The 72,089-nt window shown below is 41.5% G+C and overlaps 1 long non-coding RNA gene across 1 annotated transcript; it reads left to right on the forward strand.

Moving 5' to 3' along the window:
* The first annotated feature begins 17,833 nt into the window (after positions 1 to 17,833).
* LOC124094845 (uncharacterized) lies at positions 17,834 to 20,737 on the forward strand. Its single transcript, XR_006852348.2, has 2 exons — positions 17,834 to 18,035; positions 19,149 to 20,737. It is a non-coding gene; the product is annotated as an uncharacterized LOC124094845 (long non-coding RNA).
* Positions 20,738 to 72,089: the final 51,352 nt, after the last annotated feature.

A 72,089-nucleotide genomic window follows, 5' to 3' on the forward strand; every position in this document is an offset into this window, starting at 1 on the left:
TCTGTAATATGCCTTCTTCCCTTTAAATACATGTCTTGTAAAACTTTTCTTTAAGTAAACATGGATACACCTTATTTTTAACTTTTTTTAAAAATAGAATTAATAACAAGGATGGTGGAATGTGATGGACATCATTATACAAAGTACATGTATGAAGACACGAATTGGGTGTCAACATACTTTATATACAGAGATAAGAAAAATTGTGGAATATATGTGTAATAAGAAGTGTAATGCAAAAAAACCCAAGTACATGTATAAAAACATGAATAGGTGTGAACATACTTTATACAAAGATATGGAAAATTGTGCTCTATATGTCTAATAAGAATTGTGATACATTCCTCTGTCATGTATTTAAAAAATAAAATCAATAAAAAAAGAAAAATAATAATTAATGTGTTAAATATACAACCAACCTCTAAGTGTAGGATATGTAGTATGTTCCAGGATTTCAATAGTACGAAGTGCATCATTGGAAGTGTCTTGGGTGCATGCCAATATGTACAATAGTGAAATAACTGGGTCAAAGGGCATGTAAACTTCTATATATGCCGAAGAAGTACCCTCCTTAAAGCCACTTTGCATAGTTGAAGAGAATGAGCATTTCATCCATACACTCACTCTTAAGGTTTGGGTATAAAGTGTCCCCCAAAAGCTCATGTGTGACATAATGCAAGTGAGTTTAGAGGTGAATTGAAAGAGTTATGATAACCTTAACCTAATCAGTGCATTAATTCACTAGTATGGGTTAACTGGGTGACTGTGGGCAGGTAGGGTGTGGCTGGAAGAAGTGGGTCACTGGGGACATGCCTTTGGGGTTAATATTTTGTTCCTGGTGAGAACTCTCTCTGCTTTCTGTTGCCAAGACTTGAGCTGCTTTCCTCTTCCATGCCCTTCTGCCTCGATATTCTGCCTTACCTGGGCCCAGAACTATGGAGTCGGCTGTTTGTGGACTGAGAACTCTGAGTCCGTGAGCCAAAGTAAACTTCTCCTCCTCTATGTTGTTCTTGTCAAGTCTTTTGGTCACAGTGACAGAAAAACTGACTAAATCGCTTGTCAATGTTGTATACCAGCAATTAAAAAAATGATTTTTGAAATCAAATCAATGTTTTATTTTCTTAAACTAATTTGTCTTTCAAAGTGAATTCTTTCTTTTATTTATAGTTTGTTTTCATTTTTTATTTCTTTGAACTTTCACCCTTTTTTGGTGAAAAAAAAATTTCACCATATTAATATAAATTGTCAGTGGCATTCCTTTGTAACATTTTATTGGTAGCCGTCATTAAGTCTATTTGTGACTTTTAATATTACTTATATATAATCTCTCTCTAATTTTTTAAAAATCAGACTAAATACTCTTATAAATTTTAATATTACTTATGTATAATCTCTCTCTAATTTTTAAAAAATCAGACTAAATACTCTTATAAAAATAAATACTTATTTTTATTCAGTATTTTCAAGGCATCATTTTTAAAAAGGCTTTTATTTAAAGAAATTTTGATATGATATGTCAAGACCTTTGTAATGTTTTGAACAACTAATAATAAAAAAGAAAAAGATATTACAAAAAATAAAAATAAAAAAATAAAGTGCAAAAAAAAAAATTTGTTCTTGGATTATTAATTTTTCTTGCTATCTTATTAATTTACTTTTTTGACTTTAAGCATGCTCCTTTGACGTTAGTTTTATAGTCTTTGGAAAATATGTAAACTTTTTTTTTTTCAATATCATTCAATGTTTTTATTTGTTCTGATTGGTTATACATGACAGTAGAATGCATTTTGATACAACATACATAAATGGAGTATAACGTCTCATTCTTCTGGTAGGTAACCATTTTTGACATGATTAATATGCTACATTCTTTTTTTTCCCAATATTTATTTTTTAGTTTCAGGTGGGCACAATATTTTTATTTTTTTATTTTATCTGAGAATCGAACCCAGTGCCTCACGCATGCTAGGTGAGCACGATACCACTTGAGCCACATCCCCAGCCCTATGCTACGTTCCTTTGTGCAACTTTTTAAATGTGTAATTTATATAAAATGCAATTATTTTCATTTACTCACCATTATTCTTTCTGTTATCTTTTTCTCATCTTTTACTTCCATATGTTATAAATCCCATCTTCTGTGTGTATTTTTGCTTTCAACAACTAGTTTGTCCTTTAAATAAATCAGAGAAGAAGAACATATATTTAGTCACTTATTTGCCATTTCTGGCTTTCTCCATGTCCTCAAAGACCCCAATTTCCATCTGCTTTCACTTTCCTTCAGACTGAAGGCTCTTCCTTAGCACTACTAGTAAAGATCCGTTGGCAACAAATCATCGTGGTTTTTGATTTTCTAAAGTATCCTTGTTTCACCCCCATGTTTGAAGGTGAAATATTTCCTGGAAATAAAAGTCTTTCTGCACTCCAATGATGCCCCACTCCATTAAATTGTGGGCTCTGTTGTTTCTGATGAGAAGTTGGCAGCCATTCTTATCTGTGTTCCTTGTATAGAATTAGTTTTTGTCCCCCACCTCCACCGCCTTCCATCCCCAGCTGATTTTAAGACTTCTTTAGTGCAATATTATAATGATCATCCCCCCAAATAGTTCTCTTCCTATTTGTCCTGCTTAGAGCTTATTGAACTTTTTGGATTTGTAAATCAGAGTCTTGCTTTTTTAAATCAAACCAGGAAAACCTTTAGCCATTATTTATTCACATATTTTTTTCTTCCCCAGTCTTACTTTATTCTCCTGAAATTCCTATTATACATGTTAGGCCATTTTATATTTTCCCACCAGTCCCTGGGGATGTATTCACTTTTCTTCAATCTTTTCCCCCTTCTGTCCCATGGATTGAATAATTTTTACTATTTTGTCTTTGGATAGACTGGCATAGACATCTAAGAGGACCCATTCACATGAGTAGCAGTGATACTGGTTGTTAAGTGGAGGTGACTCAGATGGGTTGTCAGTTTGGCTGGGATTGTCAAACAGAGCATCTACATGTGGCTCCTGCATGGAGCTTGAACTCTCATGCCATGGCAGCAGAGTGAGTGTTCCGAGAGACACATGAACTACAGGATTTCTTATGGCTTGCCTAAGATGCCCCATAGTGTCATTTCCACTGCACTCTCTTCAAAAAAATTTATATGAGACTATAGGAGGTTGACACAGTCACTTTGAAAAAGAACGGAGATATCATTGTAGGAAATACGTGTAGAAAAAAATACAATGTACCTCAGTTTCTTTAGAGTCATTGCCTGGTAAATATACTATCTGGATCATCTTGGTGGTTTTTTTTTTTTTTGGGTGGGGGGTACCAGGGATTGAACTCAGTGGCACTCAACCACTGAGTTCCATTCCCATCCCCATTTTGCATTTTATTTAGAGGCAGGGTCTCACTGAGTTGCTTAGTACCTTGCCGTTGCTGAGACTGGCTTTGAACTTGTGATCCTCCTGCCTCAGCCTTCCCACCCACTGGGATTACAGGCATGGGCCACTGTGCTTGGCTGGTTTTAGTTTCTATTGATCAATTTTTCCCCTTTATAATTGGTTCATTTCTTGTTTCTTTGTATGTTTAACTGTCTTGAATTAATACTGAACATTTAGATTAATGCACTGTAGATACTCTGGATTGTGTTATCTTTCTTGGAAGATTATTGAGGCATATTTTAGTGAGCAGTGAGATTAGTGATTGATCCTTTTTGAACCTGAATAGCCTTGACTCTACGTTTTATTTGGATAGATATACTTCTCAACCCCTCATGAATCCTGGCAGTCCCATATAACAAAAGAGATCTCATGTTCCCACGTCTCCCTTCCATAAATATCTTATTAGTGCATGGTTTTAGGCACTGCTGATTTGGAGGAAGGTCTGGAATAAGTCCTACACTAGGGCATCATCCTTATTCTTAAGGAAAACTTTGCTGGTAATTCATTCTGGTCTTGGGGAATTAGCAAGAATTCTCCACTATGACCGGGCCAGATAGATGTCCAGTGTACTGCTCTTGCCTCAACACAACCCTAGAATCTCTATTCCATTCTCATTCCCATTGCAGTTTGCTCTCTGGTAAGAATGGAGTGGAACTCTCTTGTGCCGGTACAGTCCAGTCGTCACCCTGAACTCCTGGAGGAACTCAACATAGATTGTCGGAGTCCCCAACTTGGTACATCGTCTTCTTTTATGCTTTGCCTTGTAGAATCAGGTGTTCTGAATTCTGATTTCCACCTCCTAAGCTCAGCAGAACAGGAAAGCTCTGCTCACTTCCTAATTTTTCTTACTCTCAGATATTACAGTTTTATCTTGCCTAGTATCCAATGCCTTGAAAGAGTTTCCTCATATATTTTGTACAGTCTTTAAATTGTTTATGGTGAGAAGACGAATGTAATACCAGTTACTCCATCACGGCCAGAAGCACAAATCCAATCATTCTTTTAATTTATGACTTCTCGGTTTTGTGTTATATTTAGAAAAACTGTCTCTGTTCTGAGATTACAACAAAAAACTATTCCATAATTTTTTTTCTGGCACTATTTATGGTTTTAATTTTTAAAAGTTTAATTTCTGATCTAGCTAAAATGATTTTGATGATGTATGCTATGAAATATGGAGCCAATTTCATTTTCCCCTCACAATGCTTACTCAGTAGTCCAAAACCATTTATTTGAAAAATCCTTAACTTTTAACAACTTATGTGAAATGCCTCATAATTTACTGTATTTTAATTCTTATTTGATGATATTTCTGGACTTCCTAGACTCTTACATTGATCATCTGTTCATGTACTAGTATATCACTGTGTTTTATAAGTTTTTGATGAATTTTAATATGTTATAAAGCTATTTCCTTCTCAGTGATCCTCTTTTTCACAATAGTAGTGACTTTTCCTCTCCATGTTTTGGTGTGAACTATAAAGATGAAAATTGTATTGTTGAAAAATTCTATTGTTATGTATTCAGTTTATACAATTAGTTTAGTATGAACTTTATCTTTGTGTGGTCATTCTATTCAAGAATGCACATCATCTTTTTTAAGTGTGCTTTTGCATCTATCAATAGCACATTTCTTGTTAAATTTTCATTTAGGTACATATTTTAATGGAAGCAATTTTTCCAGTGTATCTTCAAATTGGTGATTGTTTGTGTTTATGAAAGTCTTTGGGAAAACATGCCCATTGATCACTCATTTCTAACCGAGTTTAACAATGCCCTATAATAATATAGATGTACTCCTTTTAATGTAGCAATACATATTTGCAAAATTACAAGGAAATCATGAAGCATTAAATAATATTAATCACAATATGATTCCTACACTTTGGAAAACTGAGCAAATGATACAAATTCTCTTTTAGCTGTGGAGGTCATTGGAATGTGTGGTTGCTTTTTACGTCTCTATTCTTAGCTTATGAGATTGCCGTCACTTGGACTATTCTTTCTAAACTTTCCAACTTTTCTTTACGGATAGTTTTCTCCATACTGAGTTGAAGAAGATCCAGCTCTTTAGTGTTCCGGGCACCTGGTCAGGCCATTGGGCCTCCCAGCATGGTGATCATGGGCTCCCACCTCCCGGGACGGGGTCTCTAGAGCTTCTCCCACCTTTCCTTTCACCCATGGAAGATGATACCTGGATGATAATGTTTCTCAGTTGTAGGAAGTCCCTCCCCAGAACTCTGAGTGCCCACACAGACCCCAGAGCAGGTAACAGGATACCACTGGGTCCTGTGGGGGCACTGAGAATGCTTGGCTCCAGCCATATTGCTCCAGGGCCAAGTTCCTTCTCCCTGATGCTAGTGACATTATAGCACAACCTTCCTGAACTCCTGCTGCTATTACCATTGTCCTTTTAGGGTCTGGACTAACTCAAGTCCCCATAGGGTGAGGCATCCTGCTGCAGTTGTAGGGGATGATTTTCTCCATGGGCTTGTGGGCCCCATGTCTCCCCTGCTGCCATTGCCAGGCAGTCTGCTCTCTCCCATGACCCTCTCCCACTTGACCTGGAAGGGCCACTCCCTTTCTCCTGTGCTTTCCCAAGGACGTGTGTGTTGCTCGAGTTTGGGAAATGGCGCATTGGCTCTGGACAGTCCTAATGAAAACGCCATTGTGTTCACTGCTAGTGTCAATTCCAGTGTTCACCAACAACTCTGGAGGGTAGCAGGTGAGCTCGACACCTTCGTCATAGCAAACAAATGGAACTTAACGTGGACCAGCCGGATTCTGATGAAAAAAGAGAGGCTGAGGATTTATTTGGCATTTACTCATCCTAAGCATGAAGTGTTCCTGAAGACTAAAAGGAGGCTGACAGTAGTCTTCTCCCCACTACATTTCTGCCTTTGTATGGCTCTAATTTGACAGGATTTAATGACTATAAGAACTTATCATGATTGCACACAGCCCCTTGCTGGTGTGGCTAATCTTTTTTTTTTTTTTTTTTTTTTTTTCTTTTTAAAAAATTTATTTATTTATTCTAATTTGTTATACATAACAGCAGAGTGCATTTCAATTCTTACTACACACATAGAGCACAATTTTTCTTGTCTCTGGTTGTACACAAAGTAGAGTCACACCATTTGTGTCTTCATACATGTACTTGGGGTAATGATGTCCATCTCATTCCACCATCTTTCCTACTCCCGTCCCCTTCTTTTCCCCTCCCTCCTCTTTGCCCTATTTAAAGTACCACACACCTAAGCTCCTCCCCTCATCTGTGGGTTACTCTCTGTGCACTGGGTTGTGGGGGGACTGGGTAAAGTCCTGTTTCTCACTGGAGGACTAAAGCCTGGAGTTTGAGTCAGACTTCCCAGCTCCAGGTCACACCATCTGAGTAAGCAAGTATCAGAAACTTTGTAACTCAGCTTATCCAAAAATTAGGAAAAGTGATCATAACATCATATATGCGAAGGGTTTAGGACTGCTTGGCACATGGCCCATGTTCAGAAATGTTTGCTATTGTTATTTTTATTATTTTATTATTATTATTTTTTTTTCTTTTTTTATTTTTATTTTTTTTTTAATTTTTTTTATTGGTTGTTCAAAACATTATAAAGCTCTTCACATATCACATTTCATACATTAGATTCAAGTTGGTTATGAACTCCCAATTTTACCCCAAATACAGATTGCAGAATCACATCGGTTACACATCCACATTTTTACATGATGCCCTATTAGTAACTGTTGTATTCTGCTACCTTTCCTATCCTCTACCATCCCCCCTCCCTCCCCTCCCATCTTCTCTCTCTACCCCATCCACTGTAATTCATATCTCTCCTTGTTTATTTTCCCATTCCCCTCACAACCTCTTATATGTAATTTTGTATAACAATGAGGGTCTCCCTCCATTACCATGCAATTTCCCTTTTCTCTCCCTTTCCATCCCACCTCATGTATCTGTTTAATGTTAATCTTTTCTTCCTGCTCTTCCTCCCTGCTCTGTTCTTAGTTGCTCTCCTTATATCAAAGAAGACATTTGGTATTTGTTTTTTAGGGATTGGCTAGCTTCACTAAGCATAATCTGCTCTAGTGCCATCCATTTCCCTGCAAATTCTATGATTTTGTCATTTTTTAGTGCTGCGTAATACTCCATGGTGTATAAATGCCACATTTTTTTTATCCATTCATCTATTGAAGGGCATCTGGGTTGGTTCCACAGTCTAGCAATTGTGAATTGTGCTGCTATGAACATCGATGTAGCAGTATCCCTGTAGTACGCTCTTTTAAGGTCTTCAGGGAAAAGTCCAAGAAGGGCAATAGCTGGGTCAAATGGTGGTTCCATTCCCAGCTTCCCCAGGAGTCTCCATACTGTTTTCCAGATTGGCCGCACCAGTTTGCAGTCCCACCAGCAATGTACAAGAGTACCCTTTTCCCCACATCCTCTCCAGCACTTGTTGTTGTTTGACTTCATAATGGCTGCCAATCTTACTGGAGTGAGATGGTATCTTAGGGTGGTTTTGATTTGCATTTCTCTGACTGCTAGAGATGGTGAGCATTTTTTCATGTACTTGTTGATTGATTGTATGTCCTCCTCTGAGAAGTGTCTGTTCAGGTCTTTGGCCCATTTGTTGATTGGGTTATTTGTTTTCTTATTGTTTAATTTTTTGAGTTCTTTGTATACTCTGGATATTAGGGCTCTATCTGAAGTGTGAGGAGTAAAAATTTGTTCCCATGATGTAGGCTCCCTATTTACCTCTCTTATTGTTTCTCTTGCTGAGAGAAAACTTTTCAGTTTAAGTAAGTCCCATTTGTTGATTTTTGTTATCAACTTTTGTGCTATGGGTGTCCTATTAAGGAATTTGGAGCCCGACCCTACAATATGTAGATCGGAGCCAACTTTTTCTTCTATCAGACGCAGAGTCTCTGATTTGATATCTAGCTCCTTGATCCACTTTGAGTTAACTTTTGTGCATGGCGAGAGGAGGGGATTCAATTTCATTTTGTTGCATATGGATTTCCAGTTTTCCCAGCACCATTTGTTGAAGATGCTATCCTCCCTCCATTGCATGCTTTTAGCTCCTTTATAATTCCCTTGTAGCCCCTCCTTTCCCCACATGGTCCTCAGGTGGGCAGAGGGGGCCTCAATTTCACTTTCTCCCTTTTCCTCTTCCAGTATTGTGCAGGCTGGGAACCTTGACATGCTTCAATCCCATGGCTTTATGTTGAGGAAGCTGAGTTCTATTTATCTCAAAGTGGCTTTGCAGGCTCTTTTATCTTGCAGGATAGGACAGTCAGTCACAGGCTCCCTTAAAATCAGTAAGCTCCGGTCTCCCAAATGTGGCCGTGCAGGACAGAAGCCCTTGTGCTGATCCTCCTGCTGAGACCAGCCCCAGGGACCCAAGCATGACTTGACCTCAGCTGCCCATGAGCTTCTTCATATGCAGTTTATCATTCTTAGGCTTTGAATGTCGCTACAGTGCCAGCGAACACTTTAGAGGGTGGCAATCTTGGGTTTAAAAAGCATTGCACATTGTAGAGACTTATGAGTGGAAAGTGTGCACATCTGGACCATGATGTCGGAAGTGCCCTCAGAAAATGGGGAGGAGCTTGTTACCTCAGATCTCAAGGTGAACATGGCCTTGAGAAGCCTGGCAGCCAGGAGGGCAGCAGCACACTCCTGAAGTGAGAAAGAACCAAAGATTGAAGCCATGACTGGTGGTTTCCGCAAGGCTGTTTCCTTGCTGATCACCGACGGTTGGTTGTGAGTTAGATTCTCTTTCAATTATAATCAGAGATCATTTTCAAAGAATTTACCTATTTATTTACTTGGTATCATACTTTGGGCTGCAATGGCATTTTTAATGGGCTTGTTTATTTTTCACAGGTGCTGTAACTGTCTGGGTTCATGTACACATGCGTTTTTAAATTACCAGGCTAGATTTCTGGAGGAAAGGGTCTATGCCTTCTTTGAACTCTCTATCTCTGGGGTGTAGGATCAAGAGCTTTTGGATGAGTTATTAAGTGAAATTCCATTTGTTAAAAATGTATTCTTCTCATAACTCATGGATTCATTTACCACTACCATTTCAGTTTTTTGCTTATATATTTTTGCCAGTGAGGTTGTTTTGCAGCTGTCTTTGAATAATCTTTTAGATTTCAGAGGGAATCAGTACAATTGGGTGAAATAAATCATCAGTCAACTTTCCAGTGGCTTCTATGGCCTAGTACATTTTAAAGATTGCAGACATTATCTTTCTCTGACATTTTGAAAGCTTTATTATCTAGTAGGAAAAAGCTTCTTATGACATCAATTTTCCTCTGAGACACACATCAGCCCCAGATTTTAGCTTGGTTCTGTAATGTTCGTGTCTTATTATTTTTGTAGATAATTTGCTACTGTGGTTTGTATTTTCCAATTTCATGCAGAAATTGTTCAAGGGTCTATTTTCTAGCTTCTAAGTTGTATTTTACCATGCGAATTAAAATGGTTGCTATCATTTTCTTTCTTGTTGAAAAGTCACATTTATTCATAGATTTGGGTCTAGATCAGGAATGGCAGATTTCGTCTGGTTTTGCAGGCATGAGGGTCAGCTCTGCCACCATAGCAGGGAAGCAGGAGCTGTGGTGACAGGTTATGTTCCAATTCCACTTTATTTACACAAATGGGTGCTAAACTGGACTTTTGTCTGTGGGTCATACACAGCTTGCTGATCTCCTGGTAAACAGAACTTTAGAATTTTGCATTTGTGTGATTTTTTGAAGACCTTAATATCTCATTAACTTTTAAAAAATATTCCCTGCTCACTACAAAAGAAGTTATGTTCTATATATGTATGGTACAGTTTTGATCTCTTAAATCTTATTCCACATAATTGATATACTATTTTAGCTTTTTTTTTTTTCCTGTCAAGCTTCTTAGTCTTTGACACATTAGGTAATTTCTAACAATTCTAACATTTTTTATTTATGAGGCACAGGCAAAAAGATTTTTCCAGTTGTACTTAAAAAAAAATTCAGGAAGGAAAGTTGATTCTGAACTGGTAACTCAATCCTGCATGGTTAATTTTGATTGGTCTTTGCATTTTTTTCTTGAATAAGTTATCAACAGTTAGCTACCTGGAGATCTTACACCCCACACGCCATAAAATCTAAGATGCTGTCATCAATTTTCAGGAAGACCATTACCTTATGTACCACTAAGGAAGAAAACAATTGCTGCTGATTATGATGGTAAGACACCATTGATGGTGAGATACATCCTGATTTAAATCATGTAAAAATGTGCAAGTAAAGTGCATCTTAGAGTCAGTCAATCATGGTTAAAAAAAAATCTGGATTTTTGTCTTCTTTTATACGTGGGAAGATCTAACAACCTGGGACCACATTGTCATGTCACAGTAATGAGGCTGCTCCTTTGATGGCTTGGAGCTTTGCATTTTCCACAATTCCCCCCTGGCCCACTAATTTATGTAAGTTACCTGCAGGTGTGACTCCTGTTTCTATGGCGATAGATTCAATACTGAGGCATATTCTCCCTTTCTCTGTGGATAGAATGGCTCCTTGAAGCATTGAAGAGGATGCCTGACATCTCATTCGGCTGCATTTCAACTGCAGTGACTTTATGGGCATCCGAAGTTAAGGAATAGATGCTTTAACAAAAGATGGCTGCCTAGTAAAGGAACTCACCTTGAGGTGTCTCCCACAATGCATGTTTCTGGCTATCTTGGAATAGCAATTTTTGTTCCTATTTCCTGCTACCAAATGATCATGGCTACCAGAAATATTGGGATCATTTCTCAGAGTACCCCAGTACCTAGGCTGGGATACTTTTTAGATGAAATAAATACATGGATGTGTTTGTGACTACTTGACTCTATTTTTAATGTAAAGAAAAAAAAAAACCTAAGATATTTTGCAGTTCAGTTTAATCCTGAACACCTAGCCATGCTATTTAAATATTTATTGTGAGTGCTACCCTTGAGCACCTCTCTAGAATGTTTCATATTTTGGCTATGGATTCTAATCTGTCTGCTATAAATACAGCTATCTCCATTTTAGTTTTTGTCACTTACCTGACATATCTTTCTTGTTCTTTGTTATGGTTTGGATGTGAGGTGTCCCGCAAAAGCTCTCGTGTGAGACAGTGCAAGAAGGTTCACAGGAGAAATGATTGGGTTGTAAGAGTCTTAACCCAATCAGTGAATTAACCCCTAATGGGATTGACTGAGTTCCCAACTGAAGGGGTAGGGTGTGGCTGGAGGAGGTGGGCATTGGGGTGTGGTTGTGTTGTATATATTTGTATTTGACAAGTGACCTCTCTCTCTCTCTCTCATCATCATCATCATCATCATCATCATCATGTGAGCCGCTTCCCTCTGCCACACTCTTCTGCCATGATGTCCTGCCTCACCTGGAGCCCTGAGGAGTGGAGCTGGCCTTCTATGGACTAAGACCTCTGAAACTGTGAGCCCTCAATCAATTCCTCCTCTACAGTTGTTCTGGTGGGGTCCTTTAGTCACAGCAGCAACAATGTTAATTAAAACACCCTTTCATTCTAGAACTTTCATGATCACCTTATTTTAGGTTTGTGCCCAGAATTGATGGAGGGTGGAGAGCATGGTATACAGTTTTATGCTCTCTCCCAGAAGACAGTGGACCACTGCTTCCTTTCTTCTAGCCATTCATTTCTGTAAGTTATCTTTTCCTATTGGTTTCAAATACTGAAGCCTGGTCTTGCTATAAGGGGAAGTCTGATTGGGTGATTCTCAATGCAGCTTTTTTTAGTGGAAATTGCTAATAGAGTCTCATACTACCTTGTCTATCACTCTGGGTTTTTGGTGCAGTAAGTACTCATCTTTCTCTACACTCTCAGGAACAGTTCAGTGGGAATTGAGTAGAGTTGGCTGCCATTTTAACCAGGAAGTTCTAGAGGTTGTTTTTAATGAGTGATCTCTCCCCAGCTAGAAAGGGAGTCACTCACTGTGGGTTAATATTCCTGACTTCAATCTTTTTTTTTTCCCTGTTCAGCATGAATAATTTAGGGCAAAACAATTTTTCTCTTGCTCCGTACCTCCCTTTCAAGAAACATCAATACATTATGACCATTACTTGGGAACAATGCATAGTTTATTTGGGTCTTGTATGTTTGTTATGTGTGTGTTTTTCTAAACAGATGTTGAAGAAAATCTTCAGAAGGTCTTGTGTGAGGCAGAATACTTGAAAGAATGCTTCAGAGCTCAGCTGACTTTAAACAACTTGCTAAATCCATTGTTTGTTAAAGTGGAACAATAGAAAAGAGGAAGTGGTGGAAAGTGGCTTGGTTAATATTAAATGAAATTCATCCCTCTCTCCCACATAAGACATGTCAACCCACAGTGAATTATAAGCTAAATGAAGGTTTGAGAGTTGGTCCAGAAATCTTTGAATCAAACCAAAACCAAACACAGCCCTAATGGCATGAGTTTCATGGTAATGTCCTGGCCAGCTTTCTTTTCTACAGACTGAAAGTTGAGTTTGCAAGAGGTGGGTTCTTTGAGGCAATGTAGGGACTACTCTGCCAATCGGAAGGAAGACCTTCCTTTTCCTAACTATCTCTCTTCTACTTTCGTGCCATCTCTTTTTTTCTGTCCGCCTCTCTCTCTCTCTCTCTAATTTCCTCATATGAGAGTCAAGCATGTAATACTTGGTTTTCTGGGTCTGGCTTACTTCTCTTAACATCATATTCTCCAGTCCCATCTATTTTCCTGTAAATGGCTGAATTTCATTCTTCTTTATGGCTCCATTGAATGTAAATGCCACATTTTTTTATATGCACCATCTACTGTCCATCACCTAGGCTGTTACCACACCTTGACAGTCCAGTAACAGACATGGGCATGCAGGTACATGATTTCTTCAGAACAGGAATGGATCTGTAGTTTTAAAGAAGCTATGTTAGAAAATGTGGACATAGACAAGATGAGAAAAATATTGGTGGTGGGGTGGGGGAACCTCATTTCCAGCAAAAAGCTATGCTCCATGAAATAATTCAAGGAATTATTTTCATGTAATCCACATGAGAGAAAGGGCCTTTTTAGGTTGAAGTGGAGCATGAAGATGTTCCTGTAATCTTGGACTCTGAGAAGCCACATCCTTGCTGGGATCCCTGCCTTCCTCCTTGCTTCCAGTTTCATTTCCTTGCTCATCCAACCTGTATACGTCGCAGATTTTGTTTATTAAAAACCAAACCTTAGTTTTTATTCATTTGACATGTCCAGCCTATTATGTGCTGGACACTTAGGGTACTGAGCATGTTTTCCTTGAAAACCTCTTCATTTCCCTCTGTTCTGGGTTAAGGTCAAAGTTCCCTTTCAGCTACAGCTCGCACCACAACAGACACAGGCCAGGGTGACTCCTGAGTCCCTGCCACTGACTGTCCAAGCCCTTCAGGCCTCTGTGCCTTTGTTCACAGATCTTCCTTTGTCTGCAGGGTGCCTCTTCCTCCTCCCTATCAGGGAGAAACCCCACTGTATCACTCAAGGCTAGTCCACATGTCAGTCTTCTGGGATGCCTTTTCATCCAGGCTGTGTCAATGACCTTCCTCCAGTGCCCCATAGTCCATCATCAGCCTCTCTGTTTTCCTCTGCCTCAGTCCTCTGCAGAACATGAGGCCCTGGAAGGCAGACCCTGGGTCTTACTCATCTCTGAATCTGCAATCCTTAGTACAAGAGATTCTGAAGTCTTCTCATACCACAAGTGATAAATATATACATTTCTATTTGTCAATTAAAAGTAATTAATCCCCCCAAATTTTTGAAGAATGAATGAATGAAAGACGAACATTAGTCAAAACAGTGGAATACGCTTCTTTTTGGTGTCTTGACTTGCACATGGAGTAGCCGCTGACCTGATGGAGTTTGAAGAGAGGGCTTCCTGATCTCCTAGATATCTCTCTAACTTCCCTCCGATTCTTCTCTCATTGATGGAAGTCAATGGCCTTTATTTTGCTATTTGGAAGAAGATTTTGTGCACAGAGTTCTTTACCACTTTCAACTCACATAATGCAGACAAAGTATTTAACCCCTCTGTGCCTCGGTTACCTTATAGAGTGACTCTAATATAAAAGTCAGAAGTCAGTTGTAGGGATTAGATAGTATCATGTATAGGGTGCAGCTCTTTGTAAAGGGAATGCATATTATTTTGTATTTTTGTATTTTTTTAGTGACTAGTAGCATGCCTGACATCTAGCCGACATAGTTTGGATGTCACATATTGCACCTGAGTACACCTGCAAGCCAGTTTTAGGATTGACCCAGGACAAGGTTTGCAAGCAGAGCCCTTAGCCATTTTCCCCTTACCCATCAAGTATTACATGCTTCACATTCTGAGTCTTCACTTCTCTCAGATGAACATTTTTTTCCTTTTCCTATTATTGTACACACCTTTTTTTTTTTTCTTTTGAGTACTCATTGATGAGTACTGTTGGATACAGGTAGCTTGGTGATTCTTCTCTCAAGGCCTCTGATGACAACACAAACTAGAATGGAACATGGCCAAACAGGCTTCCCAAAGCACAGTAGTGCACAAAGTTTTTCCACTGGGCTTTGGGGAGGGGCCATGTTGGGGGTCTCACCACCTGCCACCTTCCCCTGACCTGAGGCCACATCTGGTTCTGTGCTTTCTTTCCCCTCCACAGGTTGTCCCACCACTCCTCAGACCCATAGGATTCATTTATTTTTCATGTTTATTTGATTTTTGAGAAATTGTCCCTCCTTTCCAGAGCTACAGGGGCAGGAGGGAGTAAATTTTCATTTTAGGAATGAAAAATTAGTATTCAGGGATAACATTGGGATGGAGAGAGGTCAGAGCCTAACCTTCCATGTGAGCCCTTGGACACCACAGAAAGGATCCTACATGAAACCAGTCACGCGGTTCTGGGCATGTGCCATCCTGCCCAGACCCCCTGCTGGCCAATGGTCTCTCAAAACCAATTTCTTTGAAATATATCTCAGGTTGATGGTAATTAGCAGCACCCCCACCCCACTCCCCAACTATAGCTGACTAGTTACTTTGAAGAAGGCGTCTCCAGAAAGAAGGGAATCTACAAAAAATGGAAATAGATAGTAGTCGGTGGCAGGGTGTGTTGGCGTTTTGATGGTTTGGATCTGTGACTAAACAGGGTGTAGGTGTGGTTGATTCCTTGGTGTGATGTTTAATTTTACATGTCAACTTGAAGGAGCTACAGGGTACCCAGATATTTGATCAAACAGTAGTCTGGGTGTCTCTGTAGGGGCATTTTTGGATGAGACTGATACTTAAGTAGGTAGACTTTGATTGTCCTCCTTATTATGGTCAGGATGAAGGTCTGAATAGAACAAAAGAGCTAGCCTTACCTCAAGTAAGAAAGGATTCCTCCTAACTGCCTTCAAATTGAAACACTGGCTTTATCCTGCCTTTGGACTTGAACTGAAATTTTATCTCTTCCTGGGTGTTGAGTCTGCTGACCTGTGAGTTACAGCTCTGCTCTCAGGCCTTGAGACTTGGCCTGGAGCTACACCATTGGTTCTCCTGGGTCTTGCCAACCTCTGTAGTTGCATGAGCCAATTCCTTATATCTAACCTCTTTCTTTCTCTCTATATTCTATTGGTTCTGTTGCCCTGGAGAATCCAGACTAATTACCCTGGTCTTTCTGCACAGCCCTGAGAGTAGCCTGGGATCTTGTGATTAGTTAAATGATCAATAAAGACATAGACTTCACAGAGAAGTTTCTCTGTCAGCCGGTGTGGCCCTAAAGGTGCCTGGTTACTGACTGCTGTCTTGTGTTTCCAGTTTGGCAGGATTAGAATTTCTGGTACTCAAGCATGGCCTGACCCTGAGTCAGATCTTGCCCTGTGTTTTCCAGGAAGGGATTTTCTAGGCCATTAGGGACTCTGGTCAAAGTGATAGGGAGGGTCTCTATATAAGGATCCTGGAAATACAACACTGGTGTTAGAATAACTTAGCAGGAATCCAACCTGATTTTCTGAAGTATGGTTTTGCCCCAGTTATACTTCTTGGCATGTGTTTCCTAAACAGCAATAAAATACTGTTTATGTTTATTTAAAAAATATTTATTTTTTAGTTATAGGTGGACACAGTATCTTTATTTTATCTTATGTAAGGATCAAACCCAGTGCCTCCCACATGCTAGGTGAGCATCTACCTCTGAGCCATAACCCCAGCCCCAGTTTATGGGAATTTTAAATGTGGGAGGTACAGAAACTTTTCTTGACTGCTCCTGGCCTGGGACTTTGTGTGGAAACATGCACTCTCTGGGTGCCTTTTCACTGAATCATGATGATCAATTTCTAGAATGTGCCTAGGGCAGAACGAAGACCAGTGGAATAGCTCCCAATTTCTACTTCAAGTCAAAGGGTGACCCAGGAAAGCCACTCATTGCTCTTGGCTTCCCACGTCCAAGTGGTCCTAAAGCCAGCAGACTCCATTAAACCTGGAAGCTAGATTTAGACTCTAGCCCCAGACATGCTGTATCAAAATGCACATCTTTGACAAATACTGGTGTGAAGGAAGAAGCACAGAGTTTGGGGGTTGTTGTGTTGTTGTTCTGGGCACCATCTATGTGACTTTGGTCATGTTACAGAAACTCTGAGCCTCAATTTCTCTACCTAAAAACTAGGGATAAAAATATCTATCTACTGAACTGATGGGGTTTTTGTGAGAATGAAATTCATTTAAAATTTCATAAGCATGTTTTGAATTACTTGGACATACCTGGCCCCATAGAGATACTGCAGGGTAAAAAGATGACTGGGACATGGTTCCTGTGCTCAGGAATTCAGCCTCTAGTACAGTGAGAAAATATGTATGAATGCAGTTTGTAGCTGCAAAAGGCTACCGAAATGTTAGCTATTATTAGCATTAATGCAGATAATAAGACCAGCTCTACTTATGCTGCATGGTTATCATTAAATTCAAGTGAGATAAAGCATGTCAAAGCCATTTAAAAAGCTGAAAAGTACTGACGTAAGAACTTATTATTAGTATTATTATTGCCATCATTGAGTGAATGATAATTAAGTTTAGTAGGGGAAAACCTAGATTTTAATTATAGGCCACAGAGGATCCTGGAGTTTAAATACCAAACTTGGGACTCTTGAGTAGAACCCACAGGTATTCTCACCTGTTTTTGATTCTGCAGGGGAGCGGCATTGACAATTCACAGGCTGTTAATACTTCTTCCATTTCAGACTATCTGATCCTAGAAGCAGGGGTTTCTTTGCAGTTTATTGGCGACCCACTGAAATGCATCCACCTGTGAGGTGGAATGTGCTATCTGATGGGCAGCCTGTCAATAGTACTACCCTACAGATTAGGATGTGGTCAGGTGGAAAAAGAACAGGTGGATTATGCTCTGTGAAGTCCTCCGTCGGGTGCATGCTCTGGGGCAGACTTCTGCTCTGGGCAGTGCTGTCCACGGAGCCAAAGTCATGGTGCTGAAACCTGAAAGCTCAGAGCAGGCAAAGGAGCTTGGAAATCATCTGAATTTACTCTCTTTTGCAGACACTATGTCTGAGAGTCAATGTGTTGTCCATCTCTTCCTCCAGACCACGCTGCAAACTGATCAAGGTAATGGAAACAGTGGAACTCGAATACTCGGCTCTCCTGACTCCCAGTCAGTGCCTTCTCAATACGCAGTGATGCGTGAGGTTGTTTCTGGCTTTGAGTTAACTTCCGGGCTGGAAGACAGTTCCCACAACGGCTGGGATCTGGATCTGTCTACTCTTTTTTCATGGAGCGGGTGGATATGGTCACTGCCCTTCTTTCTCCCTAGCAGTAGCTCTCTCCCCACCCTGCTTGTGACATGGTCAGTGTAAATTTTAATGTGCTAGATGGCCAGCCATCCCCCTCCCTAACAGGCCTCGCATGCTGCATATTCTTTTGTTACATACCTTGATCTGCTTTGATTTTGAGATAACCATATATGTGTGTCTGCCTTTTGGCTAGATTATAAGGCTCTGGGGCTCTGGAGGGGTTAGCTCCATTGTTGAAATCCAGCTTTGTCCCTTGGTAGATCCTTCTGGATCTTGGACAAGTCACTTTGACATTCTAATTTTTTTTAATATACACTTTGAGATAAAAGCACCCCTAGCTTACATATGGTGAAAGTAATAGACGCATGTGAAGTTGGGATCCACTTTTCCCATCCAGTCCTACTGCTAACTCCATTCTGTGGCTCTCAGGTGCGGGCCACCATCTCCTAACCAGAGGGGCCACCATCTCCTAACCAGAGCCAGGCTCCTTACCTCCCGTGTGACCCTCATCCAAGTGTGCTTTCAAGACAAAGAAGACCTGAGGTCCCAGGGAGGTAGAGCTTTATGTCATTCACAGGGTCACCTTCTGGCCCCTTTCCAGGAGGCTGTCTCACAGATCACCAGCTGTCCTTTCTGTTCACCTTCTGTCCCTGCTCTGTAGCTCAGCTCTGCCATCACCCATTCTTTCACTTCCTAGCTCACTCCCATTTTGTTTGAAGGATGGTAATGAATTCTTTCAGGAGAAAAATCTTTCCTGCTTCCCTTTGTGCTGATTAATGTTTGTTGGATTGAGACTAACTGGATGATACCTGATGTGGGACTTTTACCTAGGCCTTGGTTTCTTATGCACAGGCATATTATACTACTTCCTGTCCCGAAGCTCACAACAGGAAGTGACCTCCTTCCTGATCCTTTGTTTCCCATGCAGCCCACCTAGACTGGATGCAGCTTCAGGAAGGCCTGCCTTGCGTTGCTCCAGCTTGCAAAGCCCCTTCGCATCCAGTGGAGATGAACTGAGTTAGATTACTGATTCTTGAAATTCATGGTGGCTTTTAATTAAATGGGGAGTTTCCCTTTTGCAGAAGACATCAGATTCCTCTGAGAGCATCTCAGCTTGTTTTCTAGGAAAATACGTTTCTAACATATGTGGGGTAGAAACTGAGTAGAAATTGATCCTTCAGAGCCTGGTGCCCTGGTTTCTAAAGGAGAAAGATGCTTTGAAGAACAGAGACAAAAGTCTTTGGAGCTGGGAAGTCAGGGAGAAAGGAGGTAAAGAATGGGGAGAGAAGGACCCAGGAGACAGGAGTGAGCATGATGACAGGATGTTGTGCCCTTGGTGTTATGGACTTTCACCCTAGCACCACGATTTCTCCCAAAGAATGGAGGAGCCCCGTGTACCTGGCTCTCTTGAGGATATGGTGAAAAACTGCTTCTGCCCGTGGGTGGTGGAAGGCTAGTCCAGAGATTGCACATCTCTGTGATTTCACAGAGTCTGGATGGAAGAGGAACGTAGGAAACCAACTCTGGACTTCCCCAAACCTTTACAATTCAAGTCTGATGCAATGTGTGTGGAGGGCAGTAATTCAAGGAAATTAAGTCAAGAATGCAAGGGGCAGAAGGCCCCCAACTGACCTCTGGGTTAGACTCAAGTGGAGCCTGGCACAGAGTCATGCATTTAAAATAATATCCTGCCAGGATTTTTGTTTCCTCAGAAAGGGATATGGCAAAATTTCAAAGGGAAACTGTTGATATCAGGAGGCCACTTGGGGTCACCTCATGCAAACTCCCATCTAGCGTGGGCATTAAGTGAACTTTAGGAACTTGGGGTCCTGCTCTTATTCTCCCCACTCTGCCTTCTCTCTCAATATATACCAGTGGAAGCTTCCTCCAGTGACTTGGCATCTTCCAAATGCCACTTCCCCTTCCACTGAGATCCATGGAGCCAGATTGGCAGATCCTACAACCTGAGACGGGGTCACTGGAGCACAGGGGCCAGCCATGCTCAGCTTTCTCAGCTGCCTCATCAGGAAGAGGAGACTACCAACTAGAAACCTGTGAATTCTTGGAGAATGAACAAGTTGGTTTTCTGCAGTTTCCCCACATGATTCCTTTCCCAAGTCCCCAGGCAGCCTTCTTGTCTCCCTGCAAGGCTGCAGCCAGAAGCAATTACAGTGGCAATACAAGCCCGGAAGATGGGGACCGATATTTTTCAATATGACCGACCCACAGCTGTTCATATATTTGGTTTCTTTAACATTCTTTCCACTGGCCTTAACCAAAGAAGGAGTTTCTTAAAGTATAACATGGTATACATTAAAATTAATAGTTAAAGTTCTTAAATTAAAGAATGACCTTACATAATTCTTGGGTTAACAAAATCACGACTGCAATAATAAACTACTTGGAAAATAACCAACAGTGAGAATATTGCGTATCAAACTCATGCCAATGTTGTTCTCACGGGAAATGTCGCTGCTCTGAATGCATTCAGAAATAAACAATAAAAATTGAAAAGAATTAAACTGAGAAGTGTTAAGAAGTCAGAATAAAACAGAACTATGGAAAGCAAGAATTTTTTCAAAGATTTATTTTTTCCTCCTGTCTAACCAAAACCGTGTATCCCTTGACAAATATCTCCCCACCCCCACCCCTCATAACCATCCTTCTGCTCTCTGCTTCTGAGCTCAGTTGTTTCAGATTCCATACATAAGTGAGAATATGCAGTATTTTTCAGTTCCTGGTTAATTCACTTAGCATAATGTTCTCCAGATTCATGCAGGATGTGGATGACAGAATTTCCCTCTTTTAAAGAGAGGAATAGTATTCCGTCATATGTCTATACACCACATATTTGGCATCCATTCTTCTGTTGATGGAAGGTAGACATTTTTGAAAGTCAGTATCATGTTAAAATATCTGAAGTTATTTTAATGTAATATTATATGTTCTGTGTAATATTAAAACAATGGAGTAATATTTCTAATAGTTCTTTTAATATAATCAGATAGACCAAACTATAATTCACAGAGGTAGCATAAATGCAAATATTAGATATAAATTTAAATTGCCATAGAAAAAGAGGCAATTTAAAGAGCAAAAGTAATGTTATGGACAACGTGATGTTAGTAATCCTAAAAATGCTTCGTAAATGAATGACTTCTTCATACATATAGATCACCAAGTTGACCCCAAAGTAGCATAAAACCACAGGAAAAAAGGCTCAAAGGACTACTTCTAAAACAAAGATTCTGGTATGTATCATTTACTATGTCTTTCTCTTAAGCCTCTAAAGAAACCCAGAAATCACAAAAGGAAAATCAACAGATTTCATTATATAAAACTTTAAAAATTATGATGACACAAGATATAAATTTCAAAGGCAAATGAAAAATGGAGAAGAAATATGTGCAAACGCATATTTAAAAAGAGGTAATATTCTTTGGGTGCCAAGTTCTTAGAGATGAATAAGAAAAAAAATCATATTTATCACATAGATTTAAGTTTATTATATGAATTTATCACATGAAACATGTTGTTTTATAATACCAAACCTTCTGGAATGGTTTGGATGTTTGGGGGAGGGGATGACTATAAAAATTGCAAAGGTAGTAATGTTGGGAGTCCACCTGGCTTGAAAGACTAACTTCCCCATCCCCCAAGAAGAGCCTTCAAATGGTGAGCTCTGCTGGCTCACATGATCCTTACCCACCAATCAGACTAGCCCTGCTGGCTCACATGATCCTTACCCACCAATCAGAAAGCACCCCAGCCAACTGTCAGTCCGTTCAACATTAAACTGTTATAACTGTCAAACCACTCCCCCTATAAATATGCAGAGCTGTTCCTCAATAAAGGAGGAGCCTTGATTGTTCTTTTAAGTAATACTCAGTGGATCTCAGGCACAAACCTTGGACCCCTCTTCATTCTGCAGTCATGTACTCTGCACACCCAATCCATGAACGTGTGCTGTGGGCTCAGCCTCAGGTAAGATTCAGAATCTGGACGCACTTCTCCACCTGCGCAGCTACTCTCTGGTCCAAGCCCCAGCGTCTCTGCCCACACACCATTGACCCCTGCCGGTGCCCCTGACTCCTCCCTCTCCTCCTCCGTGTGTTGTGTGAAGAGATGCTGGAGTGAGGGGTTTAAGGTGCAACACGGGTGCCTTCCTCTGGCTCACAACTCCTGGTCTCTGTCTCCCCCTTGACTTCCCGTGGTATCTAAGGTCCCGACCTAGGCTTCCAAGATGTTCCTAGATCCAGGACCTGACCATTGCCACTACCTCATTATCTGCTATTTCTCCTCTTTCTCTGCCAACACCAGCTTCTTGCTGTTCCTTGGAGACGTACCAAGGCCTTTGAACTTGATGCTCCGTCTGTTTGCCACGTGTCTTCCTCGGCACACGTTTCTCTTTCATTTCCTTCACAGTTTGGTTCAATTTTTGTCCTTCTCAGACCAACCTATTTAAAATAACAACTCCAGTCTGATCCTACCTCCAATGGTGACCCATTCTGAGGAAACAAGTCCCAGCATGGTGTGGAGGCGTGGCTCAGATCATTGCTGGACTCTCTGAATGTCTCGCGAAGGTGGGTGACAGTGGTATCCCCCACCCCGATTTAATTGCTCAAGTGCCAAATGCTTACCTCAGTGCCTCGTTTCATGGTCACCAAAACTCTTCTTGTTAGTATTCGCCATGTGCCGACCATGAATCTGAGGATGAGAGGTGGGGGAGCCAGGATGTGCACCCTCCCAGGGAGGTGCAGCCCCAGGCTGCACCGCCTCCCAGGACAAGAAGGTTTCTTTGCTTCTCACTGGGCACCAGCTCACAAAGTGCAGCAGCTGTCTCTAATCTCATGTTTCACTTTCTCTAAACTTCTTCCTAGAAGTCAGCCCCTGCTGGCTGCTTGCTCTCCTATCTGTCCCGGGTCTCTTTGTCCCTGACCACCTCCAGTATAAAAACCAGTCTGGCATTCATGGCTTCTCCAGCTCTATGCCTAGACACCTTGTCCTCATTTGTACAAAAAAAGCCCAAAGGTAGCTTGAGTCATGCCACGCTCTCCTGTGCAGGAAGACACCTCTCTTTACACCTTATTTTCAAGCAAATAAGAGATGCCTCTGCAATATTTCAATACTGAGCACACACTTCCAGAGCCACTCCAAGTGCAAATTGAATTTATAAAGTGTGCTGCCCTTTCCATTCATTGGGCCACACAAGGCAATTGGTAGGTGGGGTAGAAGCATGGTCTTTCGCAAATCACCACTTTGTTTCCTTCTCTTAAAATGGGGAAATATGGTTACATTTCAAGGTTATTGTAGGGGTCCAATTATAATATCTATGAATACCTGGCATGTGGTTGACACTCATTACATGAGTTGATTTTGAATCAGACACTGAAGACAGAATATGTAACTTTCCTCATTCTTGCAAGGGTGACTCATTGTACTGGCCTTGAGGAAGTCACTGGAAAAGAAATCTACATTTCACATCAAAGGAAATGGTTGGATCAAGGTTATATTGCATATTAAAGGAAAAAAAAACTAGCAAACAAGCAAAACATAGGCAAGCATGCTTAGAAGGCTTCTGTGTGTAATTTCTAGGTCTGATGTTTCTAAAGGTGATTGAGCACTGGGTAACAGATGTGAAGAGTGACAGACAAAGAAATGGACCAAGATATAGATGGGGTCAAGTCCTAATCATCCTCCTTAGTTGTGTTACTTTGTTCAAGGCATTCGTCTTCTTTCAAAATCAGGTATTTTTTTTTTTGTCTTTTTTTTTAACTTTATTTTTTTAATTTTTAATATTTATTTTTCAGTTTTTGGCGGACCCAACATCTTTGTATGTGGTGCTGAGGATCGAACCCAGGGCCGCACGCATGCCAGGCGGGCGCGCTACCGCTTGAACCACATCCCCAGCGCTTTTTTTTTCTTTTAAATGAAAAATATTCAGAAATAAATAACCAAACAGAAGTAGAATAGAAACCTCCAATGGAAGAAATTATATTCCATTATTCCATTCACATGTGATTATGTCAAAATGAACCCAACTATTGTGTATAGCTATAACGCACTAATAAAAATTTAAAAAAAAAGAAAACAAAAAAGGAAAAATTCACAGAATGGTTGGGTCAAGAAAGAGAATCTATATTAATGTGGTTTTGTCTAATAGTACTATGAGAGATAACTGTAATAATTGTGCAGTCTTCCTTTCAATTGAAAAAAAAAATAACAGTTCTAAGCATGTGTTTTCCCAATGCTGGGTTGCCAGGCACATGCTGCAGATGGTAAGCAGCTTCTGCTCCTCCACTGAGATAACTGTTCTAGGGTAACTGTGTCTTTATCAGGATTGGGAAGGGCATGACCGACAAGTGGATCTAGAACTATAACTGACCTCCAGAGGCCTTTGCTTGACTTTGATAGAACTGTGACTTATCCACTGGGGCTGAATAATGCCTGCCGACCACACACGATCTCTCTTTTTTCCCCCTCTCTAATCCATGTATCTATATCTGTATCTGTAGATACATAGCTCTATCTGTATAAACTCATTTCTATACTTAATATTTTCTCTACTTTTCCTTTTTTGCTGTAAATGATACTTTCACTTATTGTCACTAAGTAGGAATACTCTAGAATGGCTAATAATCACACAAATGAAGATATTCATCTATCTCTTTATTGTCTCTCTATCTCTTCCTATCTCTCCATGTTAGTTGGCTTTCCTTCACTGTGACATAAATAGCTGAGATAATCAACTTATAAGGAGAAAAGGTTTAGTTTGGATCATAGTTTTGGAGGTTTTCATCCATGGTTGTTTAGCCCTGTTGCTTTTGGCAGAGGAAAGCAGAGGAGCTGCTCACCTCATGGTAGCCAGGAAGCAAAGAGAGAGGAGGAACAGGGTCCCAATATTCCCTTTAAGGGCATTTCTTAAATTTGGTAACCAATCCTTTAATATATGGCTTTCTGAAGCATACTTAAGATCCAAACTATAGCCTTATCCATTCATTTATCTGTCTAGCAATCTATCCACCCAGCTTTTCTTCCCCTATCCACTCAACCCTACCTGCTAGAATTTATCCTTTTTCTTTATCTCTTGCTTGTCTTTGGATCCAACCTGGAATAGAAAGTATGGCTTCCATCCAAGAAAGTGCCATTTCACTTGTTCTCAGCCAAGTGGCTGTCTAAATTTGGAGCTCACAAGATCTTGAGCATGTCTTTCAACCTTTGGGTGATTATCTGAACTCAATCCAAACCTTCATGCTTGAAGACTCTGCTATTGTTAATTATGGCCCCTGTTCACTGCTGGTCAGCTACCACACTGTTTTCATTCTGCCTGGGAAATGACCCTGTACAAATTCCCTGGATTGTTTAAAACCAGCTGCATGGCAGAGGCTGGTTGATGATGGGTGAAGTAAAGAAGGTGGATAGAGCTTTCAGCTCAGCCTACCCTGGATCAGAGCCAGAAGAGCCCGGCTTTGCATAAACTCCACTGCATTTCACCTGAAGAACAGCTCTCCCTGACCATTGGTTATGTTATAGTCTGAGCCACAAGAGCCCCATGAGAACTCCAGGCCAGAAATCATAGAGATGGGTGTGGCTGATTATAGGACACACTCCCCTCCCTCTTCATGGCTGGAGATTTGGTGATTTGAGTTTAGTACATCCCAACTCATTTGGTCCCCTCTACAGTGGATTCTGGTTGGAGACTTAAGAAAGAGCTTTTATTTCACTCTTGGCTTAAAAAAAAAATAAAGGCAGTATGTTCTTTTAAAAGAGAAAACAACAAAACAGGTTTTGCAAGGGCTGGGTTTTCAGCTCTCAGTTTCCCACACTATCTATGAAAGGCCTTAGCAAGGGCAGCCAATGGCTATTTAGAGTGAAAAAAATAATAATATTTTGTATGACTACTTCCCAGATTATTATGGTCCAACTTAACTGTTTTTGGACTTTATGATGGTGCAAAAGCGTGCCCACACAACTATTTTGCTTTTCGTTTTCAATTCAACAAATTACATGAGATATTCAGAATTTGATTACAGAATATCTTGTAGGCCTTGTGTGAGATGGTTTTGCTCAACTGTGGGCTAGTATAAATGTTCTGGGCACATTTAAGGCAGTGTAGGCTAAGCTATCATGTTTGGTAGGTTGGGTGTAGTAAATGCATTTCTTGCTATGACATTTTCCATTTGCAATGGGCTTATTCAGGTGTAACCCCCAAATAAATTGCAACACCTATACTTGTGTAGGGCTTTACACTTGAAAATGTCATTCTGACAGTCACTGATTGCATGCATATTCTCTGCTAGGCAGTGTGCGGGGGCAACAAAAGAGTAAGGTGAGGTCCTTGCTCTCAAAGAGCTTATAGGCTAGTAGAGGGAAGTTGACATTGATGCCACAAATGTGACAACTCCCTGTTTGTGCCACCACCTCATGTACCTGTCCAAGGGAGAGAAGGAAAGAGCCAATTCTGTTGTGTTGAGGTAGGGCAGTTAGAAGAGTGGGACAAAATTTGTAGAATATTTGTGGTTAAAGAGACTTTAGATTTTTACAATCCTTTTAAAGACTAAAGAACTTCATTGCAGAGGTGAAGTGATTTGCCTGAGGTCAAATGGCTAGATGGATTTAGTCCTCAGGGCAGCTGTGTCCCTCAAGACAATATCTTGCATCCTCAGGAAGGGATTGGACACTGACTGTGCCTGGGAAGACCCCACTACTCCTCCATACTGCATGAAAGACTAGTTCAAGGCCAATAGGCCTCCAACCCACAGTCTCTGCTTTTCTCATTCTCTTTCCCTGATGACGGGTGTTTTGATGCTTGAGGTCTCTCCAAGAATCAGATGCACTTACTCATATATCACAACAATTTCAATTTTTGTAATTTCACCTGGAGTATAGCATGTATAGAAAGTTTCAGGAAGAGTAAGTAATGGTGGACTTTCAGGCATTCAGTACAGATATGGCAGGGCTGGGGTTGGGCTAGAGTCTTCTGGGTCTCCTCACTATGCTAAAGACTACTCTGGAGGTCCAATTTTCGAAGCAGTGAGATTGTTGGGAAAGCCTCTGCTTTGTTGTCGGACCTATTCCTTAGCTCAGTGAAATGATGGGTAATCCCTACTAACGCTCCCGGATGAAACTAAATGGAGGAGTAACTGGCATTTTGCAAGAGCCTCAGAGAAATGGTGCAATGTCAAGGTCCTACAGTTAACACAGGACATCTGGTGGTCATGCTGCCTAATGGAGCAGTGATTTCCTTCTTCCCAGGCTCTGGTTCAATCTGGACACACACAGATGCTGTGAGAAGGCAGAGGCCTGAGAACCAGGCTCTCTTTGTGCGTGTGGGATCTACCACTCTAGGCTGTTGGAATTGCCTCAAGCTTCTTCTTGGTCTAAAAAAAAAAAAAAAGCAAAAGGATAAAAGTATCCCCCCCCCACCTCACCCTGCATTTAATAAGCACTTTATACTGTGAGACTGTGTTACTGAAGTCCTGGTTGTGTTTTGGCTCTGTGTGCAGAATATTGGTTCTCAGGAACTTAGGACAGGTGTGCATGTGTGAATGTGTGTGCATGTGTGCATTAATTGATATTTGTCAATACACTGACACAATAAAGTCCCAAGCTTTGATACAGGAATCTGAAGAATGGAATATGGAGTATGGTAAATTTTGGTTTCAGGAAATTCTAGATCCTAAATGATTCTAGGCTAAAAATTCTTCAAATTGTTTAAAGTCATAGAATCTTTATGTAAAAATTCCCAGAATTGTGGCTACAAATGAATATTTCTGTGGCTAAAAATTAATATAAATTCTTGTGGCTAAGAATGAACATATTAAATAATATAGAATCTATCCCTTTTTATCCTGGGTATTTTGTAGCTGTGCCCTAATCAGGGGACAGTTTTGTTTTGAGCAGTCACTAATGCTAGAAAGGAATCCAGGATGGGATGTAGGTTAGAAATAGAGCAGTAAGACATAAGTGTAAAAAGGAAGTAGATTAGTGTAAAAATAGGAGGGAGAAGCATATCATAACTGGTTAAGATAAAATATTAGCACCCATTTTTGCATAAATAAAAATGTTTACTGTCTGTAACACAGTGTGCATGGACACATATTTGAATACTAGCTAGTACAGCAGAATTTCCATCAGATTAGTATAAAGATCCATGTAAAGGCACTGGCCTCTAGTGATAATCATAGGTCACAGGAAGAAGGGTGGTGTATGGGGGAGAGCCTGGGCTGGGTGCTAAGGTTTCATGCCAACTGCTGCTACTGCCCAGTCCTTCAAGCTTGGGAATCTTACTCCCCATGGTCTCAGATTGCTATTCTGTAAATTGAGAAGTAATGATGTTACCTCAGAGGATCATGGGAATTAAACACAATCTCAAATTGCTTAGCACATGGCCAGCATTCAACAAATGTCAGAGCCCTCACAATCTTGGAAGACTTACTGGTTATAAAGCATTTGCATGTTGCTATAGTGTTTATGCCCTGCCCCCACCTTGCTCACGTGTTGAAGTCCTGCCCCTCAGTGTGACCCAGCATTTGGAGATAAGGCCTAGGGAGGGGCTTAGATTTAGATGGGGTCATGAGGGTGAGACCCTCATGAGAGGATTAGTGTCCTTGCAAGAAGAGAAATCAGAGCTCAACCCTCCTCCCCCAGCTTGCTCTGCCAAAGGAGGACACAGTGAGAAGGTGGCCATCTGCAAGCCAGGAAGACAGTCTTCATAAAGAGTGGAACAGGTCAGCAGCTTGAGATTCTGGACTTGCCAGCCTCCAGACCTGTGAGAATAAATGTATATTATTTAAACCACCCAATCCATGGCATTTCATCAGGGCTGTCATGAGATGTGCGGGATGCTATGTGGTTTTATAACTCCCAAGTCTGGGTGTAGGTAAGGCTGGCTTGATTCCCATTTTGTGGATGGTGAATTGTAAGTCTCAGGGAAGCCACTAAGTCTAACATCACGAGATAGGGTCAGATTTGGGATTGCATTCCAATACTCTACATCTATCACAGCCTTGTTCAATGATACCTTGCAGCCTCTTTGTATAATAATGGGGGCTGTAATGTTGGAACTGGAGATGCTGAGGGCTTGTTTCTTTTGGCTCCTTAGTTGGGTGACATTAGTTTAGTGTCCTTGCAAGAAGAGAAATCAGAGGATCATGGGAATTAAACAAAATCTCAAATTGCTTAGAAAGTTTTGCCCACCTTACCTCCCAGGGAATATTTAGTAATGCAGGAGTAATTTTGGTTGTCTCTGTTTTGGTTGGAGTATAGGTGCTACTAGCATCTACAGCTTAAAAACCAAGGGTACTGCTAACTATCACTGGCTGCTCAGGACAGCTCTCACAGTTGAGCATCCCTGGGCTATGGCAATACAGTGGAATGCCACCTTCTTCACCGATAGATGGCACATCTCATGCTGTTTGATTTGCACCATGACTGTTGAGTTTGGGGATCTACACCTTGGTGCAGAGTGCAGTTAGTATAAAGCAAGAGGAAGAAAATATAACCAGAGTCAGAAATAATAGCCACAAATGCTTAAAAAAATGTTACAGCACCGAGGAGATCATGCAAAAAGAATAGGAGGTATCTAAGATGTAAATCTTTCTCAATCCTATCACCTAATTAAATCATCCTCATACATATTAAAAATCTGAGAAATTTACAACACCTTCCAGATCCTAAGCTTATTAGTAATAATCCTCTGATTCACATGGCTGTGTAATCCTAGAGAATTGACAAGACATATTCTAGAACCCTCTTCATGACTCTGTTATTAGAGAAACAGCCTGAAACTTTGATTAATTGGATCCTTGGCTAATTTGAACCCCTATAATCTTATTCAAAAGAAAAGATAAAAATAGCAAGGAAAAGAAATTCATAGGAGAGATTTAATTTGAAGGAAATTTCCAAGGCGTTTGCAAAGTTTGGCACAGATTCTCACCCCTCCTTCAGGAACAGGACCCACCTGGTGTATAATAGAAATGACCCTGGGGGTCTTTAGTGCCTTCCCTGGTCCTATCCATCACCTGCTATCCCCTCCCCTCTCCTCACCTCTTCTGCTTCTCCTTACATTTTCTCTCACCTTCTTCTTCTTTCTTTCTGTTTTTTAGGTATCACGATTAGACTACTGCATTTTTTATGCTGTAGTTTATTACCATTTTCATTTTTTATGACCCTCAATTATCCCAAATTTGGACAATGGGGGCCTCTTCCAGACAGTTCCTGTGCCTTTTTTTTTAGAGAGAGAGAGAGAGAGAGAGAGAGAGAGAGAGAGAGCATTTTTAATATTTATTTTTTAGTTTTCAGCGGACACAACATCTTTGTTTGTATGTAGTGCTGAGGATCGAACCCAGGCCGCACGCATGCCAGGCAAGCGTGCTATCTCTTGAGCCACATCCCCAGCCCGTTCCTGTGCTGTTTTGACACTTGCTTTGTAGCACAGGATGTATCTGGATATTCATCTCCCAGGCCTGGAATCAGCATTTCTCATGGACTTTGGCTTCCTATCAGTGGAGAGTGGTATTTAGAGCATCACATGAGTGCACCACACTCCATACTGACACAGTCACCTGTGACTTCATGAGAAGTGTATTGCTTAGTGACTTAATCATTGTGTGGCCACCGCAGAGTGTGCAGTGACAAACTAAACCGGCTATGATGTCATTGGCAATATCACATTACAGGAGTGTCTTGCTGTTTTAGTTAGCTTTTCACTGTTGTGACCAATATACCTGACAAGAACAATGTATGGGAGGAGAAGTTTATTTGACTCATGGTTTCAAATGTTTAATATGTGGTCAGCGAGCTCCATTGCTGTGGACCTGAGGTGAGGCAGAACATCACACCCTTCTGTCATGATGTTCTGCTTCACCTCAGGCCCATAGCAAAGGAGGAGAGCAGCTCAGGAGGAGCTCCTGGCAATCAGGAGGAAGAGAGAGAGAGCTCTGCTCACAAGGACAAAATATAAACCCCAAATGCAGAACCCAATGACCTAGATCCTTTAGCCACACCCTACCTGCCTACAGTCACCACCCAGTTAATCCATATCAGTGAATTATTTCACCTCTGAACTTTCTTGCACTGTTTCACACATGAGCTTTTGGGGATACCTAATACCTAAACCATAACATATGGTATATGTGGGCCATCATTGATGGAAACATCACCATGCAGTACCTGACTATATATTCCGCTTCCATAGGACACCACAGAATTTCCACCTCCCAGCTTCTCTCATTCCATATTTTTGTCTCCCTCCCTTAGAAGAAAGACACTGACTCCCCATGATATTAATGTGCTTACATGTCTCTCTGTACTGCATCACAAACAGAACGGTTTCAAAACTGAAACACTAATACCACTCATAACAGCAAACCTAATTCTAAATCTCATCATTTCTTTGCATTTCTTCTTCTTATTACCCAATGTATTCACATTATGTGAAGTCATTATTTTTTTCTGCATGCTTTTTCATTTGATATATGGTTAGAATCATTTTTTCCCTGTTTGCATTCAATTCTAGGGCTTGCTTTATACATCCTTTGTGGTTTATTTTTACTTTTCAAATATGTAAATTCTTAAAAGAGTTTAAAATTTGAAACAATCTAAAGAGAGGGCTGGGGTTGTGGCTCAGCGGTATAGAGTGCTCGCCTAACATGTTTGAAGCCTTGGATTTGATCCTCAGCAACACATAGAAATGAATGAAATAAAGATATTCTATCCACCTACAATTAAGAAAAAACATATTTTTTAAAAAAGACAAAGATATATGTAAAGAAATCCCTGCAAAAATTTTTGTTGCTATTCCCCCTGTGTTCATCCATGCCATCTTCTACAGGTGATTATTTAATAGACTGACTTATTCTGGCTGTTTTTCCTTTTATAAAAAGTAAACAAATGTGTGTGTGTGTGTGTATATATATATATATATATATATATATATACACATTTTTTTTTCATTTTCACATTGCTTCTTCTGGAAAAGCTGTGTGTTCTATAACTTCTTCAAAATTTTATTGTGTAATGTGCAAAGTTCAATCTATCTCTCTCCTCTCTTCTCACCATAATTATACTTTGCCAAGATTCCAGAATTCCCAGTTGGCCATTTTAATAAGGGATGGCACCCAGTTGGAGCTGTGTGGGATCTGACTGCTCCACTGTCCTTTGGAGCTTAGTGTTTCCAGTAGTCCAAGCCCCCAGCTCCTTGTGCCCAGTGGATCCCATGTAAAAGCCTGGTTTGACCTTTAACTTTGATGCATCTTTCCATTACCTTGCAAATTCAGGGCTCTCTTGTCATAGGAACTAGTTGAGAGAAAGGTTTGCTAACACATCTTCCAAAGAGGATGTTTTATATACTGTACCTTCTGGCATGATGGGGTGTTGAAGAATGACATCCATCATATTCTCTTTGAACAAGACTTGGCTTCAAACGAGGCTAAAAGTTTATGTTTGGTTATAAATTTAACAATTGTCTAAAATAAGCACCAGGAATATCCTGAATGACAGTTCACCTTCTGTTAGAAAGAATCGGGCTAGGCAGTTCTTGCTGGAAAACTCATTTACAGATTCAGCAAAGTGGATAGGCTAAGTTAATTTTTTTAATTGGGAATCCCATTGCTTAAAAAAAGCAAAATTCTCCTAATTCCTCTTTGCTCCAAATGTATGAGGTATCTCAATTTTCATTTGTGTTCTGCAACAACAGTTTCTCAATGAGGCAATAAAAACCAAACAAGATCTTTGCCAGGCTCTAAGCACAACTGCACCAGAGGTGGCCAGAGCTGCAGCAGAATGACTTCCAAAAGAGACAGATTCTCAATGCCTGGGCTGAGGGTCAGGATGGCCATGTTAGGAAGGGGTGGCTTTATTGGGTTGAAAATGCCTCATGAAACATGGCCCTTTTCCCCAGGGACTCCTGGAGAGGAACTTATATGCACAAAACTCCCCGGAAAGCCCTCTATTGCTACAGTTTCATGGCTGGACTTTGGAACCCTGTCTCCGGCACAGCTCCAGCCCTGTTAGTTCTGCCCTGTCCAAGCAACAGGGTCATGTGCCCACCAGGGCACTGGATACTCACATGACTCTTAGAGATAAGAACAGCCTGCTGTTTGTCCAAGTCTCTCCTGGTATTCTGGGTACAGAAGCCACATCTTGCAGCAGTGCCTCTGGAGGTCTGCCAGAGCCACCATACGCCTGTCTCAAAAATGTCTCATCTTGTTCAACAGAGAAGCAGCTAAATGCTGGGTCTTGGGCTGAAAGCATCTTGTAATAACATACATGAAAGCCAGAGCAGCTTTTGCCCACAGCAGCAGATATCCTGGGGCATCTCCTTTAGCATCTTCTTCCTCCACAAAAGTAGTATCTCTTGGAGCTTATCAGACATAAAGCATCGGGAAAGAGCTCAGGTCTGGTGTACAGAGGCTGCGGATGAGGGACGGATGGTGATGAGACTCACCCTCTCCATTGTAGATGAGCAGTGCTGTGGCTATTCACAGACGGCATGTTCGCCTCTCCTCCAGTTCTCTCACTCCTTCAGATCCTGGGAAGCCAGGATGGGACTCAAGGACAAAAGGGAGTGGGAAAAAGAGGGAGAGGAACTAAAATTTGTCAAGTTCCACCTGTGTGCTGGGTAATTTAGATGCATTGTGAAAACCTAGGCATAATCCCGGGAGTCAGCAAATCTCTGTATTCTCTGCAAGGGGCAACTGAGGTGCCCTTATGCTGAATGGCGTGACGGCAGTTACGCAGAGAGTGAAGGGGGTGGATCCAAGCCCAGGCTGGAGTCCATCAGTGTGTCAGCCGTGGAGGACCCTACAGAAGTGAAGAGGGAATGGAACAATGGCAGGTGCTGGGAGCAGAGGAATAAAAGCTGCACTCACTCTCCTCCATTCTCTCTTTCCACCATCACAGGATTAGTGAAGAGGAGAAGGGAAGGGCCAAGTCAAGCACAGCCGAAGGAGGGTGCCGTTTGGAGAATCTGTGAAGAATGTCAAAAGGCATCGATTGTTTTCTTTTTCTTCTCAGTGTCCAGGATGCATTCAGCTCAAAAGACTTTGGACTCTTTTTTTTTTTTTTTGGTGGGAAGGGGGCATACCAAGGATTGAAACTGGGGTGCTTAACCACTGAGCCACATCCCCAGCCCTTTAAATTTTTTTTTTTTCTTTCGGGACAGGCTTTTGCTGAGTTGTTGAGGCTGGCTTTGAACTTGCGATCTTCCTGCCTCAGCCTTCCAAGCTGCTGGGATTACAGGTGTGTGTCACCATGCCTGGTGACTTTTGACTCTTGATTGCCAAGAGTAGCAGTTCTCAAGGCTTGGGTCTTAGGGTTCTTTTACTTCATAAAGATTGTTGAGGAAACTTAAATGGCTGTTCTATGGGTCACATTTATTGATATTTACTAAGGCCAAAAATAAAATGCAGAAAAATTTTAAATATTTATTAGTTTGTTCAATAGTAATAATATTACACCCAATGTATGGTGAATGTTTTTTTGTGTATGGTGTTGGGGATGAAACCCTTGTGCATACCATGCAAGTGTCTACCACTGAGCTATACCCCCAGTCCCTTAAACAACCTATTTTAATAAAAAAGGACTATATTTTCAAAAATAAGATATTTAATGAGTAGACTGACAATTTTTCATCTTTACAAGTCTTACATGTGTGGCTTAATAGAAGACAATAGCAATTTCTCATCAGCTTTTACAGTTGGTCTGCAACTGTTTTGGTTGACACATATTTGGTAAAAGCTTCACTCGGATAAGTGGTTGGAAAAGGAAGTATTTTAACAGCCTTTTCAGATAGTGGTTATTGGTCTTTGATCCTTCCTCAAAGCTCAACAAGTGCTAGTTTCTAAAAGTGAGTGAAATGTGGGATATAAAACCACATCAATGAATGTTTATGCTCTGTGAAATTGAAGACTATAGGTCTATCGCTTCAAATGCGTCTTCATTCATTCAAGATTTTGTAATTTTCCTGCATTGGTTGTTGGAGTCATGCAAACTTTCCAACTGTTGATAAGTTTTATTTAAAAAGAAATCACATTCTTCCATCATTAACTGCATTAGAAAAGTCACTCTAATATTGACAATCACTTGTCTTTGAGTGACTGACTCACTTTGTTCATTTGCAATAAAACACGGCCAAACACAAATTTAAATAATCGTAGCATTATGGCCAGTCATCTTTTCAAGTATAATGCCACTCTTTTGATATAGCTCAGCTCGTAACTCAGCCACGTAAGTGCGTTTCCTTCCGACAACCATTGGGTTCAGTTTGCCGCAGAAGCACTTTAGGCATGGTCCCCATTTTGTCACACTGGGTATTAAAAAGCCATGCACTCAGAGGTCAGAATTTAATAATATTATTACTTTTCCCTGCTTTATCAAAGACACTTTCAAGATAAACTGGCATTTTTTTCCCTTTGCAAATATGTGGTATTGAATATGCCACTAGTAGGATGTGGTGTCACTTCCTTGATTCATGCTAAGTGAGCAGCGGTTTTATCCACGGTTGCTCTTGCACCATCGGTGCAAATGTCAACATAGTTGGTCCAGGATAAAACATGAGATGTTTAAAAATTATTCAGCACTTTGAATATTTCACTACCACTTATGTTTGCTGCCAAGCAATTATATAAAACATCTTCTTTGATCATTAGCTGGTACTATATCAGACAAGTTTAAGCAAAACAACAAGTTTCACCATATCTATGGGCTCGTTTAATTGTAAACAGAAGTATAATTTTGCAGAGGAGATGCTAATTCCATTCTTATATGTGCAGATTCATCTTTAATTTATCAAGGTGCTGTGTTTTGGGGAAGTGTAGGGTGGTATACCAACTTTTCATCTAGCAGGCATTCTGCAAATATCAAGTGTAGGCGATTTGCCAAAGTCTCAGGTGGGTTTTGACCACTTCAACTGACGCTGCACATACTGGGTCGTAAATTGATATCACAGCTTCACTGACAGCCAGATACTGTTCGGCAATGTTGTACTCTACGAGACACAACTAGAAAATTATCTACCATAAGCCTGAGAAAAGACAGCTTAGATATATCTTAGCTTCTTATGTATAATTTTGCTCAGTTTATTTGGAGCAGTGTTTTCCTACCATGAGCTACACAACTCTCCAGTATGTCCATATTATCTTTCTCAGTGTTTTAGAAGTTAATGGTCAACTGTGGATGGAAGAAGTGTCAGTTGTAGAGCCAGGTGTCCACAGGCCTGTAATCTCAGCAACTTGGGAGACTGAGACAGGAGGATCACAAGTTTGAAGACAGCTTCAGCAAATTAACAAGGCCCTCAGCAAGTTAGGGAGGCCCTATCTCAAAAGAAAAAAATAAAATTGACTAGGTGATGTAGCTCAGTGGTAAAGCATCCCTGGGTTAAATACCAGCACCCCACCCCACCCCCCAAAAAGAAAAAAAAATGTTGATTTTAAATCACTAAACTATTCTAAGATACCCAAAACTGCATATTTAAAATGCTTTTCAAATTTACTTCAAAATGAACTTTTTTAAGTTCTAAAGTAATGTTTGAAACAAACTTGGGAAAAGTTTAAAAAATTAAAAATATTTTTGCAAAGGACAAAAGTTTTATTTTGATAAATAAAATGAGGATGACTTGGGACTTTTAAGTGGTAATTTATTGGATGGAAAAAAAAATCTAACACAGATGGTATAACTAAAGGTGCTCGTAAAATCCCAGATGTCCGGAGAATGAACTCCTCCAAACATCCATGTTATTTCCACCCTTTACCTACAGCCTGGAAACCTTCTGAAACACACAGATGCATTCCCTCCTCATTGTGGAGCATCAGGAAAATAGCTCTCCTCACTCGTCAGAGAATAAGCAAAAGGTTAAGTCCAGTCTTGGTTGTGCTCTGAATATAATTTGGACATCACAGACTCCCTGAGAAAACTGCTGACTCTTTGAGAGATGCCGGGTAAGAGGGAACTGAATAAGGCTCAGAGGAAAGGAAGAAAAAGGTGAACCACTTAAGACCCTGCTTTGATTTTTAAAGGGGAGAGAAACAGGAATGACTTGGAGCTCGCCTTAGCTGAGTGGGCAAACAGAGGAAGCAGCCTTACCCAGGAATGCAGGATGAATTTATCTACAGAGTGTCTTTGCGTGTGATCCTCAGCCAACTCTATATAGTGGAAGGTCGCTGGCCTGGGTACGTGTCTCATGGAGAGTTGGGAACCCCTGTTCATCATGGATCAGTATAAAAGTGAAAGGGGAGAACAAATAGAACAAAATGCATTTGAAAGAATTACTTCCCTCTCCTGAAACTTCACAGGTCTAGTTCGCATCTTTTGCAACTATAACTTTTTTTTTTAAAACCTTTTTAGGTGAATGTTTGTTTCTTTACTACTCTTTTTTTTTTCTTCTTATCTTGTGCTATGATTGTCCATGCCCATTTGATTGCTTAGGATTTTCTTGCCAGATGGTACAGAATCTGTGTTGACCTAAGTTCCATGAGGTGTCCTAAAGAGCTTCCAGGGTCAGTCATGCTGTCTGGAAAGAAATGGTATTGGAAAGAGCAGGGTCCCTTTTGGCTCCTTCTTCCCCATCAAATCCTAGGTAGATTGATGATTCTACTGCTTTATACTTTATCTTTCCTTTAGACTTTATCCTTCCCCCTCCAGGCCAGCAGAGGATTTAAGGTAAATTTAAAACAAAACCCAAACCAAAAACAAACCACAATAGAACTCTAGCAACCCAGTCTGATAGAAATTTCTGTACAGAGGAAATGTTCCTCATCCATGCTATTCAGTATGATGGCCATCCATCCCACGAGCTATTGAACTGCTGGAAGGCAGCTGGTGCAACTGATCAATTGAATATTTTAATTTAACTTAAATTCAAGCAGCCACATGTGGCTTTCCCTACCACAGTGGACAGCATCTCTCTAGAAACCACTGGCTCAGACCAATCTTTTGTTTCCTCTTGTCTCTATACTTCTAAATCCCTTTGGTTTGAATAACTCATCTTTCTTCGACAGCAGTTATTATTCATGTTGTTTTCTCTGATGGAATCTCATCTGTTCTTTACATTGCAATTTCAATTTCATCTATTCTGCTAAATTTCCCTAGCCATTAGAAGCAAAATTAATTCTTCGTTACTCTGTATGTGTTCAGTGTCTGATTCATGTTGCTTATAGAGCACTTGCCAACGTGTCTTTTTAGTAGTTGTACCATGTTTGTCTGTCCCCTGCACTGTCCAGTACAGATGCCACTCCAATTGTCACAGACTAAATTTAAATTAATTAAAGTGGAATGAAATTCATCAGTTGCTCTTGCCATTTCAGAGATTCAATAGCTGCATATGGCTATCGGCTGCCAGATTGGAGAGCACAGATGTAGAACATTTCCATCATTGCGGGGAGTTCGAATGGACAGCACAGACTCAATCACCCAGTAGACTGCTCATCTTTGTTTCTCCCAGAGGTTCACAGAGTTTAGAAGGAACTACACCCTTATCCTATCAGGACATGTCAAAAAGACAAGGGCACACTTAATGCTAATATGTGAAAGGTGGGACCAAGACTAGTTGATGAGTTAAAGAATCAGGATGTTGGAACAAATACCGCAAAACACTGAAGGCTCTTGGGGTGGCAGTAATGAAGGCATGGCCAGGGGTGACATAGTGGAAGAGTTGGCCAAGCAGGGCCAATGTCAAAGAATATTATCCAGATAAAGTGAGGGCACAAAAGTTGTGAATACAAGGATTTTCTTGGACAGGTGTCATCTGCGTCCTTGTTGAGCAATAGGAATCTTAGAGTTGTACTGAAGTCATGGCATCCATTGCAGGGAAGAAAGTACTTACTAATTATGAAATAGAATGGGACTAGGTGTCAGTGAAAATTATGTGTTTTAGATAAAATGCATAAGTCATATGCCACATATACACTGAGACATAGCAGGCTTGGGCATGAATAGTTTCTCCCATCAGCAGGTTCACCGTCTAGAGAGAGAGAAAAGCACATGGACAATGAGCCAGCATCCCATGAAATGCCGTTAATAGGAATGAAGGATGGAGCCCGCCAGGAAGTGTGAATCCTGCTGCTCTGCTTCTAATGGCTGCCTTCTTCCCAACAGGAATCCACCTGTTCCTTGGTGCTGCACAGGTGCAGAAATATTTGTCAAGGAGAGAGAGGAATGAACATCCTTTTAACAAACACGGCTTTACTTCTGCTTCTTGTAATCTGAGCCTTATCTCTTCTTTGCTGCTCATTAAGATGCCTCCAAATTCCCAACTCCAGACCATCTTCACCCTTGAATACTTGCACAACTTAACTTTTATCAGTAGGCAGTCACTCAGCCAATGAGTGCCGCCTGCTACTGGCTGCTTTGGAGGAGAACATGTAGGTCCTTGTCCTCAAATAGCTTAGAATTTCTGACAGGAAAACAAGAATCATTCACTCACCACCTATTCAATATAGTTACATTAAAATCACATGAATGGTATAGGCATCGTGAGGCGTATAGGAGGAAAGGACACTTTCCAGCTGGTGGGATCCAGCTGTTGGGATTAATCAGTGTAAAGATGCCTAACGGGGGTGGTAGTATCCCCCTATATTTCTGAACACTTTATGGCTAAAGTAAGCCATTCCAGGGAGTAAGAAACTTGATCCCAGTAAAAGAGCCTGTGCTTTCCTTTCTAGGAGGTTGTTGGCAAGTGGATTTTGCATTGTAATTCAATGACCAGCAGCTTGACACAACTGTCACAGATTTTTTTTGGGGGGGGAGGGGGCGAGTGCTTTTCCTGGCTGTGAATTAGGTCCTTTGGGAAGCTGCAGAAATTCTTTAAGGTCACAAAATTACCATTATGGTGTCTAGTTCTTGTATATATTGCAAAAAGTCCCCTTATTAATTATGGGCTCTGGAAAAATATCGATTCTTATAATTTACTTGCAATTCATGGTAATGCAGAGTAAGACCCGAGGTCTTTCTTGGCTTTCATAGTGATGACCTGGAGGATTCTTGGAGATAAACCCCACAAATCATGGGAGTGCCTCTCAGACTCTGCTCCCAGGAGTTCTGGCTCTCTAGTTAGTTCACACTCAACCTTGAGAAATTGACCAAATCCCCATCTCAGTGTCACTGGATTTTTGGATGGCTCCCGCAGCCAGGTCTTGTTCAAGAGTCTCTGAACTTGGCCTGTCTCACCAGATTCTGAGTGTTTAAGATGTGCACTTGGACTATTTGATATGAATGGACTTAGAGCGTGAGCTAGGTTTTGCATATGGGTTCTTCTCACATGCAAATCAACCTTGGCTCTAAAACTGCACTTGCTTGTCAAGCTTTTTGTTTAAGTTTGTTCTAGGGCTACAGTGGGAACGGAAGGAAGGATGAACTCTGCATTATTTTTTACATTTAATGAGTCCTTCAGATTCTCCTTTATTTGGGGGGAGCTTATGGCAACAAGTTCATGTAATTATAGAGTCGAACCCTGAAAAACTTTTAAATTTCTTATACCTGTAATTCTTTATTTTTTTTAAAAAAAATTATTTTTTTTTTAGTTTTAGGTGGACACAATATCTTTATTTTTATGTATTGCTGAGGATCAAACCCAGTGCCTCGTGCATGGTAGGCAAGCACTCTACCACTGAGCTGCAACCCCAGCTCTACCTATAATTCTTTAATTCATGGTTTTATGAGAATGTCATAAAGGAGCTTATTGAGATTGACCAAATTTACATTAGATGCTAAGTTAACATCTACATGTAACGTAACATGTAGTTACAGTACATGCTAAGTTAACTTAGTATAAAAAAGGTGTACCTACAACCATAAATCATGGAATGTGGTTTTGTTATTAACATCAATCCCTGGCATGAGAATGAAGAAACTCATTCCAAAGTGTGGCAAAGAAAATGGTTTTGCCCTGGCCTCTCTTTCTTTCTTTATAATTCAATGCCATTTTCTTTTCTAAAGCCCATGATATTTTGGGTCTCATGAGGTCTATCTGGGGACATATATTAATTTGAATTAGGAATCGTATTAAAATCACATCTTGATAAGCAAATATTCAAATTTCAGAAAGTTCAGAGATAATTTTAAAATTTAAATCGAAACTTTGAAATCAGGCACCTTAGTTTGAACTTTGGGCTCTGTTGTGCCTAAATCCCATAACCTTGGGCATGCTTTCGACCTCCATATACCTTTTCATTTCTAAAATGGACATAAGAATGGCATCTCCCTTACAGGATAGGAGAGAAGATTAAATGAGACAGCCCCGTGCTTGCATTTGATATGATCTGGATGAAATTGAGCTCTTACCAGTACTGATATTGACCTCCAGTCCTTCCCAACACTGCTGCCTCTGTTGGGTAGCTCCTCTGCTCTGTGCAATACTGAGTCTAGGGCCATTCATTTCTTCCCCATCTCCATCAAATGTCTGCTATAGTTGCCAATGAATCAGGAGAGAATTTTCTCCCTATTGCTTTGAGTCCTCTGGCATCTCAGCAGGAGAATCTTCTTATTGTTCTTGCTTTCAGTAGAAAGAAGATGTTTTCTGGATCGAGTAATGGAAAGATCCCTTTTTCTCTCACGTCTCCCTTACACCCACACACTTGGTAGAAGTGCACCCCCAACCTCTCCCCTTGGCATGAAGTAGCCTGGGAGATTTCTTGGTTTCTTCGTTTTGTATGCTGCCTACATTGGCACCGCCCCACTATTTATTTTTTAAATACAATCATTAATACAATTTTTATATTGATTTAGTCAACGTTTACTTACTTACTGTTGGGTTTTTGCAAAAACCCTCTCTGCCACCAGGCAAAACTATGGAGATGCTGAAGCTTGGCTTCCTCCTGTCTCAGGTCGTTTTTTCTGAGTTCTCTCATCTTTTTTCTGCATCTCCCCTCCACAGGTTGCCCTGCCAATTGCCACTAAAATGAAGCTCATTTGGTTTGGCAGGTGAGTCTGAGTTCATCAAAGTCCCTCAAGATGTATCCTGTTGTGATCAAGCAAAGAAGCTGATCTTTACATCCAAGAGTGAACATGTTTTTCTTCTTCTTTTCCAGAAAAAGTTTCTACGAGGAATGAAAGGAAATGACAACCCTAAAATGAATAAGGATGTAAAGAAGTTGTTGTCTGGTAACTGTCTTTAGTGTGGTGTGCCATGCGCCCCACCTGCAAGATGCTCCTGATTGAGCATCTTCCAGGGGGAGGCATGGGAATTGGCTACTGTGCAGGTGATGAACGGCAGAGTCACAGAGAAGAAAGGATTTTTCCAAGGTGACCCAGCTAGGACCTTAAATGGTAAAATGAGGACTTTAGACACCACACTTCTATGAGAACTCTGGCTGCATTTCCCATTGTACCTGTGGGACAGTGGGCTACATGTTGTTGCAGTTTCCACATCTGCAATAAAAACTGACCAGAGATTGAAAATATGTGGGAAAAAATATGTCTGTGCTGAACATGTAAAAATTTTTTAATTCCCTAAACAATATAGTACAACAGCTATTTACATTGTATTAGGTATTCTATATAATCTAGAGGTGATATGTAGTATACAGGAGTATGTATATGGGTTATATGCAAATGGTATACCATTTTATATAAGGGACTTAAGCATCCATAGATTTTGGTACCCTCAGGGGTCCTGGAGCCAGGCCCCTGCCCATACTGATGGGCAGCTGTACTCACATTGGCTGTAGGGAGTTTGATCTGTGGGCGCTTCCTTAATGCGAGGTCCTGTTTTCTGCTGTCAGCTGTGAGGGTTGAGATGGGAAAGGGTTAACAGGTAGCTTGCACTTCCTTCAAGAACGCTGCTGACTTTTGTACAGTAAAATAATAAAGTTCCAATTTGGGAACGAATTTGCTACTGTGACACTAATACTGCCTCAGGCTATTAGAGGACTAGATGAGCGCAGAGCTTTATGGGCCATCACAGTGGCACTGGAGGGTGATTCAGCATGTCGGGCGCTGGGAGGATAGCTGTTAATTGGAACGGGAGGGAAGGAGCGCTGGCTTGGCAGCTCAGATTTAAATGGGCGAATTGTCTGGCGGAGACTCTCTGCTCTCTTGGCTTTGGTTCAGTGTGTGTAGCCAGATAGTCCTGCTCCCAGCTCAACTCTGCTTGAAGTACTTTTCTTTTCTATTCTCATCTCTTCTTTTTCTTCTCCTCCTCCTTCTTCTTGGTCAGTTTGTAACTCAAATTTTTATATGAGCCGGAGAAAAGTGAGAAACAATGGCAATATAGCCAACTTTCATCCCTTGCCCTTGAGAATTCTCTGGAACCCAATTACACTTATTTCTGGGTGCAATCAGCCTTGTCCGTTGACTGCGAGTGTATCTTCAGAGTACTGCAAGTGTTTATTAGGTAGCTAGTGAGAGGAAGGAGCAGGGATCTAGAAGCCAAAGACTTAAGTTCAAGGCCTGCTTTTACTACCTGGGTAAAGAACTTTATGAAGCTTTTTACAAGAATTTTTTATTCCTCTCACAAAGATAGAGTCTGTTCTATGTTAAATTTTGTTAGTATGAGACCTCTGTGTGGCCATCACCCATATTCCACATAGTGTAGACAAGGGGCAGGCAGACGAGTAATGTCACCCACCGTCAGGACTTCAATACAACCTTGGGGTAAGTTGCTTCCTCTCTCTCAGATTTAGTGTCTCTAGCTCTAACATTCATGCCAGTCTCACAGGGTTATTCTGATGACTAGAGGCAATGATGCTTTTCTCACACCTCTGCAGAGCCTTGCACATAAAAGGGGACACGTGACTGTTCCTTCTACCTCCTTATTTGTATTCTCCTTATCCCCTTTCTCTTTACTAGGTTCAGAAGCAAGGCTCACAAAATAGTCTATGAAAATGATGGGAATAGGTCAAGTTTCCCTTCTCTCTTTCTGTCTTTTAAAAATTAATACAGCTAATGTACTTTTGATTTTCTACATTTTACAAAGTCAGATAGCACAGGGTTTTTAACAACCCACAGCTTGCTCTACTCCAGGTGGATTTTAGTAACTCTTTCTTAGGATGGTTACCTCTTGCATATCATCCTATTTTCTGAGTTTTTCATTTTAGACAGCATCTATTTTATCTTCTTCTCCATTTAACTCTGTATGAGTTTCCTCAGCTGCTATAACAAATGAGCTTGAAACAACAGGTTTAGCTTCACCTAGTTCTGGAGGCCAGGAGTCTAAAAAGCAGTCTCATGGGGCTAAAATCAAAGGAAGGTTAAATGGGTGTTGAAGAATTGAAGAGATACAGGTGGGACAATGGGACAACATACAGGGAGTAACTTCTGGGAGCAATGGGTGCACTTAGGACAATAGAGGGAAAGAGTTATTGAGCCCAGGGCTTTGAAGGAGCTGTCTCGGGGTGAAGACCAACACCATGAGGAGGTGCTTCCAGCCAGGGCCTCGCCCTCAAAAGGGGAGCACGAGATTGGTCCTGGAATTCCAGGAAGTAGATAAAGCACCTGAAGCCTGGAGACCCATCAGCTGGCTCAGCTATTGCAGAGATGCTGCTGATGGCAACAGAAGGCAACAGGAAGACACTTGTCCTTGTTCCCCACCTGGTCCTCCAATCCCCTTCCATGCCACCTAGTAACAGGCTCTCCCGGGGTGCTAGTTAATGATGGAGAAAGGTAGTTGGCAGAGTCCCACCTGTGTTGTGTTGGGGCCGAGAAACAACAGCTGAGGGACGGGCAGTCATCTTCCAAATTCTTTGTTGCTGCACGTTGTTCAAGTTCCACCGTGTTATGAAGTTCCACATGGAGAACCTTGGTGTGGCTCTTTCTTTCAGTCATTGTGCTGGGCATTTGGTGGGTCCTTTAGATCAGGAAACTCTTTTCAATTTTAGGGAAATTCTTGTATTTTCCACTTTGGTAATTTCACCTTTCTCCATTTTCTTGGTTTCTCTAAGATGCCCATTATATGTCTCTATAAACTCGTGGTTTGATTATCTAATTTTCTTATTTCTCTGTCTTGCATTTCTTACCTCCTTTCCTTCTTGTTACATGAAATGTAAGATTTTCTCAACTTTCTACTTTAACCATTTTAATTTTTAAAAAATTTCTATAGTCATTCTTAAATTCCCAGGATCTCTTTCAGACTCTTTTTTCTTAAACTGTACCCTATTCTTTTTTCATGGATACGGATCTAGTCTCATCCTTTCTTTTATCTGTTAAATATGTTTATTTTTTCTTCTACTAAACATATTATCCTTTTTTTTCTTTATTTTGGTTTTATCTCTTATGTTATAGGCTTTCCTTAAACCTCAGATACTCACTTGTAGGCTCTCCTTAGGATAAAGCACTCAGACGCTGAGTGGAACAATTATGGGTAGGCTGGACTCTTTTGGGAATTGTATTTGGTACTAGGAATTGAACTCAGGGGTGTTTTACCATTGAGCTCCATTCCCAGCCCTTTATTGTTATTATTATTTTAAATTCTAATACAGGGTCTTGCTAAGTTGCTGAGGGTCTTTCTAAGTTGCTGAGATTGGCCTCAAACTTGCAATCCTCCTGCCTCAGCCTCCTGAGTTATGGAGATTACAGGTGTGTGACATTGTACCTGGCCTGGCCTGGGCTCTTTGATTTCTGGGTCTCTCTATAGGATGTTCAGGTAGGAATCTGATCATCTGTTAGGGACCAAACATCAACAATTGTAGGTCTTCGTTTTCCCCCTCTTCCTTGGGCTCATCCTGTTCCTCAGAAAGGAGGTCTTAGTTTCCAGCTTGAGATCTAAAAAGAAATCTGTAAAAGAAAGGTGGTTTCTACTTTTCCAAGTTAGCTAGGCTGAAATGGAGGGCCCTGTGCTGTACAGTAGGTCTTGCTCCTGCTTATATGTGCCTCGTCTCTGTTTCCAGAGCTTGCTTGTCTAATCTGTATGGAAAATAAATCTCTCCTCCTCTGCCAGGGTCAGAGATGGCAACCTTTTGGCTGTGCAGTCCCAGGAGGAAAATCTTTGGATTGACCTACTCCTTACCCAGATTTCCAACCAGGTCTTCTCCACCCACCCATCAGGCCACCAGAAGTTCTTGCTGCTCATGGCATTGGCACCAAAACAGGCATGAAGATCAGTGGAAGAGAATAGGAGACACAGAGACAGACCCACATGAATACAGTCACCTCCTACTAGACAAAGGCGCCCAAACATGCTTTTAGAAAAGATAGCTTTTTAACCAATGGTGCTAGGAAAACTGGAAATTCCTATAAAACAGAATGAAATTTAACACCCATCTCTTACTCTGCACAAAAGTCAACTCAAAGTGGATCAAAGACCTAGGAATTGGACCAGAAACCTTGCAACTTCCAGAAGGAGTTGTAGGTCCAACCCACCAACATGTCACCTCAGGAACTGACTTCTTTAACAAGACTCCTAAAGCACAGGAAGTAAAATAAAAAATCAATAAGTAAGGTGGCATCAAATTAAAGAGCTTCTTCACAGAAAAGGAAACAAGAGAATGAAGAGAGAGCCTACAGAATGGGAGAAAACCCTTGCCACCTATTCCTCAGATAGGGCATTAAAATCCAGGATATACAAAGAATCCAAAAAACTTAGTGCCACCCCCATTCTCCAGCAAATAACTCAAACAATAAATGGGCAAAGGAACTGAACAAACTCTTCTCAAAAGAAGCAATACAAAAGGTCAAGAAATATAAGAAAAAATGTACACACCTCTAGCAATTAGCAAAATGCAAATTAAGACTACATTGAGATTTCATTCTAGTCAAAATGGAAATTATCAAGAATACAAGTAACAATAAATGTTGGTGAGGATGTGAGGGAAATGGTGTACTCATAGAGTGCTGGTGGGATTGCAGATTAGTGCAGCACTCTGGAAAGCAATATGGAGATTCTTCCAAAAACTAGAAATGGAACCACCATATGACCCAGCTGTCCCATCCCTCAGGATATATGGAGAAGGTTTAAAATCAGCAGAGTACAGTGACACAGCCACATCAATGTTTATAGCAGCACAATTCATAACAGCCAAGCTATGGAGCTTGGTGCTCTTCAACAGAAGAGTGGATAAAGGAAATGTGGCATATATACACAATGGAGTATTCCTCAATCATAAAGAATGACTTGATGGCATTTTCTGGTAAATGGATGGAACTGGAGACTATCATGCTAAGTAAAATAAGCCAGTCTCCCCAAATCCAGGGTTAAATGTTTGCTCTGATGATAAGAAGCTAATCCAAAATAAGAGGGGTGGCTAAAACGATAGAAAAGAAAGATCAGTGGAGTAGACAAAGGGAAATGAAGGGAAGGGAGAGGGGATGGGATGTGGCAAGACAGTGGAGTGAATCTAACTTAACTTTCCTATGTACATATATGAATACACCACAGTGAGTTGCAACTTCATATATATCCACAGACACTAATTTAAAAGAAAAAGCTGTAAATAAATAGCAGAAAGTTCAGTAGAGTAGAGGGAAGGGAACAGGGGGAGGGAGGAGGAGAGGGAAAGGGGAAATACTGGGGACTGAATTAGAATAGTTATATTCCATGCTTTTATAATTGTGTCCAAATGAACCCTACTGTTGTGTGTAACTAAAAAGAACCAGTAAAAAATGATCCCTTCTAAATTAAAAAAAAAAAAAAAATTCTTGCTACCACTTGATGAGGTTTTCTGAGGGTCCTTCTCCCCCAAGCTGGGAAACGTGAGCCCTTACCTCTTTTTGGCCACTCATATTGCCTCGTCAGTCCCAGGATCATCAGATGTAGTGATATCAGAACGCAGCTCTATATTGATTGGACAGGATGTTGTGGGGAGTGCACTAAGCACTTGTCCTATAATAGTGAGAACTGAGAACATAAACACCCCCAGGGCCTCCTTTGGCTTCTCTTTACATACCCACTCGGGACAGCGGGGTGCAGGAGGTTCTTGACCAATTCTATGCTGGTGCCTAAGTCCTTCCTGCTAAGGAAGCAGATAATGCTCACATCCTCCACAAAGGCTTTCTGACCATCCTCTTTCACACTTCCATGTTTCTTTCTACCTAACGCTCCATGGTGCAGAGTCCTGAGCTTTCCTGGAACATCTCACCTTGCTGTCTGGTGGTGTTCATCTCCAACACCCCCTACCACCGCATAATACTGGGGATTGAACCCAGAAGCACTCTACCACTGAGCCCCAGCCCCAGTCCTTTTTAAGTTTTAATTTTGAGACATTGTCTCTCTAAGTTGCTGAGATTGGCCTTGAACTTGCAATCCTCCTGCCTCAGCCTCCAGAGTCATTGGGATTACAGGCATGCACCACTATGCCCAGCCTAGTGTCATTCATTTTTTTTTTTTTTGGAGCTTATCTCTTTTGCCCCCATGGATAGTGGGCACATTGAGGGTGGTGGGGACTGAGTTGCACTTGCTCATCTGTCCCTGTTCTTGCAGTGTCTTCATGCTTGTACACATGCTCACACACTCCTGTACACAATCTTCCTGTTACCTTAAACCAGCAGGTGTCGGACGGGAGTGAGTTGTTACTGAGGAGATATTAATTTCGTAGGCATGTGTATGGTTGTTCATACTTTCTACGGAGCCTTCCTGTATTTTATGTCATTGCAATTTCAGAACAATCTGGGAGAAAGATGTATTCTCCTTTATCAACAGCTGAAAATAGGCTCAGAGGAGAGACCTGAGACTCAGGGCTTGCTGCCAGCCCTTCCGACGGCCAGATATTCTTTGCCACAGATGATATTCCTTGCCCTCACCACAGGAGGGCTGGCAGGGTGCCCTTTTGGGCCTACTCTGGCCCTTACTGTAGGGCGAGGGATAAGGTGAGTACCAGTGGGACAGGGATGGTGGGTCCCAGGGGTCTGGTGTCCCAGCCCACTTCCTCCCACTTCCTCCTCGTCATCAATATACAAGCAGAGTCTTAAAACATGTCTTTGTGGGGAAGAAAGTTCCCAGGCCTAGGAATGTGTGTGGGTACATGTGAGACAAGCTGAGACAGGTGTCCCTGTCCTCCTCCCCTGGCCCTGGCCAGCACGCCAGGTGTGATCCCGTGCTAACCTACGGCAGGATGGAAGTCCTGAAAAGCTGGTGGCATCTGATACCCTCCCTATCAGGCTCAGGACCATTTTCTAAAAGCCTTTGCATTCCCTGGGTCAAAAGCTCATTTCCCCTGCCTCAAGAAACATGTGTATTTCAGCAGAAACTTAATCCCTGGGGTTCCAGTTCCTTCACATTTACATCAGTTAAAACGGCATTTCTGAAGAGACATGTGATCCCACCGAAGCCTCTGGAGACTGGGCTCAGTTTGGAATCCTTCTTGTTTCTTGACTTGAAACAACAACAACAAAAGGAAGTCACGATTCTGTTTTTTTTTCTTCTAACTTCTGAGTTAGAAGTCACCAATGTTCAATGTTCCTTCAAATTGGCCTGGGTGGAATCTTTTCTCTCCCCATTCTTTGGCCACTCTGCCCTATCACTTTGCATGATAGAAGCAGCTGCCAGCCTCAGCCCAGGACTGTGACCCTGAACTCAAGGGGCTGGGCTCCTGGGGAGAGCTGGGAATCTGAGGAGGTTTTGTTCCAGAAGGATCCAAGAGGTCATCTTCCAATTATCTGCTCACCCTCCTACAGAGAGTGGGATGGACATCCACACAGGAAATGTCTTTCTGAGATCACACAGATAATGAACAGAGATTCTCATTTTTTTTTTCTACATTTACTAATGGATTTATCAATTCAAGAATTCGTTAATGATCCATTATTACACCCACTTCACTGATGGGGAAATGAGGCTTTCCAGGATCAGGCACCAGCCTAGGGTTGTACATTTTTGAAGGCGGGAAGGAGGTCAGAGTCCAGGTATGTGATGCCCACATTCATGGTCCTAACCAAGCGTGCATGTTCCTGTAGGGCGTGGAGGGGTATCTGGGTAAGAACCTGGGTCCCCAATATCTGTCCTGTCACACCTTTTGTGATTTTGACCTTAAGGATTTTTATATCATTGTTAGACTTCAGTAATATATGTTTGCCTCCTAAAACCTTGAATCCATTTTTTGCCTAATTTGGGTGCTCTGAGAACTAATACTAGGTTAAGAAAGAAAGGAGAAAGCAAGAAAATGACACTCACTGGCCTGTACTTGGAGTCGCGCATGGTGCTGGATTCTGTTTTGCTGCTTTGCTCATAAAAAGTTCCCCCCTCCCCCACCCTCACCCCCTTTTTTTTGCAGATAAGGAAACTACAGATTGAAGAGGTTAAATAATGTGCCTGATCATGGAATGAGTGCTATTTTTAGGGGTCTTTCATTGCATCATCAACTAGATGGGGAGGATTTGGGGGCGGTGAAATTGGGCGTGTGGACACTGCTGTGTCCTGAAATCAATTGTGAGAGGTGGACCTTCACTAGAACAGGCACTGAACACTGGAGGGAAGACACTTTCTTAGCTTTGAGTGATCTTTGCTCACATTGTGATGAGATTTGACTTCACATATGTGTGTCCGGGGCCTTCAGATCTGTCTGTCCCACCATCAGAGATAAGACAGACACCCTGTCTGGTTCAAGTTCACCCTGAGTTAGAAGTCACCAATGTTCAAGGCTTTCATCAAAGCTTCTTCTGAGGAGAAGACCGAGCTGATGTGGACAGAGATGGAAGATGATGGAGAGAAACTATGCAGGGGCGAGTGCATGTGAGGAATGAGACCCAGTGCCGATGACAGCGACTAGACCAATAGGCCGCCTTCATTACACTGGGGATGCCACAGGAGCATCCACACCCAGCGAGGTCTCTGTGTCATCAGCGTGACAGTTTCAAAATAGCCAAAGGCCAGCCGCCGCTCTCTGCTGGATGGACCGGGAGGCTCAGGCCTCACGAAGGAGCAGCCCGTCTCCAGGTGTGCTATCCCCATTCCACGCTCCTTTCTTTACACTGGGTCTATTTTTGTTCTGTATCGTGATTTCTGTCCCACTGCCCATTTTTAAAAATGCAACATTGATTCTTTAGATGGTCACACTCACTGAGAATCACCCAGAATGAGTTTGAGCCCTGGAGAAGGGACGCTCAAGAATGTTTTATTTACTTATCTGTCATTCTTATCGGTGGCCTTCTCTCCTGTCTCTGGTTACCTTTTTCACTTAGCTGGACAACTGAGAATTAGATGAAGGATGGAAATAGGTTGGCAGATTGCCTTCGGCTGCCAGACAAGAGCTCTTTCTTTCTGTGGTTTAGTTTCACAAAGGGTTTTGAAGGTACTGGAAGTTTTGTTATAAATCGGAAGGTTGAATGAAGAGGTCAGTTTGCCTGGCTCCATGGGGCCAGGTTTTGATGTGAGGAACTCACTTAGCCCTCCTGTTGCCTCTTCCTGCACTGGGTACAGTAGATTATCATCATTATTATCTTACTTTTTTTTTTGGAAATAAGTTCAAATGTGCAAAAAATATGCCTTACTTGAGTCAGACCACATGCAGACTGGGTGGCATCAGACACCAGCTCAGGCTCATGTACAGAATCACTCTGCATAGAAAAGAAGCCATTTTCTATTAATTTACAAGGCTTTTATGTGCTTTTCTTATTACAAAAGTATTTCACACAGAAAATTTGAAAAGAACAGATAAGCACAAATAAATACATAAAAACCACTTGAATCCTTTCACCCAAAGATATCCACTGATAACATTTTCTATTATCCTTTGGGCTTTTGAAATACATATTTTATAAGCAATATCATACTGCTCACAAAATTTTTTAATTGCTTTTTTTCCCCTCAGCAATATGTCATAATATCTTTCCATGTTGTAATAATCTACAATACATTTCATGATTGCATGGCATTTTGTCATATAGGAATCCCATAACTTCTTTAGCACCTCCTTTTTTTAAAGAAATATTTAATTTATAGCCAATATTTTGTTCTTTTAAACATCTCCCCTAAGTCTTTGTTGTTAAATTAGGAATGTGTGAATTATGGACATTCATAATTTATTCTTCAGGATCAAAGTCTCTAAGTACAAAAAAATGTAAGCGTTTTGATATTTGTTGCTTACATCACCCCCAGAAATTTGAATCAATGCTCGCATCTGCCCATTGAATCATACCCGGGGCAAGAGCAGGTGATCAAGTATTGAAAAATGTTACTCATTTGATAAATTGAAGTCGTGTCACATATTCAAATATTCTTAATTTTTACTGAAATTGCATGCGGTTTTTAGGTTTGTACAATAGTCTTCCTGATTTTTTAAACCCATAAGTAGCTCTTGATTTAGAGCTGTGCACATGTGCACATCTGAGTATCTACAACATGAGCTCTGCAGAGAACCTGGCAGGGATCATGCCTACAGAGGCCTAGAGAGGCCCAGCCCCAAGACTGTGTGTATATTACCTTCTACTTATCAGAAACCTTTTGGTTGAATTTTCTTTCCTCTCACATTTTCAAAGCTGCATTCGTGGCTGAGCTTGTTATTCTGGTTGCTCCCTCAGGACCACTCTCGATTCCTATCTCGTCTTCTTGTGGCCTGAGCAGCTGCAGGAACACAGGGTGTCAACAGTCTGCCTGGCCTGCTGGCTTGTAGTTGGGCCCAACCAATGGGTGACAGGAAAGGAAGGGAGATGGGAATCAGAGGCTGCAGAGAGCCCCCTTGGGGCTGGGCTGGAGAATTTGGGTTTAATTCTATACCTAGTAGAAACCTGTGAAGGGTTTTATGTGGACAGGTGAGATGATGGAAGGCCAAAGTGTCCAGTAAGATAGTTATTTGGATGGCACTGGGTGGCCTTGAGCAAGGCTGAAAATTGAAGACCCTTGAACGTGGCACAGATTGCAGCACTGTGGCTGACCTTGCCAGTGTTGACTGTGAGAGAGGAACAAGGTGAAAATCTGAGTCATGGGACATTTCCAGAGAAAATGGGCGGGTCTTGGGGATGGTCTTTTAGGTGTAAGATGGGAATAGGAACCCTGCTAGTATATCATGTTCTCACTTTCCACCTGCCCTTCCAGACTGAAAATTCATGTAGATCTTTGTACAAGACCCTTATCTGGTATCTAGTATTAAGTATAGCCTTCTTCATTATCATGTGATTATCAACAAACTGTTTCTGCATTTTCTCTTTTGTTTAAGACCTGGATCTTGGAATATTGTAATTTGGGGGGAAAACTTAAAATAATCATGGCTATCTTCATTGAGTGCCTCTTCCCCTTTCTCCCCCCTTTTTAAGCACTTACATATTATCTCATTTGACATATTCATTCCAAGCCGGTCAAAGACTGAGAACACTGGGAAGCAGCCTGAGTAGCATGGGCAGCTCAGGCAGGGGCTGCTTCCAGGCAGAGTGGCCTGCTGGGTTTCCTACCCACAGACTCCGTGGCCTTGCCCTCTGGCAACTTTCTTGTTCTCTGAATGTTTTCCTTGAAAACATGATTTCACCTGAGTGTGCATGTACAGGAGAATTTAATCACTGAGAGAGAGAGGTAGATCTGACTTTCTTCACCATTGGTGTGACTTTCTCTGGGGCATTTCTTGGATAGAATGCACTGAATATTCACACGGGAAGTGACTTCAGATATTGTGTAATCCAGTCTCTTCATTTTGCTCACAAGGAAACCAAAGTTCAGAAATCCCCTTTCCCAGTCCCTCTGGCTCATCAAACTGGACAGCTTTCTGTGGACCAGCTCCCTTACTTTTGGGATCACCTCAAGAGGCCTGGTTAGATGTGACGACCTTCATTATGAGCCTTGTGACTCCCCTACCATTGCAGTTCCTCCACGTTCACATCACATATACATAGTTTATACGTGCTTTTATTTCTGAGGGTTGATTTTGGTGAGAATCAGAGCACACTGGGGGTTTTGTGAGAAATGCTGATCTTTGCTCAGCAAGGTTCCACAGACGGAATACAGGAGGCGGTGCTATAGCCATGACTCGTGGGACCAAAAAAAGCAAGATTTTAAGGGGAAAGCCACATTAGCTCCTCCCTATAGCAGGAAGTTTGCAGAATTAACTATTTCTCAATAGGAAACACTGGAGGGCTAAGAATGCTGTCTACTTTTCCCTGGTTTTCAATGTTCTTCTTTGTATATTTAACCTCTAACTTTTCTGCCATGACCATTCTACTTTGAAATTCAGAGAAAATCATTTTATATGGTCGTACCTATAGCTATATCATAGTTTCTAAAAGAAATCAAATGCCTGAGGGAAATAACTCCTAAGACCTTGTGGGGAATTTTCAAGAAGGGTGAAAGAGAAATCTAAACAGTATTTTAAAATGTTCTGGGTAAAGTCATCTTGGAAAAACCCTCCCACATTCAAATGTGTTTGGAGTGGTGCACTTCAGCCCCTTCTTGGACTCTACAATGCCCTTTATGGGCTCTGAAACTTTCTGCAGGAAAATGGAACAGAAGAAAACAAAACAAAATTCTGTCTTTAGAATCTTCTTTAGTGCAGTGTTTCCAAACATACTTGACTTGAGATTGCTTTTTGTGTCTCAGTATTCTGACAGGACCCATATTTTGTGAAACATACTTGGGGAGAGCTTCCCTTAAATGAGTTCCACTCAAAGTGCTTTTGTGTTTACTCAAAGCCCTTGGATCTCAGGAGAGGTCTCTTCTCTCCTCTGTTGGTATATCAGGAGTGCCCTTGAGGGAGAAAAGCCCTGAAGCCACTCAGGTCGGGATAGGAGGGGAGATGTCTCCATGGGGAGATATCAGACTGGTGCCCTGAGGCAGGGGCTGCCCATGCCACGTGCAGCTGGTAGAGCCTCCTCGTCCCTCTGGGCTGGCTGACTTCTGGAGTCACTGTGCAGGACCCTGCTTGAAGTTGCTGCCCCAGCTAGAATGGGGCCACCTTCTTCTGGAGGCCACAGGAGTAGAAACCACAAATATTATGCATCCTTCCTGCCTGGGAAGTACTTGTCCAGGTGCCCCAGGACTGCAGAAGGACACAGCCCCACACTCACCTTCCTGCGCTGTTGATCTAGGTGAGGACATGACACATTCACAAGAGATGTCAGAAAGTGTGAGATTGTGATTGATCAATTGTGTGTTTTATGAACTGCTAAGGATTTTAAGGAAGTGTGGGCCCCTGAAGAAGTAGAGGATCTAGCAGAGCCTGGAGGGATTAAGAAAGACTCTCCCAGGGTGTGGAAGAAAGGACTTGGAGGACTGAATAGAGCTTGAGAAACTGAAGGTGAGAAAAGGCAGTCAGGCAGGGAAACTGCTCAGGGGAAGGAGTGGGGAGCCATGATGACTGATCATATTCTCCATGAATTCTTCTTTGATTGCTCCAGTCACTTGGCTGACTGCTGTGTAGGTAAGGTGGAGCAGCCCATGTGTTATCCACAGTTGATGGTTTGCATGTAGGTTTTTTTCAGAACATATTTGCTCCTGGTGAGGCCTGTGAGCTCCTGGAAGGCAGGAACTACCAGGGTCTTATTTATCTGCTGGCTCATTCTCTCTGCCTATTTGCGCTCAGCACAGAATTCATTGCTCAGGAACCACTGCTGATGGATGGGTTGGATTCTTGGTAGCACCTGTGTACATCTGCACTATCACAAAGTCATCAGTTACTGTCTATGTTTCACTGGGTGGAAAAGGAAGGAGGAGGACCAGTGCATGTTCCAAAGTTGCACAATGTATGGTGGCTCCTCTAGAATTGAACATTATTTTGAGCCTTGAGAAAGCTCTTATCTATTTGTTTCAGTGTAACCATAAATATTTATTGAGCATTTTCCTCAGTATGGTGAGAGAGTGGGAGAGAGAGAGAGAGAGAGAGAGAGAGAGAGAGAGAGAGAGAGAGAGAGAGAGAGAAGAGGTAAGACCAGAAGAGGAAGGAGTTTGTACATAGTTGCTAAGGTTGTTATCCTAGCCTCAAGAGGTTTATACTCTGGAAAGAAAAACCAGGCTGAGAACTATCTAAGAAAGTGGTTGCCAGCCTTAGGGGATGCTGGGTAAGCTGAGACCAATTCAGTTACATTTTTCCCCCCAAGAAAGATAAGTTGGGGTCTTTTCTGTTACTTTCTGTGGAGCCTATCTTTCTCATTGATGCTGACTAGCCCACCAGGCAGGATGCCTTCACCCCTTCACCCTGGGGCAGAGATGGCAGGTTCTGCAGCTTTGGCAATCCCAGGCAGACCCTGTACCTCCATGCACAGTCCACCAGATGGTGCAAAACAAGTGAGACACCATCCTCGAGGTCTCTGTAGTTTATCAACCCCAAATTGGACAGCTGAGGGGAGGACTTGATTTCTGGGAATTTTCCACTCTGTGTTTAACCAAAGGAGTATGAAAATGCATACCTGAGACCTAAATAGAAAGTCTGGAGTAGTTTCAGAGATTAACAACTCGTATGTGTGTGTGTGTGTGTGTGTGTGTATGCACATGGGCGCACACATGTATGCACATGTGTGCACACAAAAAGGTGTCTTACATGTAGACAAAACAGAATCATTGCCTGTGTATGATTGGAGGAGTCTGGGAGACCTCCTGCCTTCACCCCTAATATTCTCCCACCTCCAAGTCTAAAGTTCCATGCTACAAAATAATACCCTATGGAGAAGTAATAATGTCTCAGTTATTCAGAGCTTTCCATGTGCTTTCCTATGTGATTGCATTAGAACTTCATACAACCTCATGGAGCAGATGATGCTGCCTATTCATTTAGATGAGAAGATTCAAGCTCAGAGATGGTAAGACACGTCCCCAGGTTTACACCTCTCGATCAGATTAGCTAGGTCAGATGGAGGTCATCAAGAGGTGAATCTTATTTTATTTTTCAGTAGATGGAGCTGAATTTTATTGGTGATTTGAATCCAATTTCTAAAAATGTAGATTGGGAGAGGAAAAAAAAGAGGGAGGGAATCAAGCTATTTACAGAAGAGGGAACAGGCACCGGTAGGTAGGTGGAGGGTCCAGAGACACATTGTGCTTCTCCAGTTTTTTTTTTCTTTTCCTTGGAGCTGTTGCGCATATTTGTATTCATGTGTGTAAGAAAAAAAGAGATGCATCGTCTCACACACACACACACACACAGCTATGGTGTGCGCATCATTTATGGAGATGCCTTCATTCAACTTACTTGACTTTATTCAACTGGACTCTGGATGTAGCAGTCAAATATATTAGAAAACCAAACTTGACACAAGAAGTTATAAAAATATAGGCAGAGAAAATGCCTCCCTTCTTAAATCAAGGCTGCACCCATACCCCCATGTGACACAGCATCAGGCCTGGGAGACGTGGGCTCACTGCCCTTGCTCACTGGACTTTCTTAGCTGCACAAGCTCTTCCGCCCTTGGTATCCAAACAGCCTGCTGCAAGCAGGATTCTCTGCCTCTTTCATTCTAGCCTTTGCCTGAGAAGAACCTGTAAGACTATCGTGGCCCTTAAGCCAGCCGAATGACTCACAGATTCCCCAGAATCATTTATGCTGAATGTGTCAGCAAATGGTAATCATCTCATGAGATGTTGCCTTTGAGTAACACAGAAGTCAAGTTTTATTTTATTCAGAGCTTTAGATGCAATGCAGAACAAAGCACCATACTGTTTTGGGCACTGAGGCTGGTGAAATCTCCAGAGCTCCCTAGACTTGTCAGGAACTGGCACACCATGCCAGACGTCCAGCCTCACAACATTGCCTCCAGAATTTTCTGGTAGGGAGCTGGATCTGACCATGTGTATTCCCTTCCTTTTCATTTCAGTGCCTTTGGTCTTGTTGAGACCCTCAAGATACCAACATGGGTAACTGCAAAAATCTCTTTATTGGTCATTTTGTCTTTGGTCTCCCACTTTCATCCAGAATAATTTTTATGAAACCCAGATTGGATCATTGCACTTTCCTGCTTGATAATTGCCTCCCTATTGCTCATTTTTTAACTATCATTTTATTGAGATATAATTCATATGTAATAAAATCACCCACTTAAATGGCACGAGTCAATGGTTTTTAGTGAGTTCATAGAGTTGTGATTGTCACCACTGCCCTGGACTGAATTGTGTCTCCCCATTCATACACTGAATTCCCAATTCCTGAAACTGTGACTATATTTGGAGATTGGGTTCATACAAAGGCAAATGAGGTAGTGAGGTCATGTGGATGGGCCCTAATAAGATTAGTATGCTTAAAGGAGAAGAGATTAGGAAATGGCACACAGACAGAGGGACAGCCAGGTGAGGACACAGTGAGAAGGCAGCTGTCCACAAGCCATAGAGAATGTTCCACTCCTTGATCTTTGACTTCTGACTTCCAGGAATGTGCAAGAATAAATTTCTGTTGTTTATGCCACCCCATTTGTAGTATTTTACCATAGCAGCCTGAGTAAAATAATAGAGCTATAATCTAATTTTGGAACATTTTCATCGCTCTTTTATTCCATTTCTTTTCATTGTTCCCAGGTCTAGGTACCCATTCACCTATTTTCTGTCTTACAGATCTGGTTATTTTTGACATCCATTGAGATAAAACTCTATGATTCATGGTCTGTTGTGATACACATCTATCACACAGCATAATGTTCTCGTGTTCACCCACACTGTACTGTGTGTCCATAAGTCATTCCTTTTGATTGCTGAATAAAGTTCCTTTGAATGGGCATACCACATTTATTTGTCCACTCATAAGTTGATGGTATTTAGGTTGCTTTGGGCTATGAATAAATCATCTTTTTTTTTTTTGATGGAACCCATCATCAGCCCTCTCCCATGGAGCCTTACTGCCAGCCCAAAATAAACCTTTGAACATCCATGTACAAAGTTTTTGTGTGGAAATATGTTCTCATTTTGATTGTGTGGAGTGGAATTGCTGGGTCACATGCTGATACATATGTTTAAGAGTTTGAAGAACTGCAGGGTGTTTCCCAAAATGGTAGTACTGCTCTACTTTCTCTACTTTTCATCCACAGATGGGATTTCCAATTTCTCTGCGTCCTTGACAATACTATTTTAATTTCCATTTTCAATAATATTTATATTATTTATAATATTGCTATAAATAATATTGCTAGTATTTTGTTGAAAGGTTTTTCATCTATATTCATAAATGATATTGGTTTTTAGTTTTATTTTTGTAATTCCTTTGTTTGATTTCTTTGGTTTTGGTGTCATTGTGTGATACTGGTTTCAAAAAATGAGCTGGGAATTTTTCTTTCCTCTTTTATTGCCTGATTGAGTAGTGGGTAAAAAGTGGTATGTATAATGGTTTTGAGTTGCATTTGTCTACTGGCTAATTTTTGTACTATTTTCTATATTTTTCATGTGTTTATTGGCCGTTTTGATGTCTTCTTTGTAATAATGCCCATTCAGGTTCTTTGCTCAGTTTTTAGTGGCTTATTTGTTTTTTTGTTTTGTTTTGTTTTTTTGTTATTGAGGATTAAGAGTTTATTATGTATTTTGGGTATAAGTCCCTTACTTGTACGTAATTTGTAAATGTTTCCTCCCATCCTATAGGTTGTCTCTTACTGTCTCATGGTACCTTTTGCAGCACAACAGTTTTCAATCAATAGAGTTAAATCCACCTTTTTCCTTTTAAATTTGTTTTGGCTTAGAGATAGGTGTCTTGCCTTCTAAGAAACCATTGTCTTTTCCAGGATCACAAAGATTGACTCTTCTACTTTATTCTAAGAGTTCTCACATTTAGTCTAGGACCCATTTTGAGTTCATCCTTCTCTCTGGTGTTGGGTAGCACGTTCCCCTTCACTCTTTGCCTGAGGATATCACCCTTGTCCTTTATTCTATTAATGTTATGTATTAACTGATTGATTTTCAGAAGATAAACCAAACTTTTATATCCCCATTGCATTGTCTTGGCATTCTTGTTGAAAATAAACCACCTGGAATGCAAAACTGTCTTTCTGGACTCTCAAATCTATCCCATGGATCTATTTATCTTTTTAGGCCAGAGATACACTGTCCTGGTAAAAGTAAATTTTCTTCTTAGGATAAATCCAACTTGGTAATGGTAGATTAATTCTTTCTACATACTGCTGGGTTTCATTTGCTAGTATTTTGTGGAGAGGTTTTTTCATCTGTATTCATAAATGATATTGGTCTTTAGTTTTATTTTTGTGTTTGTGTTTGATTTCTTTGGTTTTGGTGTCATTGTGATACTGGTCTTATAGAATGAGCTGGGAGGTTTCCCTTCTACTTCTATTCCCTGATTACATGTGGGATAGGATGCCAGTCTTTTAAAAATGGACTATAGAATTTATCAATGAAGCCATTTGAGTCTGGACTATTCTTTGTGGGAAGTTTTAAATTATTGATCCAATTTTGTGATTGTTGCTTTAGATCCATTCAAATTTTCCTAATCTCCCTGACAATTTCTGTAATTTATGCCCTTCTAAGATTTATCTCTTTCATGTAAGTTATCTACTTTAAAAACATATTATTTTCATGTAATTATAAAAATATCATTATATCATAATCATATTATATCACTATTTGTCATAGTATTTATATTATTTTCTTATAATTCCTCTTACTTCTGCAGGGTCTGTAGTGCTTTCTTCCATTTCTAATTTTAATAATTAAGATTTCTCTGTCACATTCAATCTTGCTAAATGTTTGGTAGTCTTGTTTTTATTTTCTGAGAACCAGCTTTTGATTTTGTGAATTCTTTTGTTGTTTTTCTATTCTTGACTTCATTTGTTTCCACTCATATTTATTATTTCCTTCCTTCTCGCTCTGAGTTTAGTTTGCTCCTATTTTGGAGTTTCCCACATATGAAGGTTAGGCTGTTAACTTGAGATATTTCTTTTTAAACACATGTTATCTTAAAACCATAGATTTTCCTCTAAACACTGCATTAGCTAAATTCCATAGACTTTGATTTCATGTACTTGTTTTCAGTAGTCTCTAAGGACTGCCCTATTTCTCTTATGATGTTTTCTCTAATCCATTAGTTATTTAACAGTGGGTTGTTTGAAGTCTATATATTTGTATGTTTCTCAAATTTTCTTCAGTTATTGATTCCTAATTCCATCCCATTGTAGTTGAACAGCACACTTTGTAATGATTTCAATCCTTCTAAATTTATTGTGACTTGTTTTATAGACCATCCTAAAAAATATTTCACATGTGCTTAAGAAGCATGTGTATTCTGCTGTTGGTAGAATGTTCTCTCATTGTCCTTGAGGTATAAACCCACTAGAAAGCTTAACACTATTGGGCCATTAAATACCAATAGAGGGGAATATTAAACAGGTATCTGGATGTCACGAAGTTCAGAATTTGAATAGGAAATTAGAAGAAACATAAAAAGAGGCCAGGGTATTATTTTATTTTATTTTTTAATTTTTAATTTCTTTTAATTGTAGATGGACACAATACTTTTATTTATTTATTTTCATATGGTGTGAGGATCGAACCCAGTGCCTCACACATGCAAGGCAGGCACTCTACCACTGAGCTACAGCCTCAGTCCCCAGGGTATTACATTAAGAGGAAGACCAAGAGCCCACTGTAATGAAGAAAGCAGTGTGAAGAAATTCAACACCTCGTCAAGGCCAGGGTGTGCTAGGCTGTTCCTTCATAAGTCAGGCTTACTGGAACTCGCAGGCTCCGGCCCAAGGCGGATGCTGTTCTTTGGTCTGCCAATTGCTGCTCCTGCTGCTGGAGGGGCTGTGGCCACCGCTGCCAGGGGACTTGCCCTCACCATTGCCGTCATCCTGCCAGGCCTCCCTCTTGCCTGCTGCCTTCACCTTTGGGATCTGTTTATGGGTCTTTTGCTGCTAGTTTGCCAGGGCTCTTCTCTCACTCTCCCAGATGCTCCAGCCCTTCTCTTTCAAAGACTGCAGGACCGCCTCCCCCTTTGACAGAAAAGGTAAACTCTTCAACCCCTGTCTCCACAACCCTTTCCTATAAAACAAGAAACCATCTGACTGTGGCTCACAAACGTGAGTTCCCTTGGTCAGCTTTTTCGTTCAGAGCTGCTGGAGCTCAAACAACAGAAGTTCTTTGGATCAAAACCAAATTCCAGTTCTGTGGTACCAGGCACTCACTCACATGCTCCCTCAGCAGGCCGAGGGGGGCGGAACTCTCCTTGAAGAGCCCTTCTGACTTCCAGAATTCTCAATGGGGGAGTGCGGACCATTTCCGCTCTTGAGGCAGTGGTGCTGACACAGCCAGAGTGTGTTCTCTTCCTTCTCTTCTCCTGTTCCTGTTGTCCTATCTTGAGGAGGAAGATCCCCCTTGCTCCTCCAGGGAGTTTGCTTTATGACTCTGACCTCTCCCCACGTGGTCACCTGAAGTCCCATCCAATGGCCTCTCTCATCAGCGGGGAGACTGTCAGGTGTTGACATGGCAACACATCCTTTTGGAACGTCTAGGTCCTTCTGCGCAGAGCGACATTTCCAAGAAATAAATCTAGCTATTTCAACTGAGTTCTTAAGCTCTGCAGGTAAACTCTTGGGCTGATGCGTGGATGACTCACCTCATGGTCTGAAAATCTATCATCAGGACATCCAGAGGCCACAGACTTCACTGTCTCTTTTATTCCACAGAGTCTGTCATTGACTCACAGGACAATCTGTGCACTTCAAGCCCATGACAGAAGAAGGGAGGAAGAAAAAGGGCACAGACGTAGAGAGAATTAAGGCATTTTAATTTTTGGAAATGAATCTTAGTACTTCACTGTATTATTTTTAAACAAACATGAAAATTCAGAAAACAAAAGTGAGAATGGTAATGGACGATGAGCCAAATATGAACTTTGGGAAAACATACCATAGGCTGTATAGAAGGTCCTAAGAAAACATTTCACCTTCCTAATAAGGAAGACTTTTTTTTTAAATGCGAAAAGCAGTGTTTTTTTTTTCCTTTTAACTTTATTTAGAATTAGCGACATGATTCTCACATTAAACAAACCAACTCTGTGCTAGAAAAACACTAATCCTAATACTTCTGATTCAGCTTCAGTTGGCATTTATTGAAAGCTCATTACACATAAAGATTTATATTTGAGGCTTTCAAGTATATTATCCCATTGAGTTTGCAAGATAATTTTGTAAAATATTCAATATTATTGCCATTTTACAGAGAAGCAAATTGAGGCTTTAGCCGATTAGTGATTTCCTCAAAGTCAAGGTGGACTGTGAGATGACATCCTACCTACTGTTCTTGAATTGTTGTAGAACCAGTATGATCACTGAGACTCCAGCGAAGCCAGAGGGAGTGGCTGATGGGAAAACTTAGCAGAAATCTTTCTCCAGAGGTGGGGGGCACCTGCAAGCAAGCGATTGAGCTGCTGCATAGCATAGGGGGAAACAGAAGAATTCTCCAAGGAGAGTGTGGACTGCTCAGAGTACCGCAGGGGCACCACCCAGGCCCTAGTGTCCAAAGCCCCTCAGGCAGATGCCAGGGCACTGTGGGGAGGGCACACACCCCTAACCTCACAGAGAACAGGGCTCATAGCTGTAGAAATGCCCCAGCAGCATGAACTCAACCTTACAACTGCCACGCATCTCTTCCGTGACCGCACAGAAGGGGTGTGTATGTGTGTTTTATCATGGTGAAAAATAAAGACGTAGTAAAACTACAAAGCCTTCAGCAGCTCATGCGTGAGCCCAGCCTAGGATGATGTACCAGAGACAGCTAGCAGAGCTCCACCATGATTGGCACCAGGGAACTTCCTTCTCTTGCCTGCCTGCAACTTGCCTCTAGAAAGCCTCTCCCCACCACCTCTATGCTCTGCTCCAGACCACACTAACACAGCCGGAGCACAACCCTGCATGGAACTACATGCTTTATTCATGCTGTGCTTATGTCTTGATCTACTATCTGTGGGGGTACATTTCATTTATTTAAAAATGAGACACTGCTTTAAAAACTGTTGTCTTAGGGAGCATAGGCAGCACACCATCTCAGGTTAGGGAGAGAATAACTGGTACACAACTGTCTTGGAAAGCAGTTTTGGGGAGTTCCAAGTGAGGATGGTGGCACTGGTGTTGACCCAAAGATCATCACTGGTCTAGGAGACTCTGATGCTAAGTCTGACATTCACAGATACTGCTGTTAAAGAAGAGTTTTCTACAAGTGGATCTATTTCAGAGTATTCATTTAATAGGTAAGATAAAGTGCATATATGATACCCTCAATGCAAAATCCAGAAGGTGCTGATGAACAGGTGGGGCTGCAGGTGGCAAAGGGGGAGAAACAGACCTGCAGGGAAGCTACTGGACAAGGATCCCTTCACTGCTTGATGGTTAGTTTTCTTCCTGTCCTTTTATCAGTTGGGTGGTGCATTGACCATGTATGACATTGATTGCTCCAATAACAGGCGCCCTAGGTTTTCCTTGTCTGATAAACAAGCAGGACTCATAACTTCCTTTCAGGTCCTCCAAGCCCTGGAATTCTGGAGAGTGTACTAGTTCAATGGCCATGACTGCACACTTAGAAAATGTGGAAAGATGACCATCTGGAAACATCCAGTCAACTGCTGTCTCTGGCTAGAGTCTCTACCATATTTCTTTCTTTTGGATGATCCAGAGGAAGAGAATCCAGTAGGAGAGGAAGAAGATTGCTCAACTGCCCCATCCCCTTGATATGAGAGGCAGGTGGGAAGAGTTTTAATCCCAATTAAGGTACTCTGGAATGTGCAGTTTGTTTAGATGATGCATTATTGACATTTGAGGTTTCATGGTTTACAGGTGAGCTCTTGGACTTAACTTTGACTGAGCAAGAGGGCACCAGAAGAAGCAGGTTTGGCTCTAGTCTGCTGTGGAGAGGCTTTGGACAGCAACCTAGTTGCAAGAGTGGGCTAGGGAATGGCAGGGTGCATCAGCTGACTGGAGGTTTGTTTGGAGTAGCAGACATGCTGTTTTTATTTAAGAGTATATAAGTTATTAAGGTGGCTTGAGGATCATGTTTCTGATTGTGGGTGATGGCCAAGGCCCATCTGCAACTCAGGTGTGCTGAATCTTAAGTGAGATGGGTTGCAGAGGCTAGGACCATTGCTTGTTGTATGTCACTGGGGAGAGGGGAAACATGGCTTCCAGTCCTAACTGTGCTGTCAGTGTCACCGCCACGCAGCCAGATTCTCTTCTCCTTAGTTGTGGGGATGATGCTTAGAACAAGGGAAGTATCCGGATCAACATGGTTGCACAGAAAAATAACGTGAGACATTCAGGTAATTTAAAACTTGCTGGAAGTTGCCTTTATAAAATAAAGATAAACAATTTTAGGGTTTTTTTTTAGTCTGCATATTTACATATTATTTTTCAACAGGAAATTAACCTAAAAATTACTAATGAGATATGAATTGAGTATCCTTTATGTCAAATGCTTGGGACCAGATATTGGAATGCTTTGGATTTTAGATATATTTGAATTTTGGAATATATATTATGAAGTGCTTTGGTGGATAGTACCTGCATCTAAACTTGAAATTCATTTGTTTCACATGCACCTTACACACATAGCTGGAAGGCAATTTTATCTAATATTTTTAGTGTTTCTGTGTTTTGACCGAGACCTATCACATGAGGTCAGGCATGGAAATCTCCACTTAGGGCTCACAAAGTTCTGGATTTTGGAGCATTTCAGAATTCAGAGTTTTTGATCGAGGATACTCAATCTGTTTTGAAGAATCTCTGTTTTATATCTTGTAAAAACTCTGTCCCATGTGTAATTTGCACTGTGGCATATCTCAATGCCACTAGCTCCGGTTAAGTGCTCAGTGGCTTCAGGTCCCTGCTACATTGGACAGAGTGCTCTAGATGACGTTAAAAGGCCTGCCCAGCTCTACCATCCTAGTCCACCCATGGACAGCTTTGCCATTTACTTAGTCATCCTGCTTCTGGGTCTCACCTCTCAAGGTCCCATGCATCAACCTGAGCACCCAAGAAGAAATAATTTGTGGTGAGGTGCTCTTACCCCACATAGGCTAGAGGCCTCCCAGGAACCAAGCAATTAACTCCCTACTTACCTTGGGAAATTGCTTTGAGATCCCGTGTGAAAGCAGGTGATGAGTACAAATGCAAAGTAATTAGTCGCTGAGAATTTCTTCTTACATAGGCACAGACGTAAGTACGGTCTGTGAAGCCTGTTCCTACCCAGAGCCCCAGGAAGTCCAATTAAATATCTCCTGTAAGTGCTCTAAGATGCTCCAGATGAAAGGTGGCCAGTGCCAGCCAAACATCCTCCTGGGCAACATCTGATCGTGCCAGTCCTGGGCTGTACCATTACTGCTGGGACTGACGTCACTCTCTGCAGTTAGCAGAGCAGCTCTTCTGCCTGAGGAAATTCAAAGCAATGGGAGCGTTGGGGACCCCACCAGGTGACTCATTAAAAAAAAGAAGGGACACCCCCAGACTTGTCCTCCAGGGGCCCTGCCTGGTCATAGGTTCTAAGAAGCAAGATCCCATTTTCCCCAAATTGTATTCTTTATCTCCTAATTGAGCTGTCTGCTCCTCAAGCTGAAGTAGCTTAAGGTAGCGGATGAGTCAGAAGCTGCAGTGTGGCTTCATCTGCCTAGGGTGCAGTTCCTCATTTTCTTTGTTGAGTTGGTCTTCAGGACGGCTTGTGAAGACAGTGAAGTTCATCTTTGGCACATGCTTCCTTTCTGTCCAAAGCCTCTGCCCTTTGCTGGGACCTGACTGTGTTAGTGTTCACCAGAGAAACAGAACCAAGAGGGTCCAAACTTACAATCGTAACCTTGTAAGTTACAATTTTTAGGCTTGCAATTTTCAGGCTTTCTGATGGTGGGAAAGCAATATGCAGTCAGTAGGAACAATGCTTCACGTTTTCACTTTTCTCTTCTCCTGGGCTAGGCCTGGTGATATGTGCTGTGATACTCTCCCACCTTACTGGCCAGCGGTAGTGAGCTACAGCTTCTGGTCAGCCAGGAGGTCCCAGGGCACAACAGCCGATACTCTGCAGTGTACCATGTTGTTGAGCTCTGACGTTTGGTAAGTTAGGTTTACCAAGCACATTTTTGATTTATGATATTTTCAACTTTGAGGTGGGTTTGTTGGGATGTAACCCTATGGTAAATCTAGAAGGATCTCTCTCTGTGTATAACATATTTATAAGGAATCAGGTCGTGTGATTATCAAGGTTGAGTGGTTGATCCACTTTCTGCCATGTGTAAACTGGAGAACCAGGAAAAAGAGTGGCCAGGGAAGGCAATGGTATAAACCCAGTTTGATTTTGAAGGCTGGAGAACCAGGAGCAGTGATATCTGAGGTCAGGAGGAGACAGATGACCCAGGTCAAAGAAAGAAAGTGATTTCACTCTTCCTCTACCCTTTTGTTCTACTTGGGCCCCCAATGGATTAAGATTGGATGCCCCCCATTATGAAATTGATTTACTTAGACTATGTAAACCAGTACACTATCTGAAGACACCTCACAAGCATACCAGATGGAGGATTTTACCAGCTACCTGGGCATCCCTTAGCTCCATCAAGTTGACACAAATTAATCATCACACCGACCATCTCACAGGCTTTCCCTCTTCTCCTCCTGCTCTGCCATCTCAAAACTCTTTAACCTACAGACTGCTTTCTCATAGTTGGTATCTTATAAAAATTTTACCACATTAATTTTTTCAGGTATAAAAACCATATTTGCTTCAGTCATTCATGTCTGTATTTTACTCATTTACTAACAGTAATTTAGGCATGGCCTATGCATCAGTGTGTTTGGTAAGCAATGAACTGGGCTTCAGAGGAGGGATAGGCCTCTTTTGGATGGCTCTTTTATTTGCTTGTATTTTAGATTCTGATGTTCCTCTGGGTTCCATCCTCCGACCATCATCCTCCCCATTTGTTCATGGATTATTCTCCTTGTTCTGCATGCTCACTCCAGGGCTGGGAAAGTCGTTCACTGCACAATTTCAGGGAGATCCAAGATGGAGTAGAGTTCCATAAAGGTAGGTCCCAATTCCCCTGAGAGTCCCATCTCATCTTCTGCCAGTGACCCCATGTCTGCATCACCAGCCTCCTCCTCACTCTTCAATATCAGGGTTAGAGATCCTTCCCTCCCTCCCTCCCTCCCTTTTTCTTCTCTCTTTTTCTTTCTTCCTACTCCTTTCTTTTTGTTGAGCATATAACATTTACTGGTAATAAAGTGTGTCAAAAGCCCTATCATAGTCATCTTGGGTGGTTAGGACAAACATGTCATAGACTGGGTATGTGTCTTCAACAAGAGAAATGAATTTATCTCAATTCTGGACACTAGAAAGTCGAAGATGTAGGTTCTGGGTGATTCGGCTCTTGGTGAGAGCCTCTTCCTTTATATATAGGGCCATTTATATAGATGGCCACCTTCTCATGCATCTTCACATGGCAGAGGGAGAGGAAAACCAAGACAGTTCTCTCCTATATCTCTTTACAAGGACACCAACCCCATCATGAAGGCTCCAACCGTGTGACGTATGTATCTCCCCAGTCCCATGTCCAAATACCATCCTACTGGGAATAGAGCTTCAACATAGGAACTCTGTGGGGAATGCAACCTTCTGTCCATAGCAGGCATTAATATTATATGTCTAGCATGGGAACATTTCCACATAGGAATTAGTGTGTATTCTTGATCCAGCTCAAGATATGGAATGTGTTCAGCACCTTAGAGAAAGTCCCCTCATGCCTTTTCTCATTGGTCACCCCCGTCCCCAGAGATAACCTTTTTAAAAAAACTTTTTGATCATAGAGCAGTTTTGCTGAACCTGGAATTTAATATATACAAAAGGCAGGCAGGTAGAAATATAGAACTTACATTCTTTTTTTTCTGACTTCTTTCACTGAACACAATATTGGAGAAATTTATTCTTGTTGCATATGTCAACATTTAGGCACATATTTTTAGTGGGATATTCTTTTTTACATATGCTGCTGGGGAATCTGATGCCACAGATCCACAACTAAATACATCATTTCAACATTTTAAATACAATTAAGAATCAGTTAGGATTAAAATAATTATCACTGGCCATAGAGATTTGCTAGATCATTTAAATGAAGTAATGCGTATGAAGCACCCAGCAACTGTGTTCATGTAAAGTAAAAATGCTATTCAGAATTAGGAGAAGGGTGATACCCTTACTGGTCCACTTTTATCCTACCTGCCTACCTTTTGTATATATAGGGCCATTTATATAGATGGCCACCTTCTCACCTGTGGGAGATAGGTCCTGAGTCACTTGGTGGTCATGTTATTATCTTTAAAAAGTTTTAGCCTTGAATACCACTAAGAAAAATGATTTTGTGCCTGGGGATTTAGTAGTGCCTTGGAAACTACTTACTTGTACCTTTGGACATGAGTTAATTTCTTGGGAACTAGATATAAAGCTTTGATAGTGCCTTAACCCTTCAGTGTGAAAAAAAATGTTTTTTTTTCCTCACCTTTAAAGATGTTTTCTCACCTTTAAGTATAGAGTTACATCTTTAATCATAAAATTTTAATATTAAATAGGTAAAGTAGGAGTGCTCCTGTGGCCAGTCTTCAATGCCAAGTTCATGACAGACTCTCGGCATTGCTGGAGTGGTACACAATCCACTTTCAATAGCCTTACAGCTCAGACACAATGTGAATCCATGGTCCTCACCAAAGCTCCATTAAACATCACAAACATCCAGACAAAGGACAGAAGGAAACAAAGTTCTGGGAATTTGGAGTCTAGAGTCAGGGAGCCTCCCACTGTGGAAACAAACACTGGGATCTGGGAAAGCAATGAACTGCAGATGTCCACAGTCAGGAAAGAGCTGCAGGTTGCTCGGAATTCTCTAAAGGAAAGAAGAACCACTATCTAGGAATGACTGCTCCACAGAGCTCTGATGCTGTCGTTTCCCCCACTGAACTCTACTGCTTTAACAAACACCTCACCAGACATTGGAGTGGCCCACCTTCCAAGTCCTCCCACACTCAAAATCGACAATTTAGCCCAGTGTGAAACTTATACTATAACATGCTTTAAAACAGACAATAAGGAAGTAAGATTTACTTTGCATGGATGTGCTTCGCAGCCCATTCTGTGGTTGTCTGCAACATAAAGGATAGTTCCAGGGAATGGAAAGCACTGATCTTTTCTCCACAAAGTCTCCTTTTTCTCAGCCTTTTCATTTCCTGTAAGTGCTTTAAAGAGAACACCAGAGTGACACCATGGTGCGGAGGGCGAGGCCTCTGGTGGCCAAGTGCATCCTCTGGCTGCCAGGATTGGGGCAGCCATAGATCACCTGAGCCGAGGAGCAGTGGTTGGTGGGCTGGGCTTGTCCAAGCAGCAGCTGTGAGGATCCTCCCCACAAAGAGGAACAGCCACCTCTCATTGAGGGAGTGACAGTGTATGGGCTCAGACCTTTCTGTGCCTCTGTCCTTTCCAAGTTCAAAAAATACCTACCTTACTGGCTACATCATTACTCATCCTTTGAATATTTCTTTCTTTAAAAAAAAAAGCTTCTTTTTTAAAACAAGTTTCAAAATTGCAGAAGAGTTGAAAGAACTGTACAGCAAATATCTGTTGACCCTGCCTGCAGATTCACCATTATTAATATTTTGTTATGTATGTTATCATCTATTATCCACCTACTTACCTACCTACCTACCTACCTATCATCTCCTAAACAACTTGAATGTAAGTTGCATACACCAGGTTGTTTTCTCAAAAATGCTTTGATATACCTCTCCTAAGTATAAGGACATTTTCTTCCTATCACGAAGCCACGCCACTTGAGAGGATAAGCCTTAAACATAAAACACGATGCATACTTGAAATGGCTAAATTTCTTCTACTGACTCTGTATGGGGGGCTGTGCTTGAGGGAGCAACACAGATGTGGCTGCTATACCATTGCCTCTCTCTCTTTACCATGATGAGAGGGTGGTGGCTTGGAGAAGGGAGAACCACACTAAGAGCTTCAGGTTGTGACTTCATGTGCAGAGGTCCAGGGGGCCACTGTGTGGTGGGGGAGACAAAGCGTGGCCTGATTCTAGAAGTGTGACTAGTACATCAGGGAGTGCATCTCAGTGCTATGTCTTACCAGGGTGTGACCTTGGACTAGGGACTCGCACTCTCAGAGCCTCCTTCGTGCTACAGAGATGGCAACACATACTTATCCCTAGGACTGACATGAGGACAATGGCTGTGTCTTACTCAGCCGCTTCACTGCCGTGACCAAAAGACCGGGAAAAAACAACGTAGAGGAGAAGTTCACTTGGGGCTCATGGTTTCAGAGGTCTCGGTCCTCAGATGGCTGACTGTTCCTAGGGACCCCAGGTGAGGCAGAGCAGGGCGTGGTAGAAGGGTATGGGGGAGGAAAGCAGCTCAGAACATGGCCACAAGAAGCAGAGAGAGAGAGAGCTCCACACACCAGGGATACATATATAAGCCTCAAAGACGTGATCCACCTCCTCCAGCCATACCCTACTTCCCACCCCGCTAATCCATTCAAGTGGATTAATGCACTCTCAGAACCCAATCATTTCACCTCTGAACTTTTTTTTTTTTAAGTTTGAAAATTTTTAAAAAATGTTTGTTTTTTAGTTGTAGTTGGACACAATATCTTTATTTTATTTTTATGATGTGCTAAGAATCGAACCCAGGGCCTCGCATGTGCTAGGCGAGTGCCACAATCCCAGCCCCTTGAACATGAGCACATGAGCTTCTGGGGGACACCTCATATCTAAACCACACCATGGTGATGAGATACAGGGAAGGCAGAGGAGACAGAAATGAGAATAACACTTCTCCATCCGTTTAATGACTTTCTTCTTCCAGTGGATTCCTTCTTTCTCTCTGGCTGTGCAGGAGTCCAGGGATAAGGCAGGAGCAGGGCCACCCCCACCGCATGCAGAAGGTCAGGCCTGCTAGGGTACACAAGGGGGAAGATGTGGCCCTTCATGGCCTGGGGACAGATCTACATCAGATAGCAGGTTAGGAATTACAGGCCACGTAAAGAATCTTCCTCACTCCCTTCTCATGAATTCGTCATGGATCTTCTTTGCTGTCTAGCCTGTTCTTGGGATGAGGGATGGAAATAGGGAGAGGAGGGAAG

The sequence above is a fragment of the Marmota monax genome, unplaced genomic scaffold (assembly GCF_021218885.2).
Source record: "Marmota monax isolate L192 unplaced genomic scaffold, Marmota_monax_Labrador192_F-V1.1 WCK01_AAM20220418_F8-fsc00040, whole genome shotgun sequence".
NCBI lineage: Eukaryota > Metazoa > Chordata > Mammalia > Rodentia > Sciuridae > Marmota > Marmota monax.